Source organism: Petaurus breviceps, unplaced genomic scaffold (genome assembly GCF_028583685.1).
Source record: "Petaurus breviceps papuanus isolate PSGF00001 unplaced genomic scaffold, PetGlider_PUasm1.0 226, whole genome shotgun sequence".
Classification (NCBI taxonomy): Eukaryota; Metazoa; Chordata; class Mammalia; order Diprotodontia; family Petauridae; genus Petaurus; species Petaurus breviceps.
In genome coordinates, this window is record NW_027185890.1 from 2,320,539 (window position 1) to 2,392,627 (window position 72,089).

Genomic DNA, 72,089 nt, shown 5'->3' on the forward strand with positions numbered 1-72,089 from the left:
TTAAATTCCCCCCCGTCCCCCCCCCCCCCCCCAAAAAAAAACCTTAAGAAATCTTGGGAATGAAACTGAGGAGAAACTAGGAACTTGAGAGCTGTAAAAATATCTGAAAATTCCAAACAATTATCATTGATTTTCTGAGAAGTAACACACATTTTACAGTCATTTACTGGCACTTTCAAGAGGGAAGGGGGCAGGGAAGGGAAAGCATGGTGCTGTAGAAATAAATTGTCCCAGGGTATTTACCATAACCCATAAGCAATATGAACCAAATACAGAGGGTTGCACATAGTGTGTAAAATGTAACAAAGACTTTTTTTTTCTAATTCCATGAAAAAAATTTTATGTAGTAAATCACCATTCCCATTTTAATGTGATATAGCTGGTTATTCTTTTTTTTTTTTTGTCCTTTCATAACTTTTTAGACGTGTCAGAGAACTGACAAGTATCCATGTGCAGTCAATATCACATGTTTGGTAAAAGGCGGAATAATCATGGCTATTTTTTAATAGTTCATTTCCCTTTATCCTAAGGAATACGCTTACTATCTATGAATTCTTGAGGAACTCTCTAGCCCACCAAGACCATCCCTAGGTAGAACTGTGATAGAAACCAGTTCGTCCTGGATGCCTCCCTGACACTTGTTTCTGTGGCCCTGTGCTCTTGCCTAAACCTGTTCCTAGAAAAGATTCTAATAACAGCATACCGCTTAGTTTGAATTTGTCACTGCTTCTCTCAATTGTTTTTAGATTTTCACCTTCTCTATAATAACTAGCTTCCTCTACGGAATGAAAAGTTTCAGTACTGGTAGAATTCCAGGCATCAGTAAGTGTGTGGGAAAAGCATGAGGAGAGAGGAGGAGTGTTAAAGAGGGGAACCTTCCTGGTTCATGAAGTCACCCCTTGTAGGTAGGCCATTAGCTACTTAATTAAAGCAGGAGAAGGCACAATAAGGTGACAGATTGGGTAGGGGTGGAGGAATGAGGGAGCTGCATAGTAGTAGAGAAAAAACAGTGAAAGTTGTTTTGATTTTCAATCTAAGAACAGTGATTATTACTGGCTCTAGTTTAGTTTTGTCTTTCTTTACATGAACTCATGCCAATATTGTAGGGGTCAGTCTCAGATCTGGATGACCACTTAACCAGATATTTTCTTTGTTTCTAACTATTTCATTCATTTGATAAAGTGGGGGGGAGATACTTAAAGAAAAAAAAACTAGGTGATCTTTAGAAGATAAAAATTTTGACATGTAAACTATTTGCCTCAGGACAAATTATTTTTATTTATTGTCATTAAAAGATGCCATTTCACTTCTGTGTATTATCATTCCTGAGATACAGATGAAAAAATTGAGGCTCAGAGAGGTCCATGGTTTGCTTTCAGTCACAAAGCTATTATTTCTAGGAGCTAAAGCCCAACCCTAGTAATCTATTGACTTCAGGTTCAAGACTCATTCTGCTATACCATACTGCCTTATTCATGCAATATATATTTATGGAATACTAATGCACAATCCTAGTTGTGAAAATAGTGGTTCTCAGTGAATGTTGCACATATGTGCTGGAAATTTTGGTAGCAGGACCGTGAAATTTGGGATATTATGTTATTGCAGAAGGAAAAAAACCAGACAATTTTATTATAAATATTACTGATACACAGAATGTTAAGTATAGTATTCATAAAAATAAATGAAAATTGCCTATTACAAATCCTCCCTACTCCCAAAACACACAAAATCTTGAACTAGTAAAGAGTTTAATAAAAATGGTTTTCTTTAGGGAATGAAAATTGCACATTAAAAGGATTTTGACCCTCTAGGTATGTTGTCAACTTACTAGTTGGCTGTAATTCCTTAGAGCAAAATGTTTTGCATTTTGAACAAAAAGTTTGAGAACTACTGTGCTATAGAGATCTTGGAAATGAGTTTCTGTCTTGGGGATAAAGCTTAATTTTGCCTTTTCTAATTAAAGCTGTTTTCCTTTACTTTGACTTTTTAACTTTTCATTTATTTTGTGGCATGGTTAAGAAAATATGAGAATTAAATGCCCCACCACACCACCACCATAATAGTAATATATACAGCATTGATAAATCATTTCCTTCTTGGGAAAGAACTTGCAATTAAATAACATGAATGCAATGGTATTCCTAAATTGAATGGGGGATATATTATTATGCAAATGATATAACTTACAAAGAAATGCAGGCATGGACAATATATACCCATGTATATAAATACACACGTGTATACATATGCATATATACACATCATTATTATGGCTCATGAAGATGCTGGCTTTCAACTCTACCAGTTTGAATAGAATTTTCATCTATTTTAATAAAGGCTTCCCTAGTCAACCTCTGGTTATATATTTCTTCAATATTCATATACATAATTTTATTCAATATTGCTTGTATTAATATTAATCATCATAATAAAATGTTTATTCCTTTTCTGTGAGTATATGCCTTTTTCAAAGAAAGAGCTGAAGCCTTTCCCCCCTCAACTTCCTACAGTGCCTTGAACACAACGGGCATGGGAAAACATTTGCTGATTTACTGAAATTAGAAGTGTTCTCCTTAAGTTAGAATATTTATTTCATTTTTCATCCAAATGGAACTGAAAATTTGAACTAGTGTAAAATGGCCAGTTTCCAAACAAAGGGACCTGAAGTGCCTCCAGATTCTTGAATGAAAGAGCAAGAGGTCAGCTAATCCCACTAAGCTTCCATGAAGTCAGACAAGGTTTATTTTTAAGATACTGATTGCCTTTCACTTTTGTTTGAAGTTTACCCCCCAGATCAATAGTTAAATGAATGAAACAGCAGCCTCCATAGCAGCTAATTGTGAAATTAGATTCTCTGCACATACGGAATTTTTAATGTTTGCAGCAGTATTTTGTCAGCAGTTTTCCTACTATTTAAAAGATCAGTGTCTAATAGGATTAAGGTAGATAATCAAATGAAAAACTCAGATCTGGGAAGACTGTTTTGATGCCTCTGTGGTCCTTCCACAATGCATATGAATGAAAGCTGTTTCATGGTTGGGGTAAAAGCATACTGCTCTGATAAGCCAGTAATGCTCAATATTTGGGGGTATAAGTTAATACCTGATTTATTTCTGGGGGCAGGGGAGGATTTTTAGCAAAAAGAGCAAATCTGACTGGGCTGGATGCTGGGAATGGGGTGCCCAAAACGTTGATGGGGATGAGGAAGCAATGCACTGTTTTGTGCAATCATTTAGTGGATTTGGCCATGTGATGAAAGTGCTTTACAATTATAAAGGACTTTACATACATTAATTCATCTTGTGTCAGAACTTGATGGTGCTATAGGGCTAAATGGGAAAGAAGGATCAGCTGTAGGCCAGAGGCGGGAGGAGAGAAAGGAGCAGGTGTTTACTTTTCCCTTCATTCTATTTAAAGGTGTCAGCCACCTTACTGCTGGTATTTTGGCATGGGAGGGTACAGTGTAATGAAGGGGGTGTGCACTAAGAACTAATGTTAGAGCAGGAAGAGCTTTTCTTTTAAACAAGAGAAAGTGGAGAGAGGTTCGAGGGAACTATTGTAGAAATAATGAAAATGCTTGTTGAGGTTTCAAAAGATTGTGAAAACAGTGATGGAGGGACCTTGGACAGAGTATACAACTTTCCACTTACACCCTTCTATACTCTCAGTCAGGAAAGGGTTAGGAATCCAAGGAATGAAATTCAGACAGTTCCAAACACATCTGGGATTTTGAAAATCAAATCAGCATCCTCCACACCCCTCCCCTCCAACCTCAACCCTTCACCTCACTGTACTTTCGTCTGTCTTATTGATGCAGAACAACTGAATAGAGTCTTATCTTTTTCTTTTAGATTGTGTGTGTGTGTGTGTGTGTGTGTGTGTGTGTGTGTGTGGCACAGTGAACTGGATAGGAAGAGAGTTAAATCATACCACATAGGTGAAATAGCTAGATTTTGGAGAATGTGGTTGGAACACTAGGCCTGGCATTGGGAAAACCTATGTTTGAAATTGACCTCAGGCATTTGCTGGGTAAGCGATCCTGGAGACTGTCTGCCTCAGTTTCTGCAACTATAAAACGGGAATAATAATGGCACTTGTCTCGAAGAGTTATTGTAAGGATCAAATAAAATAATGGGACCTCTTTGAGAAAGAATGATGAACAACAACAAAATGAGATATTTATAAAATGGTTGGCACAGTTCCTGGCACATAGTAGGAGGTTAATAAGTCTCTCCTTCCTATCGTCTCTTTCTTCTTTCCTCTCTTGTGCAGAGGTGGAAGGGGACTCAAAGCCCAACTAGTCCAATTCATATCTGAGTAGGAAGTGTTTCTATAAAATCCCATGACATAATGGCTGCTTAGCCTTTGCTTAAAAACTTCAAGTGAAGGAAAATCAGTTACCTCTCAAAGCAGCCCCTTCTGTGGTTCTTCTTAACAGAAACATCATGCCACTGAATTAAAAAGTGTTTAGTGGTTGTGAAGGGGATGGGGGTGTATTGTATTTGAAATGGAGTACATAAGTTCAATTTCTGCTCTGCTACTGATGCCATGGACTATTGTTTTTAAGTATAATGTTTTGGTCCTTTTGTTACACACAATTTAGAATAAGAACATTGTCAAGTGTCCTTTCTTGTGTAAGAGAACTGTAAATTCTAATGACTTGATCTTCTATTTGTCCTTTAGTGTTCTTTGTGTATTGCTTGTAATACACTTGCTCATGACTCCATTTTGCTTGAGAACCAACTTAGGATGTTTCATAACAAAACATTTTTAATGCCCTTAAGTGACTATTGATCTAGTGTGAAATATACTGCAGAAATAAACACCAGTTTAGCCTCATCCACATACATTTCGATTAACCACAATGTTGATTCATAATACATTTTTCATACATTTAGTGTCTTGAAATTGATCCCCCTTCGGTGACAAGAAGTTAAATTGATTCATCATTTTGGACAACATGTTGCTAGCTTCTCTGTCTAGTTAATATCTGCATCTAACACAGGTGGCTGCACACAAATCTTTTCTTAATTAAATTACCCATCAATTAATATCTAAATGTTTGCTTTATTTACTGTCCACTTTCATTGATTTGGTTCTATAACATTGTCTGTTGCTGTGTTATCTCCAGCAGAGGTGACATTTTTTTTTTTAAATTTTAGGTTTTTTTTTCAACATCTACAAGTGTTTGTTTTTTTAGGAAAAACTTTGTGAAGCGTGAGTTAGTAAATTCAAGGGGGCAATGCCTATTTTAATATTATAAAAAATCTAATTGCATACTGTATATAGTTCAGGTTATGAGTCTATACACTTTTTTTTGAGGGAAGAAGACAGTTGGGTTAAGTGACTTGCCCAAGGTCACGCAGCTAGTTGTGTCAAGTGTCTGAAGCTGGGTTTGAACTCAGGTCCTTCTTCAGGGTCGGGACTCTGTTTGCTGTGCCACCTAGCTGCTCCAGAGTCTATAAACTCTTTAGTTCTGAGTGCTGACAAATGGGGTATTCAATGCCCTCATGCCACTGGCATAGACTTAGGACATGAGGAGGGTTATAGCACAAAAAAGAGATGGGCAAAAGGGGAAGAAAGAGACTATAGCTGTGATGTTTTTCTTATCTTTTATCCTTCCCTCTCTCCCTCCCACAACCCACTCATCCCCTGCCTGTTCCCTTCCCAGGAAAATTGTTTATCAAGAAATGAGCAAGTATTTGAGGACTTTGTGCTCTGTGCTTTAGCATTGTGCTAGGCACTATCAGGGATGGAAAGATCATGGACTTAGACCCCAGAGGTTCCCTAGTCTGACTTCCTTGTTTTACAAATGAGGAATCTGAGACCTGGGGAGGTTGTGACTATGAATACACAGTGCACTGACCTTGCCTAAAGGAGTAGGTTAATCTATTTTGGGAATATTAGGAAGGAATGTTAGGAAAACTGTACTTCTTTATGGAATCATCTCATACTTGTTATTAAATCTGGATAAAGTGTCGCCAGTAAATTGAAATAAATGATTGAATAAATCATTTATTAAGTGCTTTCTGTGTGCAAAGCACCATGCTAAGAGCTGGAGATATAAATAAAAGGGATGACAGTCCCTGCTCTCATGGAGCTCCATCCCAATGGGAGAGTCAGCTCATATTAAAGACTGTAGATGCAGGTCAGATGGAAAGGTCCCATGGTATTTGGGGTTCAGTGGCAAAGCAAAGCAAAGGGTAATGCCTCTTTATTAATATTTACATGTATAAAATTTATTGGTTTCTGATACTGAACTATTTGTCAGTGCCAAATTCTCCATAGGAATATTGGATATGATTTCAATTCAGTAATTTAGAGGAAAACAAATTTTTCATAAACATTTTAAATTTAGAATAATGTGTTTCAAACTGGAAAGGACAAAGATCATCTAGTTCAACTTCAGTTTATGGATAAGGAAACTGAGGCCTAGAGAGGGGAATTCATATCCTCAAAGTTACACAGAGAACTATCAGATGCAAGATTAGAATGCAAGGCCTTGACTGGAGAATAGATTAGAGCAGTCCTAAAATACAACAAAACTATGGAAATGGTATGTCACCAACAATTATCAGTAACTGTGTTCTGTGTGGTACAATTTTAAGTTTTTTAATCATATCTAACTCTTTGTGATACCATTTGGGGTTTCTCGGCAAAGCTTTTGGAATGGTTTGCCATTTTCTTCTCCAGTTCATTTTACAGATGAAGAAAACTGAGGCACAGGGTTGACTTGTCCAGGATCACACAGCTAGTAAGTGTTTGAGGCTGGATTTGAACTCAGTTATTCCTGACTCTCAGCCTGTCACTCTATCCACTGTGCCTCCCAGCAGCCCATATGATACAGTAGGAATGTCCTTTAAAATAGTATTAATTTATTTTACATCACCAGCATTTCCTAATGTATCCTTCTCTCTTCCAGAGAGCAATTCCTTATTAAATAATAATAATGAAAAAGTTGAATTAAATTAAATATATTTTAAAAAGTAGCATTAGATGCAGTGTTCCTACACCTACAACACCCCCATGCCTTTACAGAGAATCAGGGAGAGGAAACTTCTTAAAGGTCTTCTTTGAAGAAGAGCTTGGTTGGTGAAATATTGGAGCATTCGGACTTTTTTTTAATTGTTTACTGTTATTGCTCGATCTATTCATGTTGTTGTAGTCACTGTCTTCCAGGCTCTGCTTACTTTGCATTAGTTCATGTAAGTCTGCACATGCTTCTATGCGATATTATATTCACCATTTCTTGCGGTGCAGTAATATTCCATAACCATGATGTAACAGCTTGTTTCACCATCATGCCATGGGCATCTACTTTCTTTCCAATTATTTGCTACTATAAAAAGTATTGCTATAAATATATTGGTGTATATAGGTCTGCTGTTTTTGTGATTGATCTCCTTGGGGTATTTGTTTAACAATGTAATCTCTGGCTCAAAGGATACAGAAATTTTAGTCTTTTTATTCAAAACTCTTCATATTGCTTTCTAGAATGGATGGACTATTTTATGATTCTACCAACACTGCACTAGCAAGTCTAATTTTTCTAATACATTTTTAAAAAAAAGCATGTGATCCTTTACAATAGCATGTGAAAGTTTTAATAGGACAGTTTCCGTAGTTGAAAAACAAGGTAACATCCAAGGTGGGATTGACTCTCCTAGAAAGAAGAAACCCAGAAGTGGGTACAGAGTTCCTCATTTAACTTTCAAACTCACCTGTTTCTTGTCTATCATAAACTTGACCCCCCAAATAGAATTAAGCACCTTGAAAGTAAGGAAAGTCTCCTTTAATGTTGGTATTCCTAAGATGTGGTATGGTAATTTATACACAGTAGGCCTGTTATTATTGAATAAACATTGCTGCTCTCCTTGTTTTGATTGGAGTTCTTTTCTGTAGTGTATGTTATGAATATTGACTGATCATAACACCTTGAAAGGGGTAGTATATGAGAAAGGACAGTATTGTTTAGCCACTGACAATTTGTCACTGTAGCATCTGCTCACTGTGGCCCAAATCTTTTGGAGGTGGGAGCAGGGGGATAGGTAAGTCTATGTTAGCATATTATGGTCAATTACCTAGCACTACCTCTGACAACAACTTCTGCGCTTGGCCTTGTAGATCAGCAAATAGAGTGGGTGCCACTAAGTTTCCTGTTGGTGGTATATTGACTTAGAAAACCACATATTAACATTATCTATATACTATTGCATTTTTATTAATTTTGTTAAATATTTTCCAATTCCATTTAATCTGGCTCAGTCCATGAAGTGAGAAAATATTGAGAGTAATTACAGGGTAATTAAGGATGCCTAATTCACGAAATTTAAAAGATAAGGAAAATAATGGGCTTAGAAAGAATGTTTCAGTTTTAGTAGCTGTTTATTCACTCAGATTTACTCAGTCAAGAAATAGCTATTGAACATCTATTGGCCTATGCATTTTGGGGATATAAAGAAGTAAACAGTTTTGTCTTCTAGGAGTATGTAGTCTAGTTGGAGAGAGGACATGCACAGATGAGGAGTGAAATAACATTGTAAAGAGCAGAACGTGATAAATGCCAGATAAATCACATGGAAAATGAGTTGTATTGGTATTTAGAGGAAGGGACCCAGGGTGGTGTTTTTATAAGCCACTGTGCTATTTTGGCTACTGTGGCCCACTTCGCAGTTTGAGGCTCTGTGGATATAGAAATCCCTACCTGGAGAAGTGAACAAAGTGACAGATGGAACACTTACATTTATATTATTCATTGTACATTGAAACTGTGAGTGTGATTCCCTTTTTGAGATATTCTTTTCTTAAACAGAAGAAACACCTGTTAAACAGTTGGATTAAAAATATAGTTAATTACATTTCTTTTGTTTGGATGAAAGGCAGTACAGTATAATTAGAAATGTCAAAGTCACAGCACTGCAACACTCCCAGGAATAGCCAGAAGCAGGTTAAAATGTGATTGGAAAATATTTCATGAGATAAATAAAAGTATGATAAAACTTAGATATCATTATATTTAAAAAACTACATCAATATCTGGCCAACTGAGATCCTTATGCATGAATTAGTGTCCCTTGTTTCTATTTTGTGTTCGATCCCACTGGTATACTAGATGGAGAGCTGGCCATCTATTCAGGAAGTCTTGACTTTAAGTCTGGCTTCTGACACGTATTACCCTTGTGACCCTCTTCAAAGAGCTTAAATTCTGAGTGCTCTACCAGAGGTATCCGACTCTTGGCTGCAAAATTCCCCTGTGCCTTTGAATCAGATTAAAATGCAATGGGGAAATGTTTAAAAAATAAAAATATAAAGTTAATATTAATTTGTGGTTTTTAAAGTAAAAATGTAGCTTGTGTGAATCATTTTCTATTTGAATTCAACAACATTGTTATAGGCAATTCTCTAAAATTATAAATTGCAGAGAAGGCACCGACCTGCATTGGGAGAAGGAGTTTCATATATCAGTGAAATCATACATTCAGTTCCTATCCTTTTCTTGAATGCTGAGTTAATAGCTTTCTTTGAATCACTGGTGCTTGTAACCTCATAGTTTCCCATGTTACAAATTAAATTTTCTTTTTCCTTTGTGACCTTTGCCCAGGGTCTGAGAGCCACCCTCACTACCCCAAAATAATAATGACTAATTACAAGGTCACCCTCAAGATAATTATTCTTACCTGAACTGGGTAAGTTACTCATCTTGATATAATTGATATCTCTCTAGGTCACTGGCAGTATGGCATCCTTAAGCTAATTACAAGAACCTGTCCATCATAGAGTCTTCTCCTTATAAGAGTCACCTGCATCTGAGACCAAGTGTCTGGAATGAGTGCTAAAGCAAAGGTGCAGGAAAATACCAATCATGAGGAAAAAGACTGTCCATATATAACATAAATGACCTGGTCAATTAATGCTCCTAAATCTTTAAAGCTGGTAAGAAATGAGGCTTAGTTTGAAAGTGTTAGAAGTGGAGTTTTTTCTCTGTATAAGCAAGAACAATCTGGGTTCAAATAAAATTCTTACCTGTGACTCTCACATTGATGCTCATACAGATACTCAACATTTGTATGTTTAACTTTTGTAATTTCAAACATTCACCTGTAATTTTATTAGTAACCTTATTTTTTACTTTCACATTGGTGGTGCACACAGCTATTCCAGTAGAAGAAGGAAAAATGAGAGACACAATGCATGCAAGTTCATGGAGTGGCTAGTATCCTATATGGTACTTTGCTCCTCTTGTTCACTTCACCATTATAAAAAAATTCCCATGTATTCATCGCATATTTTAATTTTTTTGCCTTTAAAACTCAAGTTTTGTGTTGCAATAATACCCCAAAAGCATAGTGCAAGCATGTTGGGCTCTAAATCCAAGTGTACAAAATCAATGATATGACAGTGAGAAAATAAGTGTCAGATTGTAGTGTAGAGTGTAGTTGCCTATGGCAACTATGAATATGCCAGCATAATTATGAATCACAAAATATAACAGACTCTCCATATGGAAGACAGAACCAAAACATTTATTCACACACCAGAAAACCAAATCCATCATAACAACAAAGAAATCTATACATAATTACAATGCAGAGGGCACTGATATCCCCAAGACTTGCCCCTGCTAGAGCCTTCCAGAAAACAAACACTCACAGCTCATTGCCTGCTTCTTCTCTTTCCCTCAGCTCTAACTACTCTGACCAACTTTCTCTGGGCTCTGCTCCCCCCACCTGATCCACCTGTTCTGCAAGATCCTTACCACGGACTCATGTGACTCAGGCTACCATGTGACATAAGCAGGTCACACTGGACCTATTAATGAATGGGAAAGATGTTCCCATTTATATTACCATTACACAGATAAATTTAGTGAGGGAATGTCTTCAGGATTCATGGACCCTGAATTTGATGTCAATATATTGAGTATTAGTTATAAACATAAAAAGGAGGAAAGTATAGATTTCATGTAAATATCATCTGAAATAAATTTTTTGGGGGAGGATAGTAACTCAAAAGGTTGCATAATACCAGAGAATTACTAATGAGGAAAAATGTTTTTTATGTTACCAATTTTGCCTTGCATACTACATTTTAGGGGTCATTTCATGGTTATTGTGTTAAAAAGTGCATACTATCAGAATGAATGGTTTTTTTAATAAAGAAAGAATTCTATGTAGAAAAGCATATTTTCAGTAGTCTTAGGAACCTAAGCCCCTGCTTCCCATAGATTAAATATATCAACATTCACAACTTTTACTTTTGCAGAGTTTTCTAGGAATGTTACCCAGAAAAGGTTGAGGATTGATTATACTTATATTGGCATGTTGAAATTTGGTGGAGAACCAGAAATTCTACAGATTCAGAGAAGCACACCCATCTAGAAGTAACTGGAGTTGAGAGACATGGCCTTCTTTACATGTCATGTACTTGCTGTCCATATGGGAATTGTATGGTTGTATGTAATATCATTTAGTAAAGTATAATAGAATTTACATAAATCACATATTGAATTTTGCTCTCATTTCTTAGTAGTATAGAGTTAACATTCAGTATATAAATATTTATTTAGAGATATGTATTAGTAGGAGATCCAAATAAATTCTTCATGCCTTGAAATGCACTCATGAAACACACCTTGAAATACACCTTGAACAGAAGTCTAATACACTTAGCTGTAGATGGAGCCTGACCTTTCTCTAGTAAGTCCCAATCCCAAGTGAAATTTCAGACAATGGCTTAATTGTATACTTAGTAAACATCTGTTTTCCATCCCCAGGGGATCAGATTCTTTAGCCAAGTTTTCATGACTACTACCAATGCAAGAACTAGTCCTGGTTAGTGGCATTTGATAGAAATATCCTTGCTCTATCATTTCCCTTCAAATTCTGTCTTCATTGATTGAATTTCAGCAAATACTCATATAGATCTGATTTCAATGAAGCAAATCACAATCCAATCCTACCTGAACATCCTTGTGTGATTCTTATTTGTTATTCCAAAATTTTGTTTTATGAGGTCCATCCAACATTGTGAAAGACTTCCTTGCTTTCTGCTAACATCTTGAGGGTACCAGTAGAAGACTGGTTATCCCCAGTTATCAGATCAATTTCTCCCTGTTGTCCTTTGTTGTCATCATATGACCTCAGCCTCTCTTTTGTTATATAGCTCCTTGATGACAACATTTTTGTCAGAGTTCCTCATTGGTTATATGTTTTAAGCTGCTCACATCTACCATGAACCTCTCCTTTGCCCTCTGTCATGCTCATACTTAGTTCTTCAGAAGCAATACCCTTACAGGATATCTACATGAAGAGAAAACTGCCAAAAGCATGGAAAAAAGTCTTTAAATTGATTGAAACTGGTACAAAAGATTTTTAATATTATGTATTCTTTTTTACAATTATATTACAAAACTGTTATCTTTAGTGATTTCATGTATTGTTCAATTCAGAATTCTTCTGTAAGCTATAATTTTGAAAGGTACCTGAACTCATTCTCTTCTAATATTTTTGTGGTGTTACCATTTTTATTCAGTTCACATTTCCAGTTTGATTTGGCATAAGATATTGATCTGTTAAGCTGCTTTCCAGTTTTACCAGTCATTTTTTGGTTTAAAAAAATTACCCTGCCACTCAATTTGTTACTGGGTTTATCATATACTGTTTTCTGTCACATCTATTTCTTACTTATCAAGTCGATTTCACTATTATTAAAAACAAAACAAAACAATTTTAAGCAGTCATAGCTTTTTTATTTTAATTTTTCTCTTTATTGGTAACTTAATAAACATCAATGGACATGAACATCTCTATGCACAAAGAATAGAAAAAAGACAATTATGTATGTGTAGTGACAATCATGCTGGCATACCCAGGATGGCTGCTAGCACAGGTTCTTAGATCTGCTTTGTTAGGAAAGATAGCTGTTTAAGGGATCAACAATCTTTTTTAATTACATTCACTAGTTCAGGGGAAAAATCAGCACCCTGAACTTCAGAGAAACTATAAGCAGAGAAATAAAAATCAACAGACAGGGCTCTGACTGCCTGAATCAAAGCAATATTACTATACATTTTACATACATTCCTTTACATCTGAGCAGTTGGGGAGCTCTGAACATATGACCACTCAGAATCTGGAAGAGGAAATCAAAATTCTTCTCATAAGTGAGACCCCAAAGCAAAATACCAACTCAATATATATACACTTTCCAGAACCAGAAGGCATCACAACTCTTGTGATTCAGTTCCTAATTAGGAATTGGCAAAAGGTGTGAAAGTCTTCCTACCAGCAAGCTTCCCTTAATTGGCTCCACAGTGAGGTCTATTAATGGTCAGGGAAGATCTTATATCCCATTAACATTACAATATGGAACCATAATTATTTACATACAAATTATTTATATTTCAAAATTAACATTATAGTAGCAGTCCTGCCTTCCTTGCTTGTACCCTCCTGTGACATTTCTTTTGCTCTCTTTTGTGAATTAAAAAAAATTCACTGGTGGGCTTTTCTTCCTCCCATTTTATTTCCCTCTCTCCCTCTTTTCCTTCCTTCAAATTCAATATGTTGAAAATTCCTCCCTGCTGCCTTTTATTTATTTATTTTTGTGTCATGCTCACTGTACCACTACAACTTTTCCCACCCCTATTCCTGAATAAAAGTTCTCCCTTTTAACAAATAAAGGAAGTCAAGGGAAAAAAAGCTACACATTGGCTCTGTATAAAATGTGCTTTTTTAAAGCATCCCTGGTCAACTAACTGCTCCTATTTCTCCAAGAACCAGTCTTCTTCCACCTGATAGACCTTCAAATCCTTGAAGCAACCTCTCATATCCTTGAGTTTTCCTTTTCTAGGCTAAACATATTCAGTTCTTTCAACCAATACTCACATGCCATAGACTCAAGAACTTTTACCACCCTGTCTACCCTTTTCTGGACAGTTTCCAGCTTATCAATTTTCTTCTTCAGCCATGATTCACAGAAGTGAATACTTAAGCTCCCCATGAAGCTTGCTGAAGACAGAGGGCAGCTGAACTATGGCTTCCATATTGCTTGAAGCTAGAACACTATTAATGCTCTTCAAGCACATTGGTTTATTGGGGTGAGGGTGGAGGAGAGGACAATAACATATCACACAACTGATTTTGTACAGAATTTACAATCCGCTAAACCCCCCAGAGATTTTCCATAACATCTGTGCCTTCATGCCTTCCCCATCTCAGACTTTCTGAGTTGATTGTTTTTGTACCCAAGTACAAGACATTCATACTCGCTGAATTTCATTTAGTTCCATTCAGCCAAGTGTTCTTTCATTTTGTAAGTTAGAGAGCCCTTAACCTAGTACCTGATGTCTTTGTACTTATAAAATAGCATTGGATTTAATTGTTCAAAAGAATTGTACCTCTTTCTGATCCTGGATTTTTCCCTTTTTGGAAGTTCATTTATGGCTACGGAATTTCTATTTCTGGAATTAGCTTTTTTCTATATTTCTTGTAATATTAATCTAGGTTTACATATTTTTACAAATATTAATTGCATTTTATTTATCAGTTTGGGGCATATAACTTGGTAAAATAATTTCCTTTATTTCTTCTTCATCTGTTTTTAATTCTCCCTTTTCATATTTTTAGTTTTGACAATTTGACCTTTTACTCATTTAAAAAAATCAAACTAGCAAGTGGTTTACCTATTATTAGTTTCTATTATTATATTATTATACTAGATTATTAGCCTGCTCATTTTAGCTCTCAATATAATTTTTTATTTTAAATTTAATTTCTCTTTGATTTTCAGAATTTCAAATCTGTATTTTATTTGAAGTTTTTTGACTTACTGATTTTCTAGGTTCAATTTTTAAAAATATATGTGCCCTACTCATTAGTTTATTCTTACTTTTTTTATCTATTTCTCTTCAGTTCCCTTTTCTGTGTCCTATCCTGTTACACAGGGCTCTGTCCTGGGCCCTCATTTCTTCTCCCTCCTACTATTCACTTCATGATCTTATCAGCTCCCATGGATTCAATTATCATGTATGTACTGTTGATTCTCAAATCTATGTATAAAGCTCTAACCTCTTTGCTCAACTCTAGTCTCAGAGTGGATTTCTCACATATACTCTCATATATTCTCCCAGTCAACCAGCCTTAAAATCTAATTGTCATGCTTTACTCCTTCCTCTTTCCCCACCTCCTCATCACTATTCAATCTCTTGCCAAAGCCAGTTGATTTTACCTTCTTAACATCCCTTGTATACTGCCCTTTATGTCCTCTGACACTGGCACCACCCTGACACAGAACCCTCACAGTTTCATGCCTGGTTTATTGCAATTACCTGTTGGTAGGGTTCTCTATCTCAAGTCTCTTCCCACTCCAGTCCATCCTTCTGCTGGTCAGACCTTATCATCCCCTTTCTAATAAATTCAGTGGCTCCCTATCACCTCCAAAAATTGCCAGTCATCAATTTTGATGGTTGGGAGTTGTCCACTTAACTTGAGGTTTACTGGCTAGATTCCTTTCCTTCCTTTCCTTCTTTCCTCTTTTCTCAAAGACCAAACCTTTTTTTTCATTTTTCAAATGCTTTATTAACTTCTGATTTATATCATTCATTTCTGCCAGATTTTGAGTTACACATTTTTCTCCCTCTTTTTCCCCTACCCACCTACCCAAAATAGCAGTCCCACAGGATATCCCCTCCTCCAATCTGCTCTCTCCCATATCTTCTTCCATACCCCCATATATATATGTATATATATATGTATACATATATATATGCATGTGTATATATATATGTATACATATATATGTGTATATATATATATATACACACACACACACACACACACACAAACATTTTGAATTCCATATTCATTCCCTTCCTCCCTTGTCACCCACTCTTACTAGGGAGATAAGGAATTCAGTATAGGTTGTACATGTAGAGCTAATGCAAAACATTACCATAGTAGATATATTGTAGAAGACTGACTATATTTCCCTCCCTCCTATCCCACCTCCCACTTGTTCTATTCTCTACTTTGATTCTGTCCCTTTTCAAAAGTGGGTTCATCCAATTTCTCTCTCCCCCAGCCTGCCCTCCATTCAATCATCCCCCCTCTCATACTCTTCCCCCATACTCTCTTGTAGTGTGAGATTCCCTATTTAATGTGTATGTAATTCCCTCCTGAGCCAAATTCAATGAAAATAAGGTTGACCCTTTTGCCTTCCTATTCTTCCCCTCCATTGTAACCATTTCCCCTTGACTCTTTTCTATAAGATAGTTTGCCCCATTCTGTCTCTCCCCATCTCCTCTCATTATACTCCTCTCTCACCTCTTAATTTCACCTTTTAGGTATCATTCCTCCCTATTAAATTGGTCCTGTGCCCTCTATCTATGTATACCTGTAAACATATATACACACATTCACATATGTATTCAAACACCCATATACCCTCCAATATAGACATATATATTTCTATTCCCTTCAACTATTTTCATATTGAGAAATATTTTCTCAGTTACAATTATCATTTTTCCATGTAGGAATGTTAATAGTTCAAATTTGATAAGCTGCTTATGATTTCTTTTCCTTGTTACCTTCTCATCCTTCTCTTGCTTCTTGTATCTGAATGTCAAATTTTCTATTCAACTTTGGTTTTTTCATCAAGAATGCTTGAATGTCCTCTATTCCACTGAATGACCACATTTTCCCCTGAAACATGATACTCAGTTTTGCTGGGTAGGTGATTCTTGGTTTTAATCCCAGATCCTTTGCCCTCCAGAATATCATATTCCAAGCCCTTTGATCTCTCAGCGTAGAAGCTGCCAGATCCTGTGTTATCCTGATTGTGTTTCCACAACATTCAAATTGTTTCTTCCTGGCTGCTTGTAATATTCTCTCCTTGATCTGGGAATTTCGGAACCTGGCTATAATATTCCTAGGAGTTTTCTTTTTGGGATCTTTTTCAGGGGATGATCGGTGGATTCTTTCAACCTCTCTTTTACCTTCTGATTCTTTTTTTTTAAGCAATTAGGGTTAAGTAACCTGATCAAGGTTACATGGCCAGTTATTTTGTGTGGGTGTTAAGTATCTGAGGCCAGAACCAATCCCAGGTCACCCGACTCTGGGGCCTGCGCTCTTGCTCACTGCGCCACCTGGCCACCCCTTACCCTTGGATTCTAAAAATATCAGGGCAGTTTTCCTTGAGAATTTCCTGGAGGATGACTTCTAGGTTCTTTCTTTGATCATGGATTTCAGGTAGTCCAATAATTTTTAAATTATCTCTCCTGGATCTATTTTCCAGGTCAGTGGTTTTTCCAGTGAGATATTTCACATTGCCTTCTATTCTTTCATTTGTTTGGATCTGTTTAACAGCATCTTGTTTTCTCATAAAGTCATTAGGTTCTATTTGCTTCAATCTAATTCTGAAGGAATGATTCTCCTCAGTGAGCTTTTGAGATTGTTTTTCCATCTGGCAAATTCAGCTTTTTAAGGCATTCTTCTCCTCATTGCCTTTTTGAGCCTCTTTTGCCATTTGAGTTAGTCTGTTTTTTAAGGTGTTATTTTCCTCAGTCAGGCTGTTGACTCTCATTTCATAATTTTCTTGCATTGTTCTCATTTATCTTCCCAATTTTTCCTCCACTTGTCTTATCTGCTTCTTAAAGTCCTCTATGGCTAGTAACCAGCTCGTATTTTTTGGAAGCTTTTGGTTCAGGAGTTCTGACTTCACTGTCTTCTTCCTGTTCCATGCTTTGATCCTTTTTGTCCCCAAAATCTGAGTTTAATGTTGGATTGCTTTGCTTGGTTTGCTTCCTTTGCCTGGTCTTTTTGCCACTCGATTACTTGATTTTTGGGCTTTTTGCCACAGTAGGACTCTGCTACCAGACAGGGGAGCTTCATACCAAATGCTGGGGTTTTTTTTCACTGCCGGAGGTATTATTTGGGTGCCCTCTCTGAAGTTTCCCCATGCTCTGGCAAGCTGGTTGCACACCCTAGGACCTCCACCCTAGACAGCATTCCAGATCCAAGCAGGTTAAAGCAAGAGTGATTACCCCTCAGACTGGTTGTTTGGTCCCTCTACACTCTGCAGGCCAGGATCTGAAGCTGCCACATGGCAGCAGCTGCACTGCAGCCCTCAGTGGCTTCTTGCCCCGGGGGCAAAAGCTGTCACACTCCCAACTAATGCGTCCCAAAGTCCACACTGCACTGGTCTTTCACTTTGTCCTTAGCATCTATGTATTGATAATTCTGGACCACTACAGCTGCTGGTAATCTGGAGTCCCTCCAGCTGGTGGTTGGTCAGGCCACCCTGGGGCTAAAACCTTGGAGTGGGGTTGGCTCCCAGAGGGGTGCGCTGGCCTATTTCTACCAGCCTGCCATAGGCCAGCCGGGCTGTCCTCAGCAGGAGGTTAGCTTCTCTGTGTCATTTTGTGGGTTCTGTAGCTCCAAAGTTTGTTTGAAGTCCCCTTTTACATGAATTGGAGGTGGTGGGAGCTAGAGCCGCACAGAGGTCCTGTTTCTACTCCACCATCTTGACTCTGCCCCTCAAAGACCAGACCTTAAATCCATTTCACCATGAAGCTCATAGATTCTACCACAATAGGTCCCTGCCCAAGCTCCACTTAATGTCTATCTTTTGGGCCTTCCTGGCTCAGAGTGAATCTCTATAGCAATTGTTTCTCTTTAGACCAGTAACCCTGAGGATCTTCCCCTTTCAGTTTTTTTTTTAAGTAAAGGCGCCATCCCTTGACTGACTTCTGAATTCACTAAATGGACATTACCTCACTCAAAGTGAGAACCTGAAAAGACATTAGCCTAAAAGGGTCAGGGTCTCCCATTGCCTCTTGGAGATAGCCCTGGCTATCTCCAGTCATTCTGATGAATATCTGGCCACTGGACCCATTTGGCTCTAGAGGAGAAAGTGAGGCTGGTGACCTTGCACAGCCCTCCCTCCTTCAAATCAAAGTCAACTGCAAGTCATATTGTCATTTCCCTAATGTCATGGTCCTCTTCGAAAACGAAGGACCAACACATCTATCACCTCCAAAATCAAATATGAAATCTTCTGGCATTCAACTTATACCCCACTCCATACTCTGTGGTCCAGTAACACTGATATCCTTAATGTTCCTCACACAAGACACTCTATTTTCTGTCTCCTAGCTTCTCTGACTTCCTTCAATTCCCAGGTAAAACCCTAGCTTCTTCAGGAAGCCTTGGCACCAGCCCTGAAGTCAGGAGAACCTGGGTTCAAATTTGCCCTTAGATACATACTAATTTTGTGACCTTGAACAAGTCACTTAGCCTTGTTTGCCTCAATTCCCTGTCTGTCAAGTGAGCTAGAAAAGGGAATGGCTAGCCACTTCAGTATCTTTGCCAAGAAAAACCCAAATGGGATCTCAGAGAGTTTGACATGACTGAAACAACAGGAATCCATCTTAATTCTAATGCCTTCTCTCAGTTGATTATCTCCAATTTTTACTGTAGATAGCTTGTTTGCATAGTTGTTTACATATTGTCTTGAAAGTATCTATTGTTTCTATGCTTTTTTTTTCGCTTACACATTCTTCACTATTAAGTTATTTATTCTCTACTTGTTTTTGAATCCTTTCTTTTTAAATATCCTTTATTGAATACATTTTTTTTTGATTCGTGCTCAGGAAAAATCTTTAATATTACTGCTTTTTGCATTGATTTTATATTTTTATGACAAGCCCATACTAGTTTTGGTAAATGTTCCAGGAAAGGCTAAGAAATATGTAAACATCTTCTCTTTTAATTTTCTCTATGCAATCCTCTAAAGCAACCATCTGAAGAAAAGCAGGAAGCAATTTCACAGGAATTCTTCTGGAAGGATATGGTATGTTTTAAATGAAAATACTCCTTGCTGGCAATGCCATAAAACACATCTTAAATTTTTATCTGAGTTCTTACATTAAAAAAAAAATCTTCTTGGGAAATACCATGCAATATACATTTATCCACAGGAATGAACACCTTTTACCTACTGTGATGGGGAGTTGCTCTAAAGCAGGTGAAAATGCCTTGTGCTTTCTCAATATGACTCATAGCATTGTTTGCCTGGATTTCTCTTATACTAAATACTTCCAACAACTAAACTGGTATTTTTTGTGTTTTTAGCATTTATTTCCATTCTTGCATGCTATAATATTTCATCATTTATTTTTTATTAATAGTTTTCATAAGTTATCTTTTAATTGGCATGTATGTCTAGATCAAGTACCATGGTTCAATGACCACTGGCTGATGGATGGGATGTCAGAATCCATATCTTCTACAGCTTTCTATAAAAACTTCATTTCCACTCTGCTGATGATCTGCACCACACCCTTGTCCACCTGCCCCTGCAGAAATATTCCAGTTGTTCACAGTCCCTCATCAGATGAGGCCAGTATCTGGGCTACACCCTCCCACTTGACACATGTTTATGCTAAAGACATCAAATTTGAAACAGATGCTAAAGCCTTGCTTCAAAGTGTAGATCTTTTAGCAGATGCTGTTATCATTATTCTGGGACCCAAGAGGGGAACTGTGATCATCAAACAGAGTTGGGAAGTCCCAATATCATAAAAGATGGTATGACTGTTACAAAAGCAATAGACTTGAAGGACAAATAAAAAAAAACATTAGTGCCAGGTTGGGCATCACATTATAATTTCTGTGGTCCTTGCATGGTCCATTGCAAAGAAAGGCTTTGAGAAGATTAACAAGTAACAAATCAAGTGGAGATCAAGAGGTGTGAAGTTCGCTATTAATGCTGTCATTACTAAGTTTAAGAAGCAATCTAAACCTGTCACAACTCCTGAAGAAATTGCTCTGGTTACTATAATTTCTGCAAATGGAGACCAAGAAATTGGCAACATGATATCTGATACAATGAAAAAGGTTGAATAAAAGGTCATCATAGTAAAGGATGGAAAAAAGCCAACATTGATGAATTAGAAATTATTGAAGGCATAAAGTTTAACAGAGGTTATTGATCTCTCTCTTAATACAGCTAAAGATAAGAAATGTTAATTTCAGGATGCTTAGGTTCTCTTAAGTGAAAAGAAGATCTCTAGTACCCAATCTATTGTATCTGTAATTGAATTTGCAAATGCCCTCCATATGCCTTTAGTCGTAATTACTGAAGATGTTGATGGAGAAGCACTAAGTATACTGATTTCCAGCAGGCTAAACGTTGGGCTGCAGGTTATTGCTGTAAAAGTTCCAGGTTCTGGTGAAAACAGGGAGAACCAGCTAAAACATGTCTATTGTTATTGGTTGTGCAGTATTTGAGTATCTTGAAGATATTCAAATTCATGACTTTGGATAAGTTGGGGAGGTTATAATGACAAAAAATGACACCATGCTTTTGAAAAGAGGGTGAAAAATCCCAAAGTGAAAATTGTATTCAAGAAATCACTGAACAGTTAGAGATTACTGCTAGCAGTTTTGAAAAAGAGAAGTTAAATTAATGTTGGGCCAAATTTTCTGATGGAGTGGCTGAAATAAAGGTTGATGATCCATGGCTGGTTCCTTGACACATCAACAAAGAAAAATGAAGTTACTGATGATTTAGATTCTATCTAATCAAGATTAAAAAAATTGGAATAGAAATAATTAAGACCCTGATAATCCCTTCAGTAGCCATTGCTATGAATGTGGGGATTGAAGGCTCACTGATAGTTGAGAAAATTTTACCAGCCTCCTTAGAAATTGTTTATGATGCCATGGTGCAGTGGGGGCTCTGACTACCCAAAACCTGTAGGGATTTCATGATGTGTTGTGGTGGAGCTGTCAAAAAATTCAGAGTCAAACCACCTCTAATCCAAGTATAGGCATTTATTGAGATTTACCCCTCTAATGAAGTGGACTAAGTTTTTATAGGGTAAAGATGCTGATTACACAGTCAAAATTTACATAGGATATAGAGATATGATTAATATTAAAAATACAGGAGGAGTTTGTTAAGGGATTAGGTAATTGAGGAGGGATCTCATCTATGGTTCACTGGTTAAACATTCTGATTATGCTGCCCTCTAATTGACTAGCTATTGTGGTCTTGTCTGGTCAAGATAGACAGTTAGGTATTGTGATCCTGTCTTGGGCAAGATGGATGATGTGATTGTGATTGAATACAAGAACACACCTGTTCAAATATGTGGAATGGGTCTGGGGCAGTGACTAGAGGCAGTAGCTGCGTTCCCATCACATGGACACACCTGCTGTTTCTGTGGGAACTAAGAGTTCATGGACACACCTGTTGTTCCAGTGAGCTGTGAGGCATATATGAAGAAGTTAGGACATTGACCTGGGGTGGGGGTGGGGACAAGGTAGGTACAGTGGACCTGTTGTTCACTGGGGCCTATAATGAAGTTAGAATATAGGGACTGGGGACAGGTTTATTAGGATTCCATCAGCCATGCTCTGAGATTTTGTGAATAAAATTGAAAAAAAGGATTAATTGACCCAACTAAGGTTTTAAAAACTGCTTTTTTTTTTGGAGGGGAGAAGGCAGGGCAATTGGGGTCAAGTAACTTGCCCAAGGTCAAACAGCTAGTAAGTGTTAAGTGTCTGAGCTTGGATTTGAACTCAGGTCTTCCTTATTCCAGGGCCAGTACTCTATTCACTGCACCATCTAGCTGCCCCCAGAACTGCTTTGTTTAGATGAGACTGGTTTAGCTTTTCTGCTAACTACAGCAGAAGTCGTTACTGAAATTCCTAAAGAAGAGAAAGAGCCTGCCATGGGAGGCTGCTTGTTTTAATTTCCTAGAATAATGCTCTATGATTATGAAATGTGATACAAGTAAGACTCAAAGCAGTGTTCTTTACTAACTTCAGAGAAGTCATTTGGAGAGAGGTCTCAAGTAAAGGCTGATGTTTAAGAACATTGTATCTATCAGTTACTGGCTTTGGTTCACAAAATTTGAAATATTTTACTGCTGTCATCATCCATGCCTACAGATAATATATTTTGCACTTTTGAGTAAAGACATTTGCACCTTCCTGATACTGGATGAAAGATCCATTTACCAATGTTCTACTTTCAACTTAAACTAATTGAGACATTTTTACTATTTTTGTGTTAAATTAGAATTTTAATGTTTGCCATCACTGGAAGGAAAGTTCAGAAATAGCCTTTCTGTGCAAAGACTAAAATTGTATAAAGAGTAAAGAAACAGTCACTTATGTGATGACATTTGTGTAATAAAGTGGTTTAAAGTAAAAAACAAACAAACAAACAATGTATTCCCATCTGACCAATTGTTTTCTATGAGTCTTAGTCTTTAACTTAAGCTAGTTCCACACTGAGGGCTTTTAATGCAAAAGCAGAGCTTTTAGCTTCTGTGGACAGAAACAGGCAATATAAATATCTTTCATACTAACAGTTCTGGAGCAGCTCCACAAAGGAGAGGTGAGTATGGGGTGCTTCTGACTGACTGGATGAGGTCTTGCTTTATTCCAAGACCACTAGGGACAGGAACCGTTTTAGCTTCCCTTAATTCTCTGTCTAGTTTTCTCTTGTCTCTTACATTGCATTTCAAATATTTTACTACACCCTGTCCTGTTCCTTATGAATGCTTGAAGTTGTCCATTAACTCTTGGTTGTAAGCTTTTCTCCCCTAATTCTTTTATTTTTAAAAATGTTGTACGTAGTCTATGATTTCTTTGCCTTTATATTTATTGCAGCATAGTCTTATGTGATCCATGACTGGTTCCTTGACACATCAACACTTTCAGGCTGCTTGAAACTGGATTTTGGCTAGGATATTTCTGGGTGCTTTCAATTTTCAGTATTTTCCCCCCTTGGTAACCAGGATGGTATTTCTGTTTTCATTTTGCCTAATGGTTTTATTTCCATCTAGCATCTTCATAAGAGGTATAGTCTCCTTTAACACATTCCACATCATCATCTTAACAAAAAGTATCAGTGCCAATTAATTTTTATAACTACTGATTTATAATATAACTTTAAATTAGATAATGATATTCTCTCATCTTTCATAATGTTTTTATCATTTCTCTTGAGAGTCTAGAACTTTTGTTCTTAAAAATTAATATTTTTAATTTTTGGTCTAGTTCTAAAAATACTCTTTAATGGTTTGACTGTTTTGGTACTAAATTTCAAAATTAATTTAGGTAATATTGTCATTTTATTATATTGATATAGTCCAACAATGAGCAGTGAATATCTCTCTAATTGTTTTCCCTCATTTATTTATATAAAAGTTGTTTTTCAATCGTGTCTTTATAAACTTTACACATGCATATGACTATATTGCACAATTTATATTTAATGGAATTTTAGTGCTCTTAAATCCTACAGACTTTTTTCTATTCCTTGTTTTATATTTGGTAGCTAGATGACACAGTGGATTGAATGGCGGGCCTGGGTTCAGGAATAACTATTCAAATTTGGCTTTAGATATTCAATACATGCATGACTTGGATTAAATCACTTAAACTCTGCTTACCTCAGATTCCTCATCTGTAAAATAGGATTATAATTATATCCATCTCCCAGCATTATTGTGAGAATCAAATGAAATAGTATTTGTAAAGTGCTTAGGACAGTGCCTGCCACATAGTAGGTACTATGTAAATGCTGGCTTTTATTATTTTCCTACTACGATTTTTAAAACCCCTGTGTTGTCTTTAGCATTTCCTGGTCACCTTGTCATACTCTGAGCTATATTGTCTTTTGTTTTGGTCTCATAAGATCTGCTACACTTTAAATTAATTTTATTGTTTCCATCTCCTCTATATGTTTTCTGCACATCTTCATCAGTTCCTTGAGATAATCCTCCCCCTTTTCTTCTTCATTAGAATTATTTCAGTCAGGAGGTAGCTTGGTAGCACAGTGAATAGAGCAGCAGCTCTGGAGTCAGGAGGACCTGAGTCCAAATCCAGCCTCAGACACTCAACACACACACAAAACTAGTCGTGTGACCTTGGGCAAGTCATTTAACCCCAATTGCCCTACATTCCCCCCTCTAAAGGTTAAAAAAAAAGAATTGTTTCAGTCAACAGCTTTGGGATTTAATTCTTGAGAGCTTTCAGTCACTTTTGGGTTAAATTCACCTATTGGATTTTAGGGTTTGATAGTTTATTCTTTTTAAGTATCTGTATATTTGTTCACTCCAAATCTAGAATTCCTGTTATACTATTTTTTATTTCTTTTCTTTCTTTATCATGAGTTCTAAAATGAAGCAGTTCTTTCAGATTCTAATTATTTCTATCTATACCACCAATTTCTCCTCAAGCATCAGAATTCTGCCAGGAATCACAATCTAATTGTTCTGGTGCCTTTATAGGAGCTCCCTCCTTCATTCCATCTCCCTCCTCCACCCTTCCCATGCCTAGATCTCTAACATTACCATTTGTGGAAATCTGTCTTTTTCTAGGCTGGCAATATTGCATGATGATAAGAGCACTTGACCTATAGTCAGGAAACCTGGGTTTAAATTGTACTTCCAAAATTTACAAATTTTATGACGGACAAATCCCTTCATCTTTCTAAGCCTGAGTTTTCTCATTTGTAGAATGTAGACAATGACACCTATAATATCTATGGGCAGTGAGGTGGAGCAGTAGATAGAGTGCCAGACCTGAAGTCAGAAAAACTAAACCTTCTGAGTTAAAATCTGGCCTCAGATGCCTACTTGCTGTGTGACCTTCGGCAAGTCACTTAATCTTGTTTGCCTTAGTTTTTTTTTTTTTTTTTAATAAGCAATTGGGGTTAAGTAACTTGCTCAAGGTTACACAGCCAGTTATTTCTGGGTGTGGTGCTGAGTATTTGAGCCCGGATTTGATCCAGGTCATCCCGACACTGGAGCTTATGCTCTTACTCGCTGAGCCACCTGGCCGCCCCTAAGCAATTGGGGTTAAGTAACTTGCTCAAGGTTACACGGCCAGGTGTTTCTGGGTGGGTGCTAAGTGTGTGAGCCCGGGATTTGATCCCCAGGTCTTCTCAACACTGGAGCCAGTGCTCTTACTCACTGTGCTACCTGGCCGCCCCTTGCCTTAGTTCTTAATCTGTAAAATGAGCTGGAGAAAGAAATGGCAAACCACTCCAGTATCTTTACCAAGAAAATCCCAAGTGAGGTCATGAAGAGTTAGACACAACTGAACAACATCCTCAACAAATAATATCTACCTCTCAGGGTTCTGTGTCATAAGGGTAGAGAAGTTAAGGAATGTAAAAATTTTTCATAGACTGCTTTAGCTAATATAATTTCTTGAGGGTAAGCACTGTGTATTGTTTATCTAATCTATATTCTCAGCTTCCAGTACAGTGTCTTGCATATAATAGTTACTTAGTAAATGTTTATATAATAGAATTGGATTGACTATAGTATCCATATTGAAGAGAGAGAAAAGTAAAGTCAGAACAAGGATTTAGTAGATTGATTAACAAACTATCAAGGAGCTGAAGATCATGGTGACTTCTAGAATTCATCAACCCCAATGGGTTACTGAAGTAGAGCAGATCATAGGGACTTTGTGAGGTTGAATAACTTCAAGATTAGGGTGTTGGGTCATTAATAATGAAGTAACTAAAGATGAAAGTAGAAGATAAACCACAAATCAGGCTTTGATTCATAGAGCAAGATAAGGAAATATCTGAAGATCACTAGATAATATCATGGTATCATCAAAGGACTCCCATTTTAAAGTAAGATTTCAAATATAAAGGGGCAGGGTTGGGGGGAAAGGGTTTACAGAATCGTTTCCTAAAAACATTATGGAAGAATAAAGCTATAGACAGAGAGAAAGAGGTAGAGATAAGATGGATAGAGATAAACAGAGGTGTCAGGTGAAAGAAATAGACAACTAGAAATGTGTCCTAGGTTTGCAGGACACAATGCATCAGGAAATTGAGAGGTAAACTGAAGGAACTTTCTAGCTGCATAACACGAAGTATTCAGAGTAGGCAGAAACTTCTAGAATAAAACTGTCCCAAAGTTCTAATTAAATATGAAGTATAGAAAACACTGCAGAGTAAAGAGGTCATTTTACAGCTTGGGTGATCAAGATCAGTTATGGTTTTACAGATTTAAGATTTTGATCTAGGTCTTGAAGGAAAGGGAAAATTTGAGTAGGCAAGGAGAACTAGGAAGGATAGTCTAAACAAAATGGGAAAGCTGGAGGCTATGATAGTCTAAGACACAGCATGGTGTAAGATAGTAAATAAAGCTATATGTAATAGCCTTCATCTCATTATAAAGGATAATAAGATAATATTTCAGGATACAAGTCTCTTTTTCTTTTGGTTGGAAATTTTTAACTGAGCGAAAGAGCTGTTGGGGGAATAAATTGGTTAGAAGTTGATGAGATCAGATGGATGCTTGCTTGTTGAAGTTCATTCTAGCTCATTTCTTACTAAGATCGCAACCAACAAAGACATTGATCTTTTCGATCATATTTTGTGGTTTCTGACTCCTGACTTCTTTTCCCCCCTCACCTGGGTTTGACAGAACCACACTTCCCCTTTAGCAGATGATCTTAAAGAATTGTCTGTGGTCACAAAGTCAGTATATGTCATAGATAGAGTTTAACCCTGCATCTTCTGAATTCTTTGTTTTTTTTTTGCCTTTTGGAGGGCAATTGGGGTTAAGTTAACTTGCCCAAGGTTACAGGGCTAGTTTTTTTGTGTGGGTGTTAAGTGTCTGAGGCTCGAACTGAACTCAGGTCCTCCTGACTCCAGGGCTGTCACTTTACTCACTGTGCCACCTAGCCACCCCTCAATCTTCTGAACTCTTAACCTAGTATCTATTCAGCACTCCACAATACATCTGAGTAAGAAGAAAGGGCTTCTGTTAATTGACCTAATTTGATAGTGTTGAAGTTTGGTAGATACTAGTACACAGGATTGATGCCTGCTTGAGATCTTTCTGTAGGTCAGTATTTGGTGAAGAAATCATGCGGCAGAGCCTAGAGGGAGAAGAAAGAAAGAAAGGAAACAAGAATGTATGTAGTGCTTACTGTGTCATGGGCTCTGCTAAGTACTTTGGTAACTAGTATCTCATTTGATCCTCATAATAGCCCTGTGAGATAGTTGCTATTATTATCCACATTTTACAGTTGAGGAAGCTGAGACAGACAGAGGTTAAGTGACTTGTCCAGGGTCAAACAACTAATTTGAAATTGAACTGAGATCTTCCTGACTCCAGGTCCAATACTCTTATGTACTCACCACCAGCTGCCTATTAAGGGAATTACAGAATTCTAAAGGAATTACAGAAGCAAAATTTGATTTTTATCCCCTGAACATTTGGTCTAAACCCTATTTCTGGAGCCTTTGTGTGAGTGTCACTGTGGATCAGTACAGGTAGGTGCTATATTTTCTCATAGCCATTTAACATACAAATTAAATGTTTTCAAAGTTGTGTGATTGACCATCCACTCAACTGTATTTTAAAATTCCTGAATGCCCCTGTTGGGGTGTTTATATTCATGTTTTGAGTTATTATTGAGTTGTAGGAAAATAGTTTCAAAGTGATCTTTTCATTTCACTTGACTACCAATAATGAAATAATCACAGTGACAATTTCATTAGCTCTAATAGGTCACTTAGAGCATCAAGTGTGAGCTCTTGTTATTCCTTTCATTGCATTTTCCCCAACCCCCAAATCACAAACTTAGAAAGGCTGTCACCATGTCACAATATGATGGAAAACAACAGGATGTGTTACACCTTTTTCACCAACACTTTTTTTCTTGAGTGGCATATATTTTCACATCACTCAGAGCCCAGCAGGCCTAAATGTTTTCTAACCCTGGATGAGAATCCCCACAAAGGAACTTGCTTTGCATTAGGCACATATGTAATGTATAAATACAGCATTAAGTAATGGAAGTTATTTCCCAGTCTACTCCTGGAACACTTTCTGAGTGAGGCCTTCCAGATTTTCAAGGGTCTGATACCATCCGCTCATTGGCAATTCTTGCTGCTTTGTTGTTCTGAAGTTTTATATGTGACAACCTGAAGACATTATTTTTAGAGAGAAATGACCCCATGGTTAAATGAGAGGCATTTTACCTGTCAAGATTGGGGATGTAGAGTTATGTGTTTTTACTGCAACAATTGCTGACACCATTAACACTTGAAATCAAAAAGAGAATAGCGTTCCTTGTAGACCTTTGGTTGCTTCAGAAAGAACAAGATAGATTTATCCTTCCAAAGTTCTCCTTTCCCTATCGCTAATTAGATATAGAACTCTATTGCTTGTAAAATACTATCTGAACAACTCAGACACTTCTCTCCAGTGACTAAGAGTCAACCAGTGACTGGAAACAGATGGAAGACATTGCAATGTTCTAACAACTAGAAACTGTACAAGCATTTTAGCCACTGTGAAACAATAAATTAAAATTCAAAAATGTTTTCTGATAAAATAAATGATGACATTTCCAAAAGCAGAATAGATGATACCCACAATTAGTAAGTAGGTTTCCTTGCTGAAATGTTTTATTTGAAAAGTGCTTGATATCTTATATGTCTGAATACTTGAAATTTCCCATGTAAGGAAAAAGCTTGGGCAGCATCACATTCATTGTACTTTGTTTTTATAGTTTGGGTCATGGGTTTGCACTGATCCAGCCTCACTATATCCTCTTGTCCCATTGTAATGAATCTGAAAGATGGCTGTTCAGGGTAAGGGTTTAATTTGTGCCCACAGAATAGTATTTCTTGTTGCAAAGCAGATTGGCTCAGATGGAAAGCAACCTATGAACTTTCTCTAAGTAGTCAAACTAAACATTCCTTACCATTGTAAAAAATCCTAATAGCAAAGCTTTATTATATTAACTATCCATCTGGAAACACTGAGCCACAAAAAACAGAATGATTTGCCTGAGGTCAAGAAGTCACTGGTAGAGTGAAGACGTAAATCCTCATTTCTCACTGTATGCTCTAGTGTAGAGATTCTTAACCTGGGATCCATGGACTTTCATAGAGTCAGTGAACTTGTACGGGAAAATATTGCATCTTCATTTTTACTAATCCCTAAGAGAACTTAGCATTTCATGTATTTTATTTAAAAACAATATTACAAGAAGGGGTCTATGATACACAAAAAGGTCAAGTATATGATTTTGAATTAGAGAACTTGCTTTCAAAATTTAGAATTTAAAATTTATTCTGCTGTTTCTTATAACCATTTTAAGACTATTAGTGAAATACTTATTTTTCTCCTCTGAGGACCTATCTCTAGTAGCAGTCACCATCAGCAATATGTATATTCCTCATTGTGAAAACAGTTGAGGCAATGTGATATTTATACTTCATGGATCCTGTTGTAAAATTTATGTATTTGACTTCTATATATGTTTAAAGGTAGAAATCCTCTAAGGATTAAACATAAGTCTGTTTCCCAGTCCAGCTTTGCCACATCTAAGTGCCCCTGTTGCCATTGTTTTCTGTTAGTTTCTAGGCTACTGATTTGGGTTCACCAGTTGACAATTTAGGTTCACTTTGTCACTCCATGTTGTCGAGCCATCTGACATATGGCATCAAAAAGGCTACGTGTTAGGACATCTGGCAATTATTGATTGAACCTCATTTTAAATCAGTGTTTAAGAGGTCATTGTCTTCATATCTTGTTACCAGTTCCAAACTGCCCTTTTCCCTTCATACATGCCCATGTGGTTTATTGTAGCAAAAGCCTCTCTTGATGATGATTTGTTTCCTCTCCTTATTTGACTTAAAAAAATCAATTCTCAAGCATGGTTTGATACAGCACATATAGATATGGTACACTGTAGTGACTGCACTCATTAGATATTTTGCAGCAAAAAAGAAATGGAACTATTAAGTCCATTAGTGATTCTTACTGTCCCAGAAACTAGTGAGCCATATGTTAGTAGCAAATATTTTGTCCACAAATGACATTCAACTCCCTGACTAGCTAAGAGAATACATACCTGTATGCAAATATGCTTTAGTGAAGATGGGGTGAAAAAATGAAAACTCATTTACATTATATTTGGATGAAGTGGAAAAGATGCTCAGAGGACATAAGTTTGAATCTCAACCTTGCTACTTATTACCTTGGTGTAACAGCAAACACTCTAGCATACCCAGGATGGCTGCTAGCACAGGTTCTTTGATCTAAAGGAAAGCAACTTTAAAGTGGTTGACAATCTTTAATTAGACATACGTGTACACATAAACATGTATATATACACATGCACATACCCATATATGTATATATGTGTTTGTGTGTACACACACACATATACACACAGTTGGTCAAGTCATTTCACCTTAATGGGTCTTAATCTCCTCATATGTAAATTGAGACAGTTACACTAGGTGATCTAAGGTCCCATTGAGTTCCAAATGTTTAATTTTATCACTTGGCAAGACTAAGTACTGACTTTTTGTTTTGTTTTGTTTTTTTGGAGGGCAATTGGGGTTAAGTGGCTTGCCCAGGGCCACAAGGCTAGTTTTTGTGTTAAGTGTCTGAGGCCGGATTTGTACTCAGGTCCTTCTCACTTCAGGGATGGTGCTCTATTCACTGCCCCACCTAGCTGCCCAGTACTGACTTTTTCATAATTGAAAGGCTTGTTTCTATGTTTCTAGACTTAATTTTGGGACTAATAGTTTAAATCACCTTGGTAAAAAAATAATTGATTCATCTTGCTAATATAGTTCTCGTTGAGGGAAAGAATGCTTTCATTTTTTTTTTTTTTTGGTATATCCACTGTTCCTAGCACAGTGCCTGGCATATAGTAAAAACTTTATAAATACTTGTTATTTGATTAATGACTTTGATATTTATAAGAAAGGTGATATGTAAGTAAATAACCTGCTCTCTAATATTGCCATCCCTTACTATCCTGTTTCGTTTTTTTCCAGTGTTTGACCCGATTGTGGACAATTGAAAGGTGATAGAAAAACACATTTAAACAAATCACAGTGGGAAGGTGGCAGACATTTGTATCTATCTTCTCTTCCCTCATAGACCATAAACTCTACCAGGTCACAGAGTATTCCTTTTATATTATCTTTTCTTCTCCAAAATGTCTACCTAGTGAACTTGGCACCCAGTAGGAATTCATTATATGTCAGATGATTCTAGATGATAACTAGTTTCTTAGTATATCTAACATTCTTGATAGCCATCACGTTGGACAGAGGAAAATAAAATAAAGGTGTCTCAGGGGACATTTAAGGTAATCATGCAAAGTGGGTAAAATAAAGGTACCTGAGAATGGGCCATGAATAATGTTTCTAGCTTCCTCATCAAGAAATCTTGCCCCCTACACCTTTTAATGCTACTAATAATGTGCATTTAAATACTTGACATTTACAGAGTAGTTTTTTTTAAGGGTCAAGCAGATCAGAGAATTACCAGTTAAGAAAATATCACCCAATAGATAAACAAAAACCTTCTGCTTCCTTAGCAGGTTGAGAACAAGGTAAGATAAAAGAATGAACTCTAGATGACAGCTTTATATTGTTCATTTTAAATATAGGTGCTGCTGTAATCCAGGTTTCCAGCCAAAGATAGAAATTTTTTTACATCACTCTCCTAACTGATTAAGAAAATTTGAGAACTTTAAAGAGGAGAAACATTTTTCATTTTATCTTGGAGCAAGACACATATGGTTCTAAGATCTCTTTAGGTCAATTCTAAGGAGAAAGACTTTCTTGGAAATATCTGGGGGGCATCAAGGTCCTCTACATTTTCCTGATTTACATTCTCTCTAGAGAATTTGGGGAATTTTCACTTGGGTAAAATTGAGGTCATTCTCTTGGTTGAACAAGATCTCATCTAGCTCTAAGAGCTTATTCATTCTTGTACATTTTCTGACATATTTTAATCCATAGAATCTCTCTGATTTATGTTTGCTATCTGCTTGAATAAATGGACACCATTCATTATTTCACACACATGAGTGTGTGCGTGTGTGTGCATGTGTGTGCATGTCCATGTGTGTAATTTGTATTGGAAAGAAATATCAAGCTTTGGGGTATAGGCTTGGGGTAACTTTCTTCCTTTAATTAATAGTCAAAAGAAGAGTGGATCTTTGTTCTAAATCAGTAGTGTCCCTAGATAAGCAATACTAAAGGAGGGTAGATAAGTATAATTCTATTATACACTTTCCTCAGACAAAAGTTGAGAGGACTTATGACTTTGTATTCTGCTCCCCTCAGTACAGTACATAAAGTCTCCTTTGGAGAGGAGTGGGAAATATTGCAGATATATCTATCAATACTTCCTTTTAAATCACCTCTTCATGTGTTTGGACATCCATTTGGTCATACACACTTCTTACATGGACAAAACAAGCCTTACAATGCTAGGAATGGGAAAGGTATAATGAAAGTAACCACACTGAAGGAAATCCCCCTTACCTCCTCTTTAATACCTTTCATTGAAATGATCAGAGAGTGGATTTGGATTTAAATGGTCTTCTAATATTCTTTAAACTTCTCTTGCAAGATAAAGTACAAGCTATAACTTTTATTTTTTGTGCTATCAAAATGGAAAAGAATTTTTTTTTGGAGTTGTTGAGGTCCTCTAACATTGCTATAGAATTGTGTTCTTCTGTTTCATCAGCATCAGGTCAGTGAAGTACAATGGAGGTCTTTGGGGCTGATGTCAATAAGGGTATTTATGGGCCAGTGCCTCCACAAATTGAACAGCTGTTACAGTGTTCCATCTTTCAATCAGTTTTTTTTCTCTTAGTAGTATTTTATTTTTCCAATTACATGTAAAGATAGTTTCAACATTCACTTTTGTAAGATTTTGAGCTCCAAATTTTTCTCCCCCTCTCCCCTCCTCTCTTTCACTCTCTCCCTTCTTTCCCCAAGACAACAATCAGATATAGGTTATACATATACAATCATGTTAAATGTATTTCCACATTAGTCATGTTATGAAAAAAGAATCAGAAAAGGGAAAAACCATGAGAAAGGAAAAAAAAATTAAATTGCACAAGCAAAACCAATGCAACCAAGATAAGAAGGAAAGTAATAAACTGGGAAACAATTTTTACAGTCAGTGTTTCTGATAAAGGCCTAATTGCTAAAATATATAGAGAACCAAGTCAAATTTATAAGAACACAACTCATTCTCCAATTAATAAATGGTCAAAAGTTTAGAAAAGGCAGTTTTCCAGTGGAAAAAAAATAAAGCTACCTATAGTCATATGAAAAAAAATAATGCTCTACATCACTATATCACTATCACTAATGCAAATTAAACCAACTTTGTGATATCATCTTACACCCATCACATTGGCTAATATGACAGAAAAGGAAAATGATAAAATGTGGGAGAAGATGTGGGAAAATTGGAACACTAATACATTGTTGGCAAAGTTGTTAACTGATCAACCATTACGGAGAGCAATTTGGAACTATGCCCAAAGGGCTATCAAACTGTGTGAACCCTTTGATCTGGCAATACCACTACTAGGTCTATATCCCAAAGAGGTCACTGAAAAGGGGAAAAGGACCCACATGTACAAAATATTTATAGAAGCTCTTTTTTTGAGACACAGAGGCAGGCCCGTAAGGGGCCTGATCAACTAAGAGGGCAAGTCTTCCCACCAGCCACAAGGGCCACTACTAGGCCTATCGCAAAAGGACTGGGACTGGAAAGAGCAAGGTAAGAAGCAAATACAGGGGCCCCTGTCCTGGACAGCAAACACTTCTGGGGCTACCACTTCATGGCCCAGAAATAAAAAAAAAAGCCCATTTCAGGACCTCCAAAGACCACGATGACAGAGTGAAACTCACTTGCTCCAAACCCTCCCTCTGACCCTGAAAACATAGTAACTTTTGCCCCAGGGTAAAACCCTCTATAGTAAAGGCTTGAGATCCTAGAGGAAGGGAATGGCTAGGACCTTGCCTCAAAATTGGTAGAAAGCAGACTACAAAGACAAAGACTCTGGAGTTCTACCATCCTCAGAGGGAGGAACCAAACTCAGAGGGAGACAATGTGGACTCCACACCCAAAACTGAAACTTCAACAGGAAATGGGTCCCAAGCACAGAAGGCTCTCCTAGATGAGATCAAAAGGAACTTTGAAAACAAAATGAGAGAGATAGAAGAAAAAATGAATATTTCTCTCAAAACCAAAATAGCAGAATTAGAAAAACATTATAATGAGGAAAACATCTCTCTAAAAAGGAAAGTATATGACATGGAAAAGGAGCTCCAAAAATTAACCAAGGAAAATGATTTGCTAAAAACTAGAGTCAACCAAATGGAAAGAAATAACTCTATGAGGCACCAAGAATTACTGAAGCAAGGGGAGGCCAGGTAGCACAGCAAGTAAGAGCACTGGCTCCAGTGTCACATGACCTGGAGATCGAATCCCAGGCTCAGACACTTAGCACCCACCCAGAAACACCTGGCCATGTAGCCTTGAGCAAGTTACCTAACCCCGATTGCTTAAAAACAAAAAGAATTAGTCAAGCAAAATGACAAGAATGAAAAATTAGAAAAAGAGGTAAATACCTCAAAGAAAAAGTAACTGACCTGGAAAACAGATCCAGGACAGATAATCTGAGAATCAGAGGCCTACCAGAAAATTATGAAAAAATGAGCCTGGACAACGTTCTCCAAGAGCTCGTTCAGGAAAACTGCCCTGAGATTCTAGAACCTGAGGGTAAAATAGAAATCGAGAGAATACAGCGGACACCTGCCAAAAGAGATCCCAAACTGAGAAGTCCTTGAAATGTTGTGGTCAAACTCCAGAACTACCAGATAAAAGAGAAAATACTTCAAGCAGCCAGAAAGAAACAATTCAAATATCAAGGGTCCACAGTAAGGATTGCACAGGATTTGGCAGCCTCTACACTGAAAGATTGGAGGCAGAGGAATACAATTTTCTGGAAGGCAAAAGAGCTCGGGTTACAACCAAGAATCACATACCCAGCGAGACTGAGCATATTCTTCCAGGCAAAGAGATGGTCATTCAATGATATAACAGAGTTCCAGACCTTCTTGATAAAAAAGCCAGAACTCAATGGGAAATTCAACCTCCAATTATGAGATACAACAGTGGCTTAGAAAGGTAAACAAGGAAAACACACACACACCCTGCTATTTGATAAGAGCAAACTGGTTATAGACAAGTAGAGGGTATGAGTATAAAATACACAAAATGATGATTAAAAAAAATCTTATTAAGGGCTACAAAGTGACTGCAATGGAAGAAAGGGAATGGATGAAGTGAAAAAGGGTAAATTATGCCACACATAGAGACATAAAAACTGTATAGCAGAGGAAAAGAAGGGAGGGAGTTGGGAATCATATGGGCTTTTCCCTCATTGGTTCTGGTACAAGGAGAGAATAACAACCAGTTAAGCACAGGACTCTAAGGAGAAGAAACACAAAAAGTATCATTTTAGAGGGAAAGAGGGGAGGGAGAGGAGATTTGTTCCTGTCACTCTTGGTGCGAAGAAGAAATAACATTCATTAAGTATAAAAATATCCTACAGGCAGTAGGAGGGGTAAAGGGTTATGAAAGGGGGGTGGCAGTGGTTTGTATGGAGGGAAGAAGTAAGGGGAAATGGGAGGAAAAGGGAGGGGTGCTGATAAGGGAACACTGAGGGAAGCTGTGGTCAAAAGGAAAATTATTAAGGGGCGAAGGGAGAAGGGTGGGAAAATATGAACATTAACAGGGGCAGGAATAGGATGGAGGGAAAGAAATAGATAACAATCATAACTGTAAATGTGAATGGAATGAACTCTCCCATAAAATGGAGACGTTTAGCAGAATGGATTAGAAATCATAATCCTACAATATGCTGTTTACAAGAAACACATCTGAAACAGAGGGATACACACAGGGTAAAGGTAAGAGGCTGGAGTAAAATATATCATGCCTCAGCTAAAGTAAAAAAAGCAGGGGTAGCAATCCTTATCTCAGATAAAGTAAAAGCAAAATTTGACCTAATTAAAAGAGATAAGGAAGGAAACTATATCCTGTTAAAAGGAACCATCAAGAATGAAGCAATATCATTACTTAACATATAAGCACCAAGTGGTGTAGCATCCAAATTCCTAGAGGAGAAGGTAAAGGAATTAGAGGAAGAAATAGATAGCAAAACTATACTAGTGGGAAACCTTAATCTCCCTCTCTCTGAACTTGATAAATCCAACCTCAAAATAAACAAGAAAGAAGTTAAGGAGGTGAACAGGATTTTAGAGAGGATAGGTATGATAGATCTCTGGAGAAAACTGAATGGGGATAAAAAAGAATATACTTTTTTCTCAGCGGTTCATGGAAAATACTAAAAAATTGACCACATTCTAGGGCATAAAAGCCTCACAATTCTATGCAGTAAGGCAGAGATATTAAATGCATCCTTCTCAGATCATGATGCAATAAAAATTATATGCAATAAAGGGCCAGGGAAAGACAGACTAAACTAATTGGAAATTAAATGATTTAATCCTAAAGAATGAGTGGGTCAAACAAGAAATTATAGAAACAATCAGTAATTTCATTCAAGACAATGATAATAATGAGACAACATATCAAAATTTGTGGGATACATTGAAGGCAGTTCTTAGGGGAAGTTTTATATCCCTGAGAGCATACGTGATTAAATTAGAGAAAAGGGAGCTCAACGAATTGGGCATGCAATTAAAAAACCTAGAAAAAGAAGAAATTGAAAATCCCCAATTAAATACTAAATTAGAAATATTGAAAACCAAAGGAGAGATTAATAAAATTGAAATTAAGAAAACTATTGAATTAATAAATAAAACCAAGATCTGGTTTTATGATAAAACCAACAAAATTGATATTTAGTCAATAGAAAAAAAGAAAGAAGAAAACCAAATTATGAGTATCAAAAATTAAAAGGGTGAATGTACCTCAAATGAAGAGGAAATAAAAACAATAATTAGGAATTATTTTTCCCAATTGTATGCACGTAAATTTGACAATCTTAGGGAAATGGATGAATATTTACAAACATTCAAGTTGCCCATATTAACTGAAGAGGAAGTAAATTACTTAAATAATCCCATCTCAGAAAAAGAAATTGAGCAAGCCATCAGTCAACTTCCTAGGAAAAAATCTCCAGGGCCAGACAGATTAACTAGTGAATTCTATCAAACATTTAAAGAACAATTGATTCCAATACTGTACAAACTATTTGGGAAAATTCATGGAGTCCTACCAAATTCTTTCTATGACACAAATATGGTACTGATACCTAATCAGGAAGAGATAAAACAGAGAAAGAAAATTATAGACCTTTCTCCCTCATGAATATAGATTCAAATATTCTAAATAAAATACTAGCAAAAAGAATACAGCAACTTATCTCAAGAATAATACACTTTGATCAGGTAGGATTTATTCCAGGAATGCAAGGATGGTTTAATATTAGGAAAACCATCAGTATAATTGATCATATCAACAAGAAAACTAGCAGAAACCACATGATCATCTCAACAGATGCAGAAAAGGCTTTTGACAAAATACAACATCCATTCCTATTAAAAACACTAGAAAGTATAGGAAAAAATGGAGCCTTCCTTAAAATAATAGGTAGCATCTATTTAAAGCCATCAGCAAGTATTATATGTAATGGGGAGAAGCTAGAAGCATTTCCCATAAGATCAGGGGTGAAACAAGGGTGTCTACTCTCACCCCTCTTATGCAATCTGGTACTAGAAATGTTATCAGTAGCAATTAGAGAAGAAAAAGAAATCAAAGGAATCAAATTAGGCAAAGAAGAGACCAAGCTATCACTCTTTGCAGATGATATGATGATACACTCAGAGAATCCTAGAGAATGAAGTAAAAACTACTTGAGACAATAAATAAATTTGGCAAAGTTGCGGGATATAAAATAAACCCACATAAATCCTCGGCATTCCTATATATTTCCAATGAGATTCAACATCAAAAGATAGAAAGAGAAATCCCTTTTAAAGTTACGGTAGACATTATAAAATATTTGAGAATCTACCTGCCAAAACAAACCCAGGACCTCTATGACCACAACTACAAAACATTTTTCATACAAGTAAAATCAGATCTAACTAATTGAAAAAAATATAAATTGCTCGTGGCTGGGTCGAGCTAATATAATAAAAATGACAATTTTACCTAAATTAAATTATATATTTAGTGCCATGCCAATCAGTTTACCAAAAAACTACTTTATATAGCTAGAAAAAATAGTAACAAAATTCATTTGAAAGAATAAACGGTCCAGAATATCAAGGAAATTAATGAAAAGAAATGCTAGGGTATGTGGAGTAGCTATGCCAGATTTCAATCTGTATTATAAAGCAGCATTCATCAAAACTACTTGGTACTGGCTGAGGAATAGAGGAGTGGATCAATGGAATAGATTAGGCACCCGAGATTCAGAAGTCAATCACTATAGTAATCTATTGTTTGATAAACCCCCAGACCCTGGTTTTTGGGATAAAAACTCACTATTTGACAAAAACTGCTGGGAAAACTGGAATATAGTATGTCAGTGTAGCAGCAAGCACCTGGCTTCCCCAGGGTGTCTGCCAACACAGGTTCTTAGATCTGCTTTGTTAAAGGAAAGCAACTCAAAATGGGTTAACAAGCTTACTTTAATCAGTCAGACATATATCGTTTACCTTATTCAGGGGAAAATGTCAGCACCCCGAACTTCAAAGTATACAGGCAGAATTATCAAGACAAACAGATCTAGTAGACAGATTTCAAACTGTCCAACCATTACATCCATACCCAGTCAACATCTGGGTTTTCACATCTGGGTTTTTCAAAGCTGGGAGAGGGGGGCGGGGCTCTGGACAATGGCTTCCCAGAATTTCATCTGATCTCATCACAGAACACTTCTCAAAGTGAGCCCCCAAAACAAAGCTACACATCAGAGCTTATATAGCCTTCTCCTGGCTCAGAGAATGTAACAACCTTTTGGACCCACTGACCAATCAAAAAGTTTCTACTGAAAAACAAGCCTCCCACCCCAGGCTTCAGGTGCACTTTAGCCTAGTGTAGCAGCAAGCACCCCAAGCACATCCTCAGGGTTTGCTGCCCATACAGGTTCTTGGATCTGCTTTGTTAAAGGAAAGCAACTCAAAATGGGTTAACAAGCTTACTTTAATCAGTCAGACATATATCGTTTACCTTGTTCAGGGGAAAAAGGTCAGCACCCCAAACTTCAAAATATACAGACAGAATTATCAAGACATTAACAGATCAAGTAGACAGCTTTCCAAACTGTCCAACCATTACATCCATACCCAGTCAACATCTGGGTTTCCACATCTGGGTTTTTCAAAGCCGGGGGACTCTCAACAACGGCTTCCCAGAATTCAGATCAAATCACAGAACACTTCTCAAAGTGAGTCCCAAAACAAAGCTACACACCAGGGCTTATATAGCCTTCTCCTGGCTCAGAGAATGTAACAACCTTATTGACTCACTGGCCAATCAAGAAGATCTACTGAAAAACAAGCCTCCCTCCCCAGGCTTCAGGTGCATTTTAACCTAGGGGCAGGGAAGATCTTCCAAATTTGCATTCCCATTACACCTAGGGGCAGGGAAGATCTTCCAAATTTGCATTCCCATTACAGTGAGAAATTGGGTATAGACCATTATCTAATACCATATACCAAAATCAAGTCTAAATGGGTGCATGATCTAGATATAAAATTTAATACCATAAGCAGTCTCCTAAAACAAGGAATAGTTTACCTATCAGACTTGTGGAGAGGGAAAGACTTTATGACTAAACAAGAATTAGAGAATATTATAAAATGTAAAATGGATAATTTTGACTACATGAAATTGAAAAGCTTCTGTACAAACAAAGCCAATGTAACCAAGATTAAGAGGGAGGTGGGAAATTGGGAAAGAATCTTACAAACTGTGTCTCTGACAAAGGACTCATTTCTAAAATATACAGAGAATTGAGTCAAATTTATAAGAATACAAGTCATTCCCCAATTGATAAATGGTCAAAGGATATGAACAGGCAGTTTTTAGAGAAAGAAATTAAAGATATCTATAAGCACATGAAGAAATATTCTAATTCACTATTGATTAGAGAAATGCAAATCAAAACAAATCTGAAGTACCACATCTCACCAATCAGATTGGCTAAGATTACAAAACAGGAAAATGACAAATGCTAGAGAGGATGTGGGCAAATTGGAACTCTAATGCATTGCTGGTGGAGTTGTGAACTGATCTAGCCTTTCTGGAGAGCAATCTGGAATTATGCCCAAAGGGCTATAAATACTTTCATACCCTTTGATCCAGCAATACCACTCCTAGGGTTATATCCCAAAGAGATCATGGAAATGGGAGAAAGACCCATACGTAGACAAATGTTTATAGCAGCTCTTTTTGTGGTAGCAAAGAATTGGAAATTAAGGGGGTGCCCATCAATTGGGGAATGGCTGAAAAAGTTATGGTATATGCATGTTATGGAATACTGTTGTGCTATAAGAATTGAGGAGCAGACAGTCTTCATATTTACCTGGAGAGGCTTATACAATCTGATGCTGAGTGAGAAGAGTAGAACCAGGAGAAATTTGTACACAATTACAGACACAATGTATGTGTGATGACCAACTTTGACAGACTGGACTCTTCTCAACAATGCAGTGATATGAGTCAATCCCCAAAAACTCATGATGGAGAGAAATATGTGCATCCAGAGACAGAAGTAGAAAGAACCAAGTTTATATCCAGGTGGAAGCAAAATACCTGATCTTTCTCCTTCTCTTATTTGGTTTTATGTCCTCTTTACTATTTTTCATTCCAGCTGATACAATCCATCTTTATAACCTGACTAATGTATAATGTGAAATAAAAAAAAAAGAAAATGATCTGGAGAAGGAAATGGCAAGCCACTCTAGTATCTTTGCCAAGAAAACCCCAAATGGGGTCACAAAGAATCCGACATGACTGAAACAACAGAACAACAAAAATTTCTGACCTATTTGTCCCTTCATAAACAACCTGGTGCTTTCATTCTCAGGAGCTCCCCACATCAATGCCAAATTTAGTCCACTGTGGCTCAGAGCTTGGGAGCTCAAAAGCTGCAATAGCCTTAGCCTCTCAGGCACTAGGAACTACAGGTGCCCCACACCAGCAGCAAAACCTCTTATCAAGGAATTTCTAGTTTAACAGGGAGGTATAAGATATACCAAACAAATAATAACATAATAAAAAGTCAAAGAATATGCCAAGCAAAGTGCCATGGTAGTTGATGACATCTCTTTTGATTCTAGGTTCTTTGGGCCCAAGGTCTGTCTTTGTTCAATCAATCCCTAGTACCTAGGAAAGTGCCTTCCCTGTAGTAATTGTCACTTAGCTGTGCTTAAACTGAATAGAAGGAGATATGATTTTTAGTCAGGAGAGGAGGAAGAGAAGGATTAGGTAGTGATCACTTTAAAGTTGCTTCTAGCTCTAGGACAGAGATTTTTGACTTTTTTCCCCCATAATTCTAAAGCATTTTCTTGAGAAGGAGTCCTTCTGCCTCTGGTCCCCTTCTCAGAATGTTCCTAAATGAATAGAAATAAAATTTATAGGATTTCAAAGGAAAAAAAAAAAGAAGCTCCTTTTTTTGGTAGCAAAAAATTGGAAATGGAGGAGATGCCCATCAATTGGGGAATGGATGAGCAAGTTGAGTCTGTTCCTTTGTCCTTTTCAGTTCTATGTGCAGGCAGTAAGATTCCTGGACCTGGATTTAAGCCATGGTGACCTTGGAGACAAGATTCTAGGCAATCTTCTGCTCCAAGCCAATCAACCAAGCCCCGGGGGGGAGGGGGAGGGTTGTACTTCAAACTTGGTGGGACTGATGCTACAAATAACTGAGTTAAATTGCAAACATAATCTGCCTCACCTCCCCAGACACTGAGCCAGTATAAGGGGAAGGGGTCATATTGCCCAGGTATTGAGGGAGGATGTAAATATATTTGTTTTTCCAAGTAAATATTACTACATATAAACTAACCTAAGTGGTTAATATGGAACAAGGGTGCAGAGATCCCCTAAAATTGTGAGAACACAATTGTATTGAGCAGATAGTAGAGATTGGATATTCCCCATCCCCTTTAGGATATTGGGAAGAGGTGAAATGTAACATGCCTGACTCTTTGACGGTGGAACTCAGAGGAATTACTCTTCCCAATGATATATAATCTTGTGAAAGAGGATCCTTGTAAGTGTGAATACATTTGTTGATTTAGGAATGTATTGTACTGCCAATGCAATACCCAAGACAGTTGCTTTAAATATGCATGCTTATTTCCACGGTAGATTCACAAAATATAATCAACTCTCTTCCTCAAAGACAAAGTCAAAATATTTATTTGGAACATCATTAGGATACCAGGAGGTAAGATTTAACAAGATACTCATCACTAATCCAGGGAGTGCTGACATCTTAAGCCTTCCTTCTGCCAGGCCTCCCCACAACACCAAGTTCCCCTAGGCAAGTTCCTCCCTCTGCCCACTCAAGCTTGCTTCTCTCTGCTTTGCTTCACTCTCCCTCTCTCCTCCTTGGGCAAGCTCCTGCCACACTGGGCTCCATGTGGCTCAGGCTGTGAGCTGGGCCAGAGTTCAAAGTGGTTCACACAGGCCTATTAATGGGTGGGGAAGAGCTTCCTATTACATCAACATTACATGGATTTAGCTGAGTTCCTATGAAGCTTATAATCCTTTAACCTAAATTCAGCATAGTTTAGACCTGTGACTTTACCAATGCAATAGGCTCCAGGTGAGGAAAATCCCTCTCCCAATGCAGATAAACATTTGTTGTACAACTTAACTTTAGAGGGTTGCTGTAGCCCTAGGATGTTAAATGACTTCATGATGGTCACATGGCCATGAGTTGTCAGAAATAGGACTTGATCTCAGGTTATCCTGACTACAAGGCTATAACCTTATCCACTATGATAAACTTGACATGATGTTGTAGTACTGCTCAGTTTTCCTGTGTTTTTCCTTTGTTTCTTGGTTACTGTACTTGGAATCATCTCTATGTATGCCAAGGGAGAGTGATTTCCACTGTGCATGAGAACATCTGTACTTACACTTTTATTTCATGGTTGAGATGAAACATATGTAGACAGCCATTTCAATTAACATCCTTGAGGATTACAAGTGCTCATGGGAAAGCTATCTGCAGCACAGATCTGGGGTTGGAGGGAGGCAGGCAGCAACAACAGCTGATGACCTTAAATAGCACTCAGTATCTACCTGCACAACACACTTCTTTAAGGCTTCCTGGTGATCTAAATGGTTTTATTTATGATTTTAGGGGGTCCATATTGGAGAGAGGTATTAACAGGAAGGTCATGCAAAGCCTCTTCTTTGAGCAATGATCACCTCATTAAAGTAATGGATTTTATTTCACAAAGTTCAGTCACTTTTTTTCTTTCTTCAATTATGAGTACAAAACCAGTCTTTGGTGATTGGATCAAGGTTATGTCATTTTTAAGTCAGAAATAGTTTTACCAGGACAGTTGAGTTCTGGCTTTGTTTTTTGTCTAGCAGTACGACCCTGCAAGTCAAATGAATACTCTGAGGCTCAGTTGCCTCATATGAAGCTATGTGGTATAGTAGAAACACCACTGGATTTACTTAGAGCATCTGTGTTCAAATCTTTCCTCTTCCAGGTACTACTACTTCTACTACCAGTGTGATCTTGGGTAAGTGGCTTAACCTAACTGGATCACAATTTTCTCAACTATAAGATGAAGGGGTTGAATGATCTCTGAGGCCATCTTTCAACTATGTCTGTAATCCTACAGTCTGTTAAATGGCACGCATAACATGTTCATCACTTGCCTCCCAGCGTTTGGTGAGAATAACATGAAATAATGCATGCAAAGCTCTGTGTAAATGTGTGTGAATCATTATGTAGATAGCTAATCTTGTCTTCTTGTTTTATTTCCTTTTGCTTTGGCCTGCTTCACTATTTATCTTTTTTACATTAATTTAGAAATGACTAAGAGTTCTATATTGTCATTCCAGTCTACTTGCCTTTTAGAATTTTAGAATCTCATAGTTGAAAACAACTTGCAAATTCATTTAGTCCACCTTGCCCCTTTAATGTATTCATGAGTGCCTACTACAATATTCTAAGTCTCTAATCTTTGCTTAACTACTTTCAGTGACAGAGATCTGATAACATCACAGAGTAAACGTTTCCATTTTGGGACAATTGTGATTATTAAGAAAGTCCTTCTTTATATTGAGCTAAATCTGCCTTCCTGAATAGCTTAGTCCTAAGCTATTTCCATTGGAACCAGATGGAATAAATCTATACATTTTTTATATATGACAACCCTCCAAATTATTTGAAGCCAACATTTATGCCTCCCCAAATATCCTCTTCTTCAAGCCTCCAGTTTCTTCTTCTGATTCTCAAGTAATAGATGTATAGTGCTATTGTGCTTGGAAGACCTTGGAAGGTGTGTGTGTGTGTGTGTGTGTGTGTGTGTGTGTGTGTGTGTACACACAAGTATGTGGAAAGAGAAAAAGGAGGAAAGAAACAGTTAGGAAGTAGTGGGGAGAGGCAGCAGTAATAAGGCATAGTAGTTAAATAGTTGGCCTCAGAGACAGAAAGACCTGAGTTCAACTCCTATCTCTCAGATCATATGTTTCAGAGAAGGTACTGGCCTGAATTAATGGGTAAATTTTTTTCATCTGGAAGTATCATGTATTATTGAAATCCCAGGTGTAGCCTTTATTTCTGCCCTTTCCCATTTTTTATTCTTCCTCTTGTATTTCCAATTTGTTGTTGTCTTCTGCAGTCTACAATGTCACAAAGCCTCACAAAATGCTATGTGTTAATACTTAATATGCTAATACTTATCTGACATAAAATTAGAAAGTTGCCTAGTGAATGGAGCACAATGAATGGCCCTGTAACTTTATACTAACCTGCACAAATACGTTGAGGTAGCAGAAAATGTTCTAGATTTTGGTTTCAAGGAGACCAGGGCTCTAATCTCACTTCTGGAACTGCCTAGTAGTGGGCAAATCTGAAAATCTCTTCTACCTTCAATAAATAAAATGATACAGTAGTACCTACATTACAGTGCTGTTGTGAGGATCAGATTATATTAGATTTATAGCCTGAAGAGCCCTTAGAGTTCATCTAGTCCAACCTCCTCATGAGGCAATAGATAAAGTAGCTTGCTCAAGATTATGTAAGCAGAGCTAGGATTTGAACTCACTTCTTTTTCCAAGTCTAGTGTTCTTTTCCACTGTACTATCCTGCACAGACTTGTATTTTCTGGGTTTTTTAGTCCTAGTCAAAAGTAGAATATAATCTATGGAATGGAATAAATGATATACATGAAACGCTATTCCTTGTGGGCAGGGGCTATTTTGTCATGGCTTCAGTGCCTAGCATAGGGCCTTGCACATATTACAGTAGTGCTTAATAAATGAGTTGTTGAATAACACTGTTAAATAGAGCTATCCCACTGCATATACAGTAATGGTACCATAATACTTGACTACTGAATGGTTCTGTGTGGTGAGGGGAAGGAATTGATCCAGTCACTTCAAGGTTGTAAATTATGTCTCCTAGAAAATGGGAAATTTGGAAGTGGTAAGGATGGGGGAGTTAGATAATGAATTAAATTTTGTTTACATATTTTAAAAATTACCTTTCTGAATTCTGTGTGGGGGCTCAAATTCTGGGAATCCTATCCTAAATCACAGTTAGTGCCCCTGATCATACTGTCCCCAAAATGTTCTTGCTCCCTGCCGTACCATGTGCATCCAGCATGTGCTCACTATTTCTGGCACCAGAGTCATAGCCTCATGTCATGTTTGGTGAGTATCACTAGGCCTGGCTTCCAGAAATAAGGGGGGAGGTTCCTTCAGTCTTCCCTTGTTCAGCATCTGCTGTTCTTCCATGAAAGTTGTAAGGTCAAAGATTCTGATGATGTGAGGTGAAAGTTTGTGAAGTGAAATTTCTTGCTTCCTGACAGAGCTGCCCTCAGGGTGTATTGTTTGTCAGTTAAATGGAGTCTGCCTCAAGGTGTCTACATTTCACTGGGGCCAAACCTCAGCCCCAGGAGGTTTTGTCTTTCTGAGGTCCCCTCAAGTTATCTTAGGAGGACAACTGCTTTACCCCTTTGTTTTTGCTGCTCTGTGTTCATTTTGAGGCAATTTTCTGTCTGTGGAGGAAAACTGGAGGCCTGGAAATTTCTGACCTACTCTGTCATCTGCCCTGGCCATGTTAATTTTTTGTGACCAGTGAAATATCCTGTGAAATATCCAACTCTATTACTTGCTATCTGTAAACAATGAGCAGATAATTCTTGTTTTAATGTTAACGAAGAAGGGTCATCTTAAGGATGGTAGAAAGGGATTAGACTCTTATTTATACAGCTGTTTCAAATTTGGTTTGGATTTCCCCCAATCCAGTTCTGAGATGTTTTTTTTTTTAATTAGAATTCTATGAGTGAAATAATTGAGGCAGAATTACAACTAGGAAACCTGGGACCTAAGACAAATTCAGTTGTCAAAGAAGTGAATCATGACCATTCCCAATTATGGTTGAAGGAGACTGGAGATAGAAGAAATGGAAGTTGAGGAGACCAGAGTGTTTGAAGTATGGTAAGTCAGGGCCTGAATGACATGGAGGACAAGCTATAAGATCTATACTGGATGGAATATCCTTTATTCTTAGGAACTTCTTTCCTTCACTTCCCTTCTCCCTTTTTTACACTTCCCCACAATCAAGCCCATTCCTTTCTACCACTCTCACATAATGATATGACATGCAACCTTCAATTGTAGGGGTTGTTGAAGGAGATCATCTAGTCTCTCTAGTGATTTTTCTGAATGGCACAGTTTGATCTGAGACAGGAGGAAGTCCTATACGTTGTAGAAGATTTAAATTAGATACTTATTCTAATAGCCACCAGGCCCATATTTGAAGAATTTCTAGTATTGTAGGACCTTTCAGAGTTTGTACTTTGCTGGCAAAGGAGGGTTGATGCCTACCATGATGAAGTACCAGAGTAGGAGCTTACTGTGGCACCCCACTGATAGATTATGCTTCTTTCAATAAGGATTAGCAAAGCTAAATCTGGACTATTGCTATATAATTTTAATTGATTTCTATGCCTCAGGGCTCTTCTTAATCCAATCCATTTTCCACTCAGCTAACAAAATAATTTTCCTAAAGTGTAAATCTGACCTCATCATCCCCATACTGAATAAACTCCAGTGGCTCCCTATTACCTTCATAACCAATATAAAGGCCCCCCTTTGGCATTTAAAACCCTTCATTACCTGGCCTCTTCTTCCCTTTCCAGCCTTTTTATGCTTTACTCCCTATCATGTGTTTTATGATCCATTCACACTGACTTACTTTCTATTCCTCTCATACAACACTATCTTTCATCTCTTTGCCTTTGCAGTATGACTTATTTCTGGAATATTCTCACTTCTCATTTTTTCCTGTTAGTTTCCCTGGCTTCCTTCAAGGCTCAACTAAAGTTCCACTTTTTGTAGGAGGTCCTTTCAGCTTCTCCTGATATATTATCTTTCATCTATTCTGTATACCTTCCAACTTATTCATCTCTTTTCTCTCCCATTCAAATCCAAGGTCTTGAGGGAAGGGGTAGTTTTGACTCCTTTTTTATCCTCAGATTTTAGGATAATGCCTGGCACAGTTTATTGACTGATTCTTCTTTTGAAGTCAGGTCAATGGTGTGTGTGTGTGTGTGTGTGTGTGTGTGTGTGTGTGTGGCTATAATTCGTATAACTCTCAAAACATATCTAGTAGGGGCGACTAGGTGGTGCAGTGAGTAGAGAGCACTGGCCCTGGAGTCAGAAGGACCTGGGTTTAGATCCGGTCTCAGACACTTGACACACATACACAAAACCTGGCCATGTGACCTTGGGCAAGTCACTTAACCCCAACTGCTCTTCCCTCATCCCTCAAAAAAAAAAAAAGCAAAAAAAAAAACATATCCAGTAAATTGCAGAAATAATGAAACCAAAATTGGTGGATGGAGTACTCCAGTCCAGGAAATCACAGAGCCCTGAAGCAGTCAAGTACACATCCCAAGCACAGATGCCATACTCTATTTCATTGCCTCAGTGCCTTAGTGATTAACTCAGTTTTGAAGATTTTAAAATAGTAAGAAAAAAGAAAAAAAAAGTAGTTAGGTTTAGAGTTAATCAGTTGATCTTTGTAGAACTGAGAGAGAAGGTAGCCACTTAGTGATGAAAGCATAATCTGTACTCTAAAAAGTCCCTAGTTCCATATACTTTATCTTCCAGTAATAATGAGATGAGATTATTTTAAATCATTTCCAAACATTTTGAGAAATAATGATGTCTGTATACTTGACTGTACACTTTAAAAAAGTTTTATTGATATATGTGTTTTTTATATCACGTAGTCAGAGATTATTCCCACTTTATTAGAGGTCTCTTGTAACAAAGTAAAAGATCTAATTAAAACTAATAATATAATGGTCTAATCTGCAAGGGCATTGTATCAGCAATGCCATATTCACAATGCTTATAGAGATTACAAATATGCTGATATAATTATCCATCACAAAATACATCAGGTTTGCCATTTGGGGAAATAAACTAGAAAATTTATTAAGATACCAAAAGACTGAGTCCCAAAACCAGAAAGTGAAAGCCATCAGAGTAGTTATGATATTGGCACAGGTAGATAAAGTAGAAAGCACCCACATTTTCAAGCCTTTAAAACAGAACAGGCTACCTCAGGCAAAGGTCCTCCTCTCCCCACTCACAGCAACCACCCAGCGTCCTGGAAGCACACTCCCAGCAGCTCCGGCCCCTGGCAGTCCTCAGCAGGAGTCCTAACTCAAAAAAAAAAAAAAAGGCAACCGCCGCCAACTGCCAACCACAGGACCGTTAGCTCGGCTTTTCACTTTCTCTTGCTCTGCTATGTCAACACATCCATGGGGCATGGGAGATCTTTAAATCCCATAACCCTTACAGGCATGCAACATTCCACATCTGTAGCACATACCTTTGTATTTTTTCAATTAATAGAAATGTTTTTCTCTCTTTCCCAACTTCCACCTAATTAAAAAAAACCTTGTAATAAATATGCACAGTCAAGAAAAATAAATTTTCTCAATTGTCATATGCAAAAATATGTCTCATTACACACCCTAAATCTCTGACATGGTTAGCATCCTTCAACTTTGACCCTCTGGAATCATAAATTGTTATTATATTAATCTTATAGCTTTCAAAGTTGTTTGTTCTCACTTTGTATTTGTATAAATTGTCTTGGTTTTGCTTACTTCATTCTTACTCCATTTATAAAAGTTCTTAAAATTAATCATTTTAGTAATATTGATGTTTTTGTATAATCATTCTTCTAGTTCTGTTCACTCTGCATCAGTTTATATAAGTCATTTTAGTTTGGAAATCAAATATTTCTCATTTCTCAAAACATATTGTACTCCATCATATTCCTATATCATGTCATATTCTTCCATTGATGGCTTAGTTTCCAGTGGGTTTTTTTGCCACTAGAAAAAGGACTGTGATGAATATTTTATATATAAAGTATCATTTCATCTTTCATTCCTTCATTTCATTCATCCAATAAATATTTATTAAGCATTTGCTCTTGAATTCTGTCTTTTCTTTGTATTTTTGTGATATTCTACTCCTTTGGTCTTCATCCAACCACTCTTGTGGCTTCTTTCCTGGATTATCATCTATATATCTTGTCTCTTAATTTGGGGTAATCCCCAAGGACCTAGTCTCTCTCCTGAGCTCAAACCCCCAAACTCCAACTACCTATTGAACATTTCCAGTCCCTGAATCTGAAGCACAAAGGTCACTGAGAGAAATGAAAAGGTACTTACTAAGTGCTTACTTTGTATGCAGAGAATAATGATGAGCAGTGTGGATAAAAATGAAAAAGTAAAACAATCCCTGCATTCTAGCTGGGGAAACAACACATAGAGAAGGTTTTCCATCGGCAAGTCACATGGAAAGGTCCTGCACTCCTTAAGATGAAGCAACAAAATTTATAATAATGCCTCCTTTTGATGTCATTTCCATGTGCAAAATAATATTAGTTTGTGACTAAAGCATCTGAAGGTGTCAAGGACATTGGCAAGAATTTTCTTTTCTAGGTCTTCAGTAGCTATGCCTCTAGCACCTGCAGAAGCAGTTGTCAGACTGCATCTCTACAGGGGTTACTTTCCAGGATGATGGCTACAGATGCCAGGCTAGAAGTATTGGTACTCCCAAAATTTTTGGACTCAAGGTCCTGGGCTGTCTCCACTGGGATCTGAGGGGAGATAGTGGTCAAGGGGGTGGTATTCCTTTGACTTACCTGTCACATGCTGCCTGTTGTTTTTTTCTTCCAAGTAACTTGCTACTTCAGCTAGGCTGAAAGACTATCAGAGTGATGTTAATGTCACAGACAATAGGGGAGGTAATTTGTGCTCATTCAGGGGAGAAGAAATGATGCTACTTCCCATGTAATTGTGTTGGCACAGGCTAAGTCATGTCATGTTAGTTCTGTAACTATGCTGAGAATCAGGAAAGTAAAAAGGGTTCCTCTGGTGAATGTAGTCAGAAATCATAGAATCATAGAATTTGAGAGAAGGAAACTGTCATAGTACCACCTATGCACAAAGGGAACCCCAATTATAACATACCATACAAATTGTCATAAAACCTTTGCTCAAACCCTTCAAAGAAGCGGCACCCACCCTCTGTTTTGAATATCTCTAATTATTAGGATGCTATCTTTTGATATCAAGCTTATATTGGCTTCTTTACAATTTATCCCCATTGTTCCTGGTTCTGTCCCACATATCCAAAAAGAATATCCTCCTCATGGCAGTTCACCAAATACGTGAAGGCAGTCTTCATGTCCACTCTCCCACCTTCTGTAAGTTAAAAAAAAACAACAGTTCTTTCAACCAATCTTCGTATGGCTTGGACTCAATGCCCTTCATTCACCATTATAATTGCTCTCTTCTAGCTTATCAATATCTTTCTTAAACTTTCATACCCAGAACTGATCATGATAATCCAGATGTCTGATGTGTGCAGAACACAGTTGTTTATCATTTTTCAAAATGTGTTTTCTTTTTTAAATTTTATGTCTGGGTCATGAGAAATAAAGGAAGAGCATGAGAAAAGAATGGGAGACACTGACAAAAGAGGCGTATCCAAACTTAGAAGAGTGGCAAGAAAGGGGAATGGTTTCTACCCCAACCAAGGCCATGCCTGTAATCCCATGACTCCAAATTCCCAATGTAGATGTGGAAGGGAGGAGAAATGGCAGGAAGTCGGGAAAGAGGGATGGTACTGTCATTCAATGGCCCTAGAGGAAACAATTCTCCAAGAGGACCACCAGAGGGGAGTGTGGCCCTAGGGAAGAATGAAGCCAGAAAACTTGCCCAGCATTCTCCATTTTCTTCGGAGGAGGATTTTTTTTTTTTAATACCTCTCCCTTTAGGCTCCCTTCCCCCAATACTGGTGTGCTCCCAGACTCTCTATGGACACTTTCCTCTTCCTGGAAGCTATGTATCTATCTTTGAATGCAACCCAAGGTCACATTAGCCTTCTTGGCTTCTGCATTACATGGCAACTCTGCAGTCCACTAAGCTCCCTAGATCTATTTGGTAAACAACTGATATTATAGTGTACTTCTTATGTTGATATTTTGTGCCAGTGTAAGACTTTGCATTTATCCATATTAAATTTTATCTTTTTTCTTTTCTGTGTTTCTTTACCCTTTTTTCCTTCCTTTTGATTAGGGTTCCCTATCTCACCTAGGTGAGAAACACAAAGAAACACACACAAAAAATAGTGGAAGTTCACTTCACCCCTTGCTGGATTTCTAACACTAGAAATATGCTTGCTTCTGTGGTTCTTTCCTCTGATTGGTTTGTTCCTTCCATATCCTCCATTTTAAGGAAAACACTTATGGCAACCTTTTTTCATTCCTCTTCAAGTCCCCCTCCTTGCTTTCCAGATCTTTCTCTACCATGTTCCTGAATAGATATCTTTTTTTCTTCTCCACCTTCGTCAATTTCCTTTCTATTCTCTGTTAGAATGTAAGTTCCTGAAGTCAGGGACTTTCTTTCTCCTTATATTTGTATTCCCAGCACTTAACACAGTGCCTGGTGTACAGTAAGTGTTTTCTAAATTATTGTTGTTTTGTTGTTGACTTCATAATATTTTTACAGTACCATGAAGCATTCATCTTATTAATTACTTTTGCTTCCATGTTCTATACAACTCTTTTAAAAATCTAAGTGGGTTGATGATTTGCCTAAGTATCCACATTGATCCCTTTAGATAAATTCTATTTTCTACCTCAATGGAGCTATTTCCTTTAGTATCTTCAGCATTTAATTTCTAAGCTTCTCTTACCCCTCTTGAGCTAAATTTTCCATTGGCATTTTATGTTCATAGGCTGCTATTTTTCCTCTAATCCTTTGAAATTTGATTTCCCAAAATCAAGAATTCAACCCAGATGGTGCTTTGATTTCCTCTTTTTTTTTTTTTTCTATCATGGACTTTAGGAGAAAATGGTCATCCTTTCCCCACCCCTTGTGGTTCCCATCATTTCCCATCCAGTGACCAGGGCCTCCTTGTTAGTGAGAATTAGATTCAGAATAGATATTGGACTCTAATTTCCAAGGTATTTAATTCACTTTGGCTATGGGTAGCTTGTCCACTGTGGGTCATCTGACCGTTCATTCCCATTTCATGGCTTACACACTGTAAAATAACAATATTTATTGTGCATATTTTTTTCATTCTAACATGTTAAAGCATGGTGCTGGATTTTTAAAAAAATCAAGTAAGACATTTTAATACATATTAGGTGTTCAGTTTTTGGAACTACAACTCAAATGAATAAAAGTTTTAAAAATCATTTTAGATCCCCTTCCCAACCAAAATCAGATATTATTTAGTTTTGTCACAAGGTAAATGATTCCTTTGAAAGAAATGGAAAGGCACAATTCAGTTCAAAGTAATTTGGGCTAATTATCTTTATTGATGTATTCAATTTTCATTAAGCTTTTATCTTTCAAGGTAAATACTGGGAACTCCCATAACTTGAGTCACTTAGAGTGGGACTGGACTAAATATTATCAAATATAGTCTGGGAAATAATCTTCCAGTAGAAAATGTTGAGGACAGAAGAAATGGCAATCCACATTTTGCATGTCTAATTTTTGTGAGTCTACCTTGCACATCATCAGCCTGAGATACACAGACATGCATAATGACTTTTTTTAATGCTCCCAGAATAGATTTGCTGTCGTCCTTCTGTCTGAAGGAAATGATATCTTTCTATCATGGAAAAGCCAAAACATAATTTGTCAGAACATCTTATAAAAATTCTAGGCAGGATGAACATACACATCATTTAGGGTATCTAGCTTACATAATAAGACCACAGCAATTTACTTTAGTTTGTATGAAAGGTCCATATTAGAATTGTGACTTTACTGAGTTCCTTAAGAGTTAAAAAGCAAAAGGCACCCAGCATTAAGGTGGTTGCCATCTTCCTTTTTTGTTTTCTGAATATCCTAGCTGGTATTGTATATATATATCAAACAAAGCAAATATATGCCATAATTTAAATTACAAAACTTTTTGAAGACTATAAAGCCTGGATTTTATATCATAAATAATTCCATTTTCTATTTTATGTTTTAGTTAAATTAATATTAATATTTGAGGTAGTGGAAAAATCTACTTTGGTGCTTTCATTCTGTTAAACAAGAGTTGACAACATAGAACCTACCCTGTAATTACTAGTGAGACCCTTGTATTTTAGAACTCTATTGGATTTCAATTTCATTATTTTTCAAGCTTTTATACACTATTCAGGCAAAGAATAATTGCCAATGAAAATTTAGCTTATTTTAGCAATAATCACTAGCTTTAAACAAAGACTTTATCTCTGCCCTTTCTTACCTTAATTCTTACTAAAACAAGGAATCAATCAAGTGACTTAAGGTCTTCTCATAGAGAATGTTAGAGACTTCAGTAGCCTCACACTGAACGGGATGGGAGTAACACCTCACTTTTTCAAATTTCATATCCCGACAGTATCAATTATTTTAGTTATGCTGTTGAAGACATGGCCTATAGATACATTATGTACAAATCATTTGTTTTAGTAGAAAAAAAGTAGTGCACTGTGGGTTGGGGAGAGTATTAAATCAGTTGTGTAGTGTCACATGGATAAAATTATTCAAGAACAGTACATCTTTCATGGTTTATATGTTTATTGTCATATAGATATAGTATTGTATAGAAATAGTCTCAGTAAGGTTATAAGGAAAGGTTTTTTTTTTTTTGGTGGTTTAATTTCTCTTTAAATCACTTTCCACTTAGATTTTTTTTTCAGAGTAGAAGAAGAGATGGATTAAATGTCTCCAGTTTTGTATAATATCACTTCTGGAGGCATATATGAGAGGTGTTTCAAAAGTAAAATTGATATACTTTGGCAAAAAAAATTGGATATGGGGGGGTGGTGACAGTAAAAGAGTGTGGAGGTGAAGATGATTCTTACGTTTTGAGTGTGGGGGACTGGGAAGATGATGGTGTCCTTCACACTAAGAGGGAATTTACAAATAAGGGAGGTTTTAAAGGGAATGATAATGAATTCACTTTTGAATACGTTGAGTTTAAGATGTCTATGGGACATGTGAGTATGGAATGTCCACTAGGAGACAACTTGCAATTGGAGATGTGAATCTGGAAGTAAGCATAGAGGTTAGGGCTGAATAAATAGATCTGAGAATCATCATCATAAAGATGATAATTCAGTCTGTGGGAACTGATAAGGTAACCAAGTGAAATGGTTCCTCATCCTTGGATAGAGGGAGAAAAGAGGGTCCAAAAGAGTTTCCTGGAATATACCCAGGGCTAGCAGACATGAACTTGGATGAAGATCCAGCAAAGGAAACTGAGAAGTAGTGATCATAGGAGGAAAACCAAGAAAAAGTGATAGAGAATAGAACTCCCCATCCTTACTCCCATCCTGTACAGTGTGAGACTACTGAAGTCTCCAACTTTCTCTAAAGCTCACTTTAGCTCCCTCCTTCCAATGGAACATTCCTTGATCCCTGTCTTTGATTTCTCACTGTTTTCATTTTTTTTTATTTAGAATCCTGCTTTGCACTTACCCTCAAGAAACCTCTCACCTGATAATGGGAGCAAGTCATGGATACAGATTACTGATCCAAGGTGCAATGTGGTTGAGTTCTTTCTCAACTATCTTTGTATCCCTTGTAACTAGTAGAGTGACTTGAACACATCAGGGCTTGATAAGGGAATGTTGAATTTATTTATACCAATTCAGTTATCAGATCATTGCACAGTCAGGGACCTTTCTGATTCTTGTTGCAAGTAAAAGATGAAATAGTAAGCCTGGGGAGTGGGAGGGAGACATTAAAAACATGTTAAATAGCCTTTGGACATGGATTAAAAATTCAAATTCATATTTCATTTTCTATAATTTAAATAAAAAAACTTAAGTAGAACTGATTTTATATTCAAGTAAGAAAATTAGTATGTCCTGAGAATAAGGTTACTACTAACTTTTGAAAAAATGGGAGAAAATTAGAGAGAGTCCAGAGAAGAGTAAACAGAATAGTTCAAAAGAGAGAAAATGATTCCTTTGAAGAAAGAGTAAGGGAACTGATGTTAATCCTTAAAAGATACATAACTAATGGGTGGTAACTTTATTACTGATTTCTTATGAAGTGGAAGTCAGACTGGTTTTTCCTTGTGTCTGGAAGACCCAACATGAGGACATAGGCTTAGGTTAAAACTGACATTTATGTTGGGTACAAAGAGGATAACCATTTTGTTTTTTTAAACATTGGGAAAAAATATTTGAAATAAGGAGAAAATAGCCTATTCTTAGGTGCTTTAGTCATTCATTTCCTAAAGGCATGGGGCAGGAATGGAGCTGCCACATATTTATATAGAGCTGTCTAATTACAAGATGCTTTTATGTACATTATCTGATTTGATCCTGACATCAACCCCTGAGGCAGGCTTGATTATTATCAACCTGCAAATGAAGTTTTGGCTACTGGCATTGCTTATTTGTATTATTTTAGACTGATTTACAATTCACTTTAATATTCAATAAAAACCTATTATGATGTGGATAGAGAGCTGGCCTCAAGAGTCAGAAAGTTCTGGATTCAAGTTTTACTGCTGACACACACCATATCACCCGGGGAATGTCACTTATTTTTTAGTTCCCCAAGCAACTCATCAAGAATTTCCTACACTAATAAGATTACAAATTTGGTATGTGGAAAAATATGTAAGACAAATTAAAGCTGTTGTCCCATTTAACTGCCCTGCCACTTTGCCCTCAAGACCCCTGGGTATTCTATCTCACAAGACCATGTACCTTCAAGAACCCTGGAATTTTTCCTTGACCAGCTGTCCTACTGCTCTCAGGACCATCAGGCCTTTTCATGTATCCTGTAACTGAGTTGCCTTATGTGTATTTTATTCCCTGATTACAATGAGAATTTCTTGAGAACAGACTGTGTTTCTATTTGTATCTCCAGACTTTAGTGCATCAGTGTATATTAAGTGCTTAATAATTTTTTCTTTTATTTAAAGAGTTAGGTGACTAATCATAGGATCATATACTTAAAAGAACCCTTAGAGGTCATCTGGTTGAATTCCATCCTTTTATAGGTGAGGAAACTGAGGCACAAATGTGTGCAATGTTTTTTTTTTTCCAACTGTCACATAAGAAATAAATTGATTCAAATCTATTTGATGATGGTGGAATGAAATGGTAGAATCAGAAGAAACATCAAATCAAAATGATTCAAATCCAGGGCCTCTGGTTCCAAATGTGTTATATTTTATACCATATTAGACTATTCCCACAAGGAAGCAATAATACCTCTAATATTCTATTACTTTTGATGCCTCAGTTGACCAACCCTAAACTGACCTCTTCATAATATACTCTTCTAAGAACCTCTCTCATAACGAGATTCTGCTTTTTTCCCCATTTCAAAACCAGCAAGGTTCTTATGGACAGACTTAGCACAAATATGGTGTTTCCCACTCTTTCTGACGATGGGGAGGGGGAAGGTTAATGACCCATGGGACTGTGTGTCTTAATGTTCCCGTATCTTTCAGTCTCCTATAGTTACACTTGTATGCTTTCTCAACTTTGCCTTATTTTCTATTCAGTTGCCCTAGCCAGAGCATTAGTATAAACACTGATTTAGTTTTGATTACACCTTCATTTTGTGCTTGTCACTCGGGTGTTGAATTTTAGTTTTTAGCTTTAATTCTGTATACAAGCCTTTATGCAAACTGTTGGGTTGGAAAGGAACTGAATGGGCAGGGAGGAACTGTCTATGTACATGGTGACTGTTGCCAAGGAAACAATTCCTTTGTATACATTTGGAACAGTGGCTGAGTTTCAAATCAAGGCAGTTCTCCTGGAAGAAATGGTAGAATCAGAAGAAACATGTAATATTTCTTTTGAAAGATACAGGATGAAGCAAAAGGGACTCTACTGTTGAAGAACAATAAATGATGTGTTCAGATCTTGTGTCATTGAATGAAATGACATCTTTCAGTTTTCTTTGTATTAGTAAAAAGTCAACAATTCTAGAATTACTTTTACTACTCTCTCTTTCTCTCTAAATATATATATATATATACATACATATATCTATTTTGCAGTATATAATTGTGCACTTATACAACCACATATATCACTGCCCTCCCAAGTGATTGTTGATTAATAAAATTCTGAAAATTCCTGGTCACTTCGGGCATCTGGACAATGCATAATCTGGTAGAGAGGGTGCCTAGGAAGTAAATTTGGGGTTTTATGTCATCCCTGGAAGAAAGCCCCTAGAAGAATTATTCATGGTTAATGTATGCTCACTAGTATTTCTTCACTCCTCAGTTCGGAAACTACATATATAGGGTTTTTTTCTGATGATGTGTCTATGATTTTTTTGCATGTGCTTTTTAATAGTTAAGAATACTTGGCATTAAACAATTATATAACCAAAGATATCATTTTAGCATTTTTAAAAAACAAAGTAGCTAATGATGAGCTCCTTCATTGTAGGGAATTGTTTCATTCTTTATATTTGTTGTCCCAGAATCTAGGCCAGTGCCAAGAACATAATAATAAATGCTTGTTGACTGACTGATAGTACTGAGCACCTTTGTCCCGAAGAGGAAAAAACAGTTTTATTATAAGGAGCCCATTTCCCCTCTGCATACTAGGATAAAAGCATTGAAAAGAGAAGCTCCTTTGTATACTCCCCTCTCCTGTCCTATTCACCATTCCATGCAAAATGTACAAGCCCAAAGAGTCTTATCTTCTATGACATAAAATGGGTAACACTTGAGTTGTTGACTACAAAAGCACATACTATTATCTCCTATGTCATTCAAATGTTCCTCTGAGGTAGGGAAAGGCAAAAAGTGAAAGATAGGCTAAAGGTGAAAAGGTCTGTGCTAGAGTTGCAAGTCCTACTTCTTAGCTCAGTCTTCCCACTTGGTTCCATCACTTGGATGGTTTATCTTAATATGTGGGGGGAAATAGAGAGGTAAGCCAGTATCCTGTGATGAATACTGACTTGAGAGTCATAAGGTCTATGTATAAATTCTGATTTCTAGATTGTAACTAGATTTATGACCTTGGGCAAATTATATCATCTCTCTGGGCTCAGTTTCCTTATCTGTAAAATAAGAAGTTGGCCTACATGATATCTAAGGTGACTTCTAACTGAAACTATTCAGGGTCCTTTCTTTTGATCTCTTTGTGAAATTGACATTAGAGAAGTTATACTTAGGACACTATTCCTCTTTTTCATATTGATATGTAGGTGACCCTGCATGTCCTTGAAGGCCACTTCTGTAGGCTCTAGCATATTCTTTGTAGCTAGAGAGTTTTTAGATATGGTTCAGATGACAGACTATTTTTGCTTTCTGTGGTCAAACCTAAGGTAATATGACGAAGCTAACCACGAGCAGGTAAGCCACGTGGTTATTCATTCTTTGACCATAACAATCTGTAAAGCAAAGAAAAATACAAAATACAAAGAAGGACAATAGCCCAAGAGTCTAAAGAAAAATACAAAATGGCCCTCAGTGTTGTGTAGCCCTACTTCTACTTCTATTATGACATAGGAAGAACACTATAAAGGGGGATAGAAGGGCCTGAGAATAACAGTTTTTAGTCCATTTGTAAAGGTTAACTTAGCTCTTAGTCTATTAAAGGTGGGTTCATCAAAGAGGAAAAGAACCTATATTGTACAATAAAATTTATAATATCTCATTTCATAGTTGCTCCAAACTGGTAACTAAGATGGTGCTTATATATGGGGAATGATTAAACAAATTATGATTGTGCCATAAGAAATTATGAAATGGACAGTGTCAGAGGAAACTGAGAAGACCCCTAAGAAATGACATAGAGTGAAGAGAGTAAAACCTGGAGAACAATTTATACAATGTCATAAACATTATATAGAAAAGGACTTTGAAAGACTTTAGACCTCTGAATAATTTGATGATAAACCACTGTTTGAAAAAGCTGAAGAGCAAACATGCTACCCATCTCCTGACAGGGAGGTGACGGACTTAAAATGCAGAATGAGTCCTTGGAGGGAAGGAAAGTGTTAAAGGAAGGATATAGAAGGAGCAATGGGGAGAAAGAAATATTCTGATTGTTACCAGTGAATTAGGTGTATTAGAGAAAGTGTAACCAGTACTGAAAAGTGTATGTAGGAAAAGTGTTGTCAACTCAAGTGGTGTTGAACTCAAATAGAAATGGATACCAGCTGTTTGCATACTAACTTAGAAAGCCACAACTTAGCATTATCTATGTTATAGTACCTTTTTATTGATTTGTCTAAACATTTCACAATTGCATTTTAGTTTTGCAGGATGCTTCACCCTGTGGATCCTGAGTTTGGCACCTCTTACATAGGGAGCCATGTTTACATGGCCCTCTTACAGAGGGAGGACTAGAAGACTGAAAGAGTGGGAAAGAGGTTTAAAAATGAAGGGCATTTTACATTGTGTGATGGGAATTCCAGAGAGCATAATGAAAGAAGTGGGTAAATCTATAGTATGACATTGGGTAGGGTGGATAGAGTTGAGGTGGAAAGGCATGAGGAAGCAGTGGGGCAAAGAGTTCCGTGGAGAGGTTCAGGGTGAGTGTAAATAGTCTGTGAAGTATTGTTCATCAAGAATGGTACATGAGAAGCCACAGTTAAGAATGTCATTGGAGAAAGGTATGACCAGAAAAAGAGGGGATTCGCTAGTGTAGAAGGATTTCATATGGATGAGTGATGGATAGCTGGATCTTCTGGTATTTAGCCAACACTAAGAGGGCTGGCAAAAAAATCCTTTTGTGGAAGACATGGGAAGATGGTAGATGAGCCATAAAATATGAGAAAGTATATCAATAAAAGCACAATTATGGTGAAATACATTCTGGTACAATGGAAAGAACACTGTCAGAGGATCTAAGTTAAAATCCTGCTTTTGACGATTACTACCTGGCAAGTCACTTAACTTCCCTGGGTCTCAGTTTCCTCACCTAAAAGATATGAGGCTGTTGGATCAGATGACTTCTGAGGTCTGATAAAAGTCTACTAATTTTGATTCCCTGCTTGAAAGTGTCGTTAGTATTCATTTAGGTTATCTTTTTGGTTACCTCTGGATCTATAATAATTATTCATAGAAGGATTGTATTTTCTTCTTTTTTTGGAGTTTATATTTTTTTATTTTTTAGTTTACATCATTCATTTCCACAAGATTTTGAGTTACAAATTTTCTCTCCATTTTTCCCCTACCCACCACCCCAAAACAGCAATCCCACTGAATATCCCCTCCCCCAATCTGCTCCCTCCTATATCTTTCCCCATCCCCCCTCTGACTTTCCAGTAGGGCATGGTGGATCTCTATGCCCCAGTGCCTGTATATCTTATTTCCCAGTTTCATGTAAAATAATAGTAATAATAATAATAATAATAATACATATTTTTGAACATTTGATTTTAAACCTTTGAATTCCAGATTCTTTCCCTACCTCCCTCGTCACCCACCCTTACTGGGAAGATAAGCAAGTCAATATAGGATGTACATGTGTAGCTATGCAAAACATTTTCATAGTGGATATATTGTGAAAGACTGACTATATTTCCTTCCATCGCATCCCATCCCCCACCTCTTCTATTCTCTACTTTGATCCTGTCCCTTTTCAAAAGTGGGTGCTTCCAACTTCCCTCCCGCCTCAGCCTGCCCTCCCTTCCATCATCCCCCCTCTCATCCCCTTCACCCCTACTCTCCTGTAGGGTGAGATACACTATTTAGTGTATGTCATTCCCTCCCTAAGTCATTCCTCAAATTTTCTGTTCAGCTCAGTTTTTTAAGTCCTCTATTCCATTGAATGACTATATTTTCCCCAGAAATATGATGCTCAGTTTTGCTGGGTAGGTTATTCTTGGTTTTAATCCCAGCTCCTTTGACCTCCAGAATATCATATGCCAAGCCCTTCGATCCCTCAGTGTAGAAGCTGCCAGATTCTGTGTTATCCTGATTGTGTTTCCACAATGGGGATTTTACTCATTCTGTTTTGACCTGGTCCAAACTGTCTTTCTTTAGTTGCCTGGTGGATTTTTTTGCTCCAGAGAGCTCACCATATTGATGCCAAAGTTAGTGCCGATGCCTGATCTTCGTAACCCACTATAGCTCAGAACTACCCAGCTCAAGACATCTACCAACCTCAGCTTCATTGGTAGCTGGGGTTGCAGGTATTTATCATTGTTTTTCTTGATCATTATTTAGACTGTTCTTATTTTAGGTTTTTGTTGGATAAAGTGTGTAGGATTTGAGTTCTCTATCACAGGCAGAGGTCTATTTCCCTGTGTGCGTGTGTGTGTGTTGTGTGTGTTATCAGTTCATAACAGTGCTGTAGAGCTAATAAAATTGGGTAGATATTTGATGAGAAGGATATGGTGATAGGTTATACCTGTTTTAATACTGAACTTTCCTAAAGCTCTTTTGGCCCACGTGGATTGAATCTTGATTAGTTTGATCTTAGACTTCCATTTATAAAAACATAGTATGTCAAAGAACCTTAATCCAGTTTTGTTCTAATATGAATGTATACAGTTAAGAAATATGAATGAGCTAAACACCATGAAATCTTTAATCATTTCCCTTTTCTAGGGCATAAGTTTAAATGATAACATAAAACCCATGAGAACTCTTCAGGAGACAATCCAGTTACAGGGCAATTTTACAATAAATTACAAGGATATAAACCCAAATTTATGAACTGAAATTAAAAAAAAAAGATATAACCATTTATATGTTCCAGTGCATAATTATATTCATCACCTTATTTCCTGTCAAAGTAACTGATGATTTTTCAAAGGAAAGGAAGAAGAAAATTGAATGCATTTTCCTTTACAAGGGGCATGGATACTTCTAGTACCAATTAGTTTAAAAATAGCGCTTTCTCTTCCAACTGGTTCTCCTGCCTCGGGAAGGCCCACCCTTTCTACAGAGCCAAACTTGGTCTTAGATGATTTGTCTTGGGCAAAAATGACTTGTCAATCGTATACTTCAAAGGATTCAGTACTAACCAAAGAGTTTCTATACTATTCCAGATTGCCTATATCATAGTACTTTGTGTGCCTATAGTTAACTGTGAGGAAATTCCTTGCATTTTTTTCTAGTCTGAATCAGGGGAACAATCCCAATCAGCTATAGAATATGAAGAAGTACCTTTCATACACTTGTACCTTATCCAATTATCTCTTACCATCTCCCTCTGTTACCTAGGACCTGGAAAGCCTGAGTGCACATGTAATTTCCTAATTGTCTTCCTTGCTAAATCAAGTTACAGAGACTCTTTATTGTAATGCTTAAGAGTCAAGACTAAGAAGAAAGAATAAATTCAAATACCACCAAACGAACAGAGAACATATAGTTGTTAATAATGAAAATATTGACCAGCTAAGAAACTCACTGATGTAGTAGCTGTCTGAAAGCATATTGATTCTGTAGTACATTAATCCCTTATAGAAAGGAATTAATGTCAAGGAGTGAGTCATAGGGCAAAATATAAGATACTTTCAAATGTTTTCTTAGCTCACAGTGTACTTCTCTGTGGCAACTCCTAGTTGTTAAACAATTCAGATACTACAACCACATCTTAGGAGGTATAAAGGAGAATAAAAACTCTGTTAGAGGACAGCTCATAGAAATTCAGTGTATTAAGGCATGAAAATAACATTTAGTTCTCTTGGAACAAATAACTTTTAAGTTCAATAAATGAAACAAAAGCTTGATTCTTATGAATCATTTAAAAATCAATATCATACACAAAATCATTTCTCCAAAAGGCAAAGTTCAACTGATTAATACTGATTTAATGTATTAAAATTTAAAAAAACCTAGTACTTGAAGATTCTATAAAAGAAATCATATAGATCATGAAACTATAGTTTGCAATAGGAAAATATCCATAATGATCTGACATACCATAAAACACAATAAAAACCTAAAAATGTTGTAAGCTCACTCTTCCTATACTGGAATAAGAGTCTAATAATTTCAGGACCATGCTAATTCTTTGGGTTTGTACTGAATTGTTTGGGATATGTAAATGATATAGCCATAACTAGGGTGGACAAGTGGGGGTTTTCCCCAACTCATTAAAATCCAATGTAGACAGCATTTGCAGTTCGTTAGCAACATGAAAACAACCGAAGGTACCATCTACTTAGGGATGATCTGTTAAAATAGAGAGCTACCAGACGTGACACCAGCATCAACATTTAAAGAATACTGTAACTTGGCTTACTGCTTCCCTACAAAGATAGCCTCTTCATCTAGATTTGAAAAGGACACATTTTATAGCACTTGCCCAAGTTATGTTTCATGCCATTGACCCTCGATACAAATATTAGTAGTTATGGATCTGGCAATTAGTGTCTGAGTTTCCTTCTAACTATAAATTGCTTTCTAGAAGAAAGTCCATTTTTAAGGATGCCTAGATTCTTCAGGCACTATTGCCAAAGAGAAAATAAAATAATATTTACTTAAAAGTTCCAAAAATCTGGAAAAAACTCATTTTGTGCCATTACATTAGATTTATTGCTACCTCCCATTTCTTTGAAGAACAAGTTAGTAATTGGGCAAAATATAAGGAAGTATATAAAATTATATTCATGAATGTTTAAATGGATCTACCATTGGTTTCATAACTTTTTTTCTGGCCAGTTATGGGAATTTTTCTTCAATTAACTCAAATATCTCTTTATGGGCCATCTATCCACTCGGGGCCTGTAGAGTTGCTTATGATGGTGATCTTATCCTTAGAATAAAGGCCTCTTAGTAGGTAAACCTGTCTCTTACCAACTCCTCAATGTTGTGGCTCCTTCCTGATCTGATAGAGCTGCATATTTTATCCTTTTGAAGGGTAAACTTTCCCTTTTGAAAGATGACTGGGAGATTTAAAACATGAACCTATCTTAAATGGAAAGTTTAATGGTTAAATGGAAAGAAGAATTCAGAAGCAAATAATTTATTTGAAATCCAGGGACCAAATTGGACAATTGCACGCAGACATTCACAAGTACTTGGTATAAAACAATGCCACGGGTCTCACTATTTTAGGAACAAACAAAAATGCACCAATAATTATGACTTTTTTAAAAAAAGTTTTTTTCCTTTTTTTTAATAGTGTATATCACTGTGATCTTGGAAAAAGTACAACATAATAATATAGATTCACATTCAACCTATATGTAATTTAAGTTAGGCTATTACTTCTTTAAATAGAAATTACAAAGAAATAAGTACCTTTTAACATAATGTATTACTTGCTGATCTTTTTTCCACATAAAAAATATAAATACAAGCTACAAATGAAATAAGTACCTTTTAACATAATGTGTTCGAGCATTTCCCATTGCTCTGCCAATCCCCTCCTCCCCATTTTTTGTTGTGCATTTTTCTGTCTTTTAAAGCATATCTCATTAATACTTTCATCCCAAAGCATAATATTAAAAACACTCATTTACAGCTTTAAAAGTTTCCTTTCCTCACTGTGGATTTCAATTTTTAGTGCTTTTGCTTTTCTTTCTTACCGCATAACATTTTTATCCCCTTTCATAATTTCTTTCAAGAATTAGAGCTTCCTAAAATATATTATCTTAGACATTTATCCTTTTATAAAAGTACAATGGTACAATTGACTAGTTTGGTAGCTAATGAGATATTCCCATAAGAGTCATTCTTCAATACTTCTCAGTTCCTGCCTGAAATATGACTGACAGCTGCTGAATGCTGTTTCTTGTGCTGCATCAGGATGAGTGACCAGTTTTTGTTCTGTCCATAAAATTGGAAATCAAAAATACACTGCATTATATACAACATTTCTTACATTATTTTAGTGCAAGCTAGGTGGTGAAATGGTCTACACTCAGGAAGACCTGAGTTCAAATCTAGCCTCGGATATGTCCTAGCTATGCGACTCTGGGCAAATTGTTTAACTGCTATTTGCTTCAGTTTCCTCATCTGTACATTGGTTGTAATAGTAGCACCTGCCTTCCAGAGTGGTCGCAAGGCTTGAATGAGATAATGATTGCAAAGTGCTTAGCACAGTCAATGGCACATAATAAGTACTATATAAATGTTAGCTCTTTTTGTTAATAAGATTATAATAATTTGAATTTATAATACTAAAATTAACAGCAGCAATAACAGCAATAATAGCAGGAATTCATTTCTGTCTTTGCATCTCCAGAGCTTAGGTTGGTATCTTGTACATAATTGATGTTTCCTATTTTTTTGAATTGAACCAAATTTAACTTAGCATTTTTGCTTTATCTGCTCAACTGGACTATGAAATCCTTTTGGACCAGAACCATGTGTTACATATTGTGTGTGTGTGTGTTTGTATCAGTGTTTATCACAGTACATTGCCAGAGCAGGAAACCAATACTCACTTGCTGATTTGATGTTATGCCTCAGAAAAGGTTAGTGTTAGAACCTGGGTATCAAATTTGGTACCAGAAACTCATTCAGAACCAGATTAAAATGTATTTGGGAAATGTTTAACAAAATAACTTAAAAAACAAGTATAAATGATGTTTATTTGGGGTTTTCTAAGTCTACGTGCCATTCACAGGGTATTGTGAGTAGATACCACTGATGCAGGACAAGAATGGAGTATAATCAAAGTGCCATTTATTTGAAAATCAGCATTCTTCCAAAGATATGAAAATATTTGTGAAGCATTAGATTTTTTTTCTCTTTCTCTTCACAGTTATCTATGTATTTTTATTTGTTTGGAGATGAGTATAGCATAAAAACACATGGGTTAAAATATTAGTGGTGTGAAACCCGTAAAAAACAATAGTGCATGAAAAGGCACCTCTCATGACCTGCCCTATGACCCAGTCGATCATGTTATCTCCAAAAAGAATTTTCAATCATTCCTGCTCTAATCTACAGTAGACTATGAACAGACCTTATCCAGGAGTGGGAAAAGGAGGAGTTATCCAGGACTTGGAATGATAAGTGGCTTACAAAGAAAAGGGACATTCCAGTTTAGAAACAGGACAGGTTAGGTTGGTGAGTATGAAGTGCCAGAGAGTAGACTTTATTCAATAGATGCAAAAGACAGCCTAGATTTATCCAAGGAGACAAATGTACTGAACCACTTGGGTGTCCTGGGTGAATTTAAGGCCTTCTTGAATACATTCGTATCTTTACACTTCTTTATGGATGGACTACAGTCTATATACGTGGAGTGAATATACCCACATTCAGTGAGATCACTGAACATAGATATATTTGAATTCTAAATTCATTCGTCATTTTCTTCTTGAGACCCAAATTATGACTAAAAATATCAAATACAAGTTTCCCACAGCTGCAATGTTATCATTGGGAGATGATATCTGTTCTCTTGCAAAACTAATATTTTGTTTTGTGGGGATTTAAGCCCAAGGGAAATGGCACGAAGACTGGAGTTAGGAAGGCCTGAATTCCTTACTGTGTGATCCTGGCCAAGTCACTTAATCACTATCAACCTGATTTTCTTCAAAAATGAGGATAATAATAGCACTCTTCTCACTGAGTTATATGAGGATCAAATGAGATACCACTTGTAAATCATGTAGCAAAGTGTCTGGCACATAGTAGATACTTAATAAGTATTCATTCCCATATTGCTCTCCCTTCTACTCCCAGCCTACTTTGTCCTCACCCCAGTTCGCCAAGGTACATGGGTTTGCTCAATTTTCTCAACCTGAAGATGCTTTTCTTCTCTCTAGAATGCCCCTCATACTTCAAAGACTGGGACAATCAAGTAAGAGATGTACATGATGTTACCTTGTAACCATGAAGTACTAAATGAAGTTCGTCATTTTTTATCGATATTCAGAATGGAATTGGTACAGGTTTCCTGAAGTTGATCTTTGTCACAGAGTAAGTTGGGATCTTATCAAATCATAAAATCAAAACAGGAGAATTAGAAGCTCAGAGGCCATTGGCTCCTTTATAATCTGAGAGCAAGAAAAGGTCAGGAAAGTGATCTAAGGAGTCAAGAGACCAGGGGCATCAGTTTCCTTACATATCAAATGAAGAAGTTAAATTAGACGATCTGGGAGTTCTCTTCTTGTTCTGACATTCTTTAAATATGCAAAGAAGACAGGATCTGGGATTGAGGAAGGGCGGTAGCTTGTGCTCAAATATGATACCCTGAAAATGGGATTTCATTTCCCTTTGCCCCAAAATGAAAAAAAAAGTGCTTTGATCTAAAGCCCCAAATGAAACTAGTAGACTTAGACCAAGGACATGTTGTTAGGGTACTATAAAAGAGTATGTAAACCAATTTTTCAAGCTCACTTGTAACAATACTTTCACATTATCAACACTAATTAAAAACCAGCCTTGTATATATATACCACCTCCCATAGTATCATGTGCTCTGTGCATACTCAGTAAGTGGGTGTTGATAATGATGAATAGACCAGCATGAGTTTTCCTAGACTGGTGGCCTTGCATATAATTTAGTTTAGTTTTTTAATTAAACTGTTAATATCCCATGGGCTCTTTTGATAGATGAGAGTGTTTGTTATGGCTCAGATGCACAATAATTTTAATTTGTCTGAAAGTAACCATAAGTCTTCCATATAAGACTCTACAGGCATTAAAATGGTCATTTATAATCGCAATTTGTCTATGCAATATGCATCCCAAAGACAGCAGTAACATAACAGGACAAGATGTTGTGAGCAAATCTCTGCCCTTGTGTGTATATGTATATGTATGTGTGAGAAAGGTGATAATTAAATCTTAGGGAATTAAAAGCAATCTGCTAAAGGGAAATGCTACGTTTATCATGCAAATCTACTTCTCAAATTTCCCTTTTCAGAATACTCCACAGAATTTTAAACTTCATTATTCTTTTTTCCCCATTTTTTATGATTCATGAAAACCTAAATTTCAATACAGACCTATTTGTATTCTGAACTTCAGTAGCCTGAGAATGGTGTACAGTAATTTATTCTTTTTATTTATTTGGATATACTATTCAACAACTCTTTAACTGAGGTTTAAAAAATAATAACACTGTATAATAAATTGTTGTACTGGAAAATAAGATTCCACAAAAATTCAAAGTTCTCCAACCTACTTATTGTCATTTAGCTATAAAAACTACCTATTAATATTTACATCTGTAACTGTGTAAATACTTAAAAATCATTGTAAAATCCTGAGGCTTAAGTGGCTGCCAGGTAAAAAGAACTTTCAGCTGAGTCTAAAAGGATTTCTTTCTATTGCAAATATGAAATCAGAATGTTAAAATGAAAAAAAGATACAAATTTAATAACAAATTTATATAATGTATAAAAAGACTGCCCCGGACTGGTGTTCAGTTCGATGGCTCCAGAGAGTAGAAGAAGATTATGTTAAAGCATAAATGGAGCTTTAACATTTCTAAATCCAGTGGGTCTAATCTAATCTAATCCTTTTCAATCCAATTTCTTAAAATGCAGCCTGAACATCAGATTAAAGCATGTGCTTTGCTTTCTAGGCCATTACAGAGAGATTCAGCAGCTGTGCTACTCTTCCCATATTTAGCGTGTGTGTGCGTATGTGTATATTTATGAACATATATACACAAATGTATGCACACAGATACACATGTATATATGAATATCTTTGCTTCACATGAGTGTTTATATATGTATATATATATGCATATGATTACAGTTTTGGTTCATATCTCCATGTATATTTATGCTTATCATTTTGGTTCCTAGATATACATATACCCATATATGTTATATATACGTGAAATATGTGAAATTATATATAATGTATAATTGCATTACAATAATGTATAAATCCTGCCTATATCCTGAGAGTGACTAATATTCTTAGTAAGGAAAATAATTACTATTGATTAGTATTTTCTTTCTTTTTTCTCTCCTTCCTTCCTTTTTCCTTGCATCCTTTCTTTTTTTCTTCCCTTGTTTGATATATTTATAAATTACACTGTGACTTTACCGTAACTTACGTCAAAAGATTGTATTTCTGAAGCATGGCTCCTAGATGCTGATTAATTCCTTGTATTTGTGCCCCCAACTGCAGGAACTGACACCAGGTGGATAATAATGTCAATTAGTGTAGCTTAGGCCCAATGAGTAGATTTATTGTACATATAGATTGTTGATGGCTCAGAAATAAACCACATACTTTTGCACTTGAAATTTTTTGTACAAAACAGTCCTTTTCAAAATAATACTATGAATTAGATACCCATAACTTATGAGTAAACAAGGAGCATTCAATTTGGAAGAAAATTTAAAGAAACCAAACATTCAGGCATGACCAACTTCTAGCTCACTACCCTCAGATATCCTATCCTATTGCCAATGCCAACTATCCTATTGCCAATGATTGAAAGACACCCATGATTCTTCCTTTCATATTGCCTAGACCCATTAATGCACTCCTTGGCCTTTTCATGTTGTTGAACTCAGTGTGTAAACTGAAAAGAAAGAATAAAGCCTATTTTGTCTAGTAATTGTTGTATTTCTCTACTACCCAACCCTCACTTCTAATAAGGGTAGAGTTACCTGAGTAATCAAGTGTTTAGCCCAAGTAATGCCTGTTTTCTTCTTGCTATACTAATAACTCATTCTGTTCACTTCCCTCTTTATATCAATATGTCAGCTAACATTTATTAAGTACCTACTACATGCAAATCACTGTCCTAAGCACTGGAGATACAAATAGAAACAAAAAGACAGTCCCTGCTTTCGATGAGTTCACAGTGTAATGGGGAAGACAACATGTAAATACCTATATATTACTAAAATATATTCAGGATAAATTGGGAGTAATTAAAAAAGGCAAGACAGTAGCCTTAAGAGAGAACTGAACTTCTATATTTTATAATAATTATCCATTTCTCATAGTAGTTTCACCTTCTAATTTTATCTCTCAAAGATCATAACTGCCTATAATAAAGATCTCATATAAGAAAGTTAACTGGCGAGGTGAGTGTTAGTCTTTCCTCAACACATTAATGAAGAGGTTTTTCTCAGGCCACGCCTAGGCAAGACTGTGCCAAAGGCAAAGCAAGCTTCTTTTCTTACCTTTCCGTGTCTCATCTGAACACATAACACGTGTGCTCCATATCACTTTGTCTTCTCCTGGCTTATCTTTCACCAATTGAGAGCAATAGCTCATGTTCTGTACTTTTCCTGTTTCCCCTCTCTACCTCCATCAATATTCATTCTAGTAAGAATTTTTAAGCACCTACTATGTGTAAGATTTTGTTATTGATTTCAGATTAACCAGCTTATGGTGCTTCTTCTTACATGTAACATTCTTTTTATTTTTGTGGGTGCCATATGGAGATCTCACATGGAAGGAGAAAGCATATTTTAAAGGTTTCCTTTAACATATTCTTAGAGCATTTCTTCTTCCTTGCTTCCTTGCGTTTGTCTTGTGAGTTTCCATGAGGCAATAGACTAGAGCTACTACTGTCATTTATCAATCTAGA

General features: G+C 36.7%; 1 pseudogene; it reads left to right on the forward strand.

Annotated features, from left to right (window-relative positions):
- Positions 1 to 20,397: 20,397 nt before the first annotated feature.
- Positions 20,398 to 22,762, forward strand: LOC138166811 (60 kDa heat shock protein, mitochondrial-like; annotated as a pseudogene).
- Positions 22,763 to 72,089: the final 49,327 nt, after the last annotated feature.